The 72,089-nt window shown below is 36.8% G+C and overlaps 1 protein-coding gene and 2 long non-coding RNA genes across 5 annotated transcripts; 1 reads left to right on the forward strand and 2 right to left on the reverse strand.

Annotated features, from left to right (window-relative positions):
• Nucleotides 1–11,333: 11,333 nt before the first annotated feature.
• LOC121403007 lies at nucleotides 11,334–18,436 on the reverse strand. Its single transcript, XR_005966946.1, has 2 exons — nucleotides 13,912–18,436; nucleotides 11,334–13,691 (listed from the first exon to the last, which is right to left on the reverse strand). It is a non-coding gene; the product is annotated as an uncharacterized LOC121403007 (long non-coding RNA).
• Nucleotides 18,437–26,487: 8,051 nt separating this feature from the next.
• LOC108714016 lies at nucleotides 26,488–29,610 on the reverse strand. Its single transcript, XR_001935287.2, has 2 exons — nucleotides 29,138–29,610; nucleotides 26,488–26,733 (listed from the first exon to the last, which is right to left on the reverse strand). It is a non-coding gene; the product is annotated as an uncharacterized LOC108714016 (long non-coding RNA).
• Nucleotides 29,611–31,318: 1,708 nt separating this feature from the next.
• sall1.L (spalt-like transcription factor 1 L homeolog) lies at nucleotides 31,319–50,393 on the forward strand. Of its 3 annotated transcripts, none has more exons than XM_041589143.1 (4): nucleotides 31,319–31,542; nucleotides 35,855–35,947; nucleotides 38,587–41,978; nucleotides 48,896–50,393. In XM_041589143.1, exons 1-4 carry the CDS (start codon nucleotides 31,470–31,472, stop codon nucleotides 49,334–49,336), a joined length of 3,999 nt encoding a protein of 1,332 aa, XP_041445077.1. In that variant the 5' UTR covers nucleotides 31,319–31,469; the 3' UTR covers nucleotides 49,337–50,393.
• Nucleotides 50,394–72,089: the final 21,696 nt, after the last annotated feature.

The following is a 72,089-nucleotide window of genomic DNA, read 5'->3' on the forward strand; positions in this document are numbered from 1 at the left end:
TGGCATAGCAAATAACAGATAATGCCTTGATTTGTGCAGCAGGAACCCAGGAAACTGTACTGTAACTGTAAGATTCTACTGTTTAGTGAGCAAGAGAGCCCTGTCAGGGCCAGTCTTCTTCAATGCCCTTTTGGGGATACGAAACTTAGTGCTGTGGTCCGACAGGCAGAACCTGAACATGGCAGAATTTGATTCAAAAATTGGTACCAAAAAGAGTCAAACAGTATTGTGGTCAATGACAGGCAAGGAGTCATGGCAGGCAGCATACAATCAGAGTCAGGAACAGGCAAGGGTCAATAACAAGGAACAATAACTAAGGCTTTTGCAGGAACTGTAGCAAACAGAGCCAGCTTGACAATGTTTACAAACTAAAAAGGCCTTTTAATTCAAATTTGGTAGCAAAATTACATCAGCACACATGAGGCATGCATCAAAATGTCAGCATGCATATGTTCTTCCAGCCCTGCGGTGCGTCCGAGTATGATCTTGCATATGCAAAGAAGGGTAAATAGATCGGCTTTGCAAAATAAAAATATTTCTAATATAGTTAGTTAGCCAAAAATGTCATCTATAAAGGCTGGAGTGACTGGATGTCTAACATAATAGCCAGAACACTACTTCCTGCTTTGCAGCTCTCTTGGTTTCCACTGATTGGTTACCAGGCAATCAGTGATTCGAGGGGGGGGGCAAATGGGTCATAACTGTTGCTTTTGAATCTGAACTGCATACTGAGGACCAATTGCAACTGAACAGTTATATCCCATGTGGCCACTGAGTAGTCACTTGTAGTCACTGAGTAAAGGTGGCCATACACGGGCAGATAATGCTGCCGATATCAGTCGTTTAGACCAATCTGCTCGTGTATGGAGGCTTCCGATGGGTCTTTCTGATCGATATCTGGACATGATATCGATCGGGAAGGTTTGATTTTTCTCCCGACCTGCGATGTCGCCAAATGAGTGGATCTTATAGTTTATGGCCACCTTTAGAGAGCAGCAAAGCAGGAAGTTGTGTTCTGTTCTGTTAGACGTCCGGTGACTCCTGCCTTTAAAGATTTAATTTTTGGCTTACTAACTATAATAGAAACATTTTTTTATTTTGCACAGCCTATCGATTTACCCAGTTTTTATATTTACACTGATCTGTTCCTTTAAGGTAATTAAGTGCTGATAAGCAAAGGTCAAATGTAATTTATGATTCTCTGCACACCAAGGGAAAGGGCACGTTACCTATCCAATGCTTTACTCCATCAATGGTTTGTAATCATGCATAAGAAACGGATCCGCTTTAATCAGCAAATCTGGGTATCAGCTGTGAAATGTACAGTTTCTGCTTGTCAATCTGGGCCTGGCCATGGGTGACAGATCTTCCCGAATCCAAGTACAGAGAGTGGAGAACGGCCCGAAAAACTTGAAAACAGCAGTTTTCAGGCCAATCTCTGTTCCACTCTGTGTATCTGCATTCAAGGAGATCTGTCACCCACAATCATGCCCAGATTGACAATGTGTGGATTCACTATTTACTGGTCTGGAAGGGTGCTGTTTGGCCCTCTGCTTGAAATGCCAGGGCCTGCCTGTGGTAGTACAGATTTCCTGAGGGCAGCACATCTCTTCGGTGTCATTGCTCTTATTGGATGAACAGAACCTTTGCTGCCAATAAATATTTATTTATGGTTGCTGGAGATAGCGATATGACAACGTATTAAGCATTTTCAGTTTTTGGTGTTACTAGCTCTTTAAAGCTGCAGTATCTGTCCTTATTAATAATGCAAAATGTTTTGTTTGCCTTTTGTTTTGATTAAGGAAAATATGTGCTTTTTTGTAAGTTATTGAGCAATACAGGGCAATAGAGATGGGAAAGTTCCTACATGTTTCAAACTTTCTTGTTCTTGAGAGGTATATAATTAGATTACCAGTACACAGATAAATACCCTGAATAATGGACAAAAGGGTAAAAGGGGGAGGGGTTTGTATAAAGCTCATTGCCTCTAGTGAAAACTAGGACAGTTATTTATATACAAAAGCAAAACAATAATATATTACTGCTTTAAAATAAAATGTTATATTTTTATTTTTTTAAAATAAGAATAAGCAGACTGGAAATGTGAATTGTTGTGAAACTTCCAGGGTAAGGATGGTGAAGCATGATTTTATGTTGCTGACAAGTAGTAGGGTAGCCCCCCTCCTTTGTTTAGAGACGGTTGTTCCAATTTAGCAGAAATGGCACCTCTTTCAAACTATTTGTCTTCTCAGTCCAAAATGTGCATGTTATCTTGCCTGCTTTGCACCTTTTCTGTGTGTTGGCCTAATGTTTCTTCTTGACATTGATGCTGTTTTGACCAGTCTGAATATCCATACATTTTCAAAGCTCGTTTCAGATGCTTGTATTATTTGTCCTTAGACTCAGCACTGGTAGTCACCGTTTCAGCCCAGTGATGCAGAGTTCTGATAACCCCCATTTCAGTTCTAGAGGGTGTTGAGGATCAAACAGCAAATACTGATCAGTATGAGTGAGTTTCCTGTATACTTCAGTATTCAGGCTCCCCACACACCCACCTCTGATGGCAAATAATATGGAGTTACTGCGAGAAAAACCACTGAAGCAGTGCTAGCTGCTGCAAATGTGTTTATTTCCTTTGATAAAGGGTCCTGAGCCTGAAACATGTTGTGGAAATCAACACGTTTGCAGGAGGGGATGTAAACTGAGATTGAGTGGCTATTAATTTATCTCCAGCAAGGGCAGTCCCCCTCATAGTGTGGTAACCAACAGTGATTGGCTGCTGCAAATTAATTCACCAGGAGTCTCCTTTTAGGCTACAAACCATAAAGATATGACAAACTAGCATTAGCAAACTAATAGAGATGGGGTCACCTGCATTTAAATCTGAGCTACCGCGCGCAACAAATCGCCCAAAAATGCTTTCCCACCTATAATAAAGTAAATCGCTGGTAGGAAAACATATGCAACAAAAATCTAACCTGTCTGATTTACTATTGGGATTTATTATTTTTTACCAATCAGTTATTTACTTTATCACCAGTGGGAAAGCATTTTGGGGAGATATTAGGGTTTGGGTTAGCCATAATGCAAGCAGCAAATTTCCCCATCTGCCAGTACCCTTAGCCAGTTCCTGACTTTCATTTTATCTGCAGCCTACCCTGACCTGAGCCTGTTACTTTATCTGCCAACTGGCTGCCTTGCCTGTGCCTATCATCCTGTTTGCTGCCTGCCCTTGACCTTTGGCCTGATTCCAACTATCTCATTGTCTCCAGTTCTGGCCTTGTTCTTTCTTCTACTCCTTAAAGGGTTTGTTCACCTTTGAGTTAACTTTTAGTATGATGTAGGGGTTGATATTCTGAGACTATTTGCAATGGGTTCACATTATTTGTGTTTTTGAGTTATTTAGCATTTTATTCAGCAGTTCTCCAGCTTGCAATTTCAGCAATCTGGTTGCTAGGTCCAAGTTAGTTTGAATAAGAGACTGGAATATGAATAGGAGAGGGCCCTGAATAAAAAGATGAATAATAAAAAGTAGCAATAACAATAAATATGTAGCCTTACAGAACATTTGTTTTTAGATGGGGTCAGTGACCCCCTTTTAAAAGCTACAGTATAAAGAGTCAAAAGAAGTTAAAAAAAAAACAATTTTAAAAACTGTAAAAACTAATAAATTGCTTAGAATTGGCCATTATATAATATGCAAATAGTTAACTTAAAGGTGAACCACCCCTTAAACACTCAGTCCTAGAAAGGCCTTGTGCTTCCAACTGCCCTTAAAGTTTGGTGCAGTCCTGCAAGGGATACTGCTATGCAGCTGTGATATATTCACTGGTGTGCCATTCCTTTGGGGCTATGTATCGCACATTGGTTGTTTTTTAACATCTGTTTTAATGCTAGGACCAGGAAAAAGTCATCCCTTTGATATGTAGACTCTTAGCTAATTTCAAAAAATGGTAAAGAACATTTTTAGGGAGATTATTTTTTCAGTCAATTTACTGCTTCTGAAAATGTTTCGATTAAGGGGATTATCATAAAGGAATGAATTGCTAAGTATGAAGCTTATTGTTCTGTTATGCATTGCTGGGAAAGTATTGAGCATGGAATTATCTCACAGAGACAGGTCTATTAAACAAACCTCTTAGTATTATTAATAATAGAAAATCCATGCATCTTACAGGACAAGAAGAGGTCCTGTAATGATTACTGCAAATTGGTTGCACATATTTGTCTGCTTCAAGATGAGGGTAAAAGAAAGAGCAAAAGAGAGTGGCATTCACTGCCTGCTGGAAGAAATTACATTCACCGTCAGTGATGGGATATCAAAAACATGATACATTACAGAAATGGAATGGTATTTTAATGATAACTCAGAACATTAGAACTTTATTTTGTCTCCACAGAATTACTTTTCTGAATTTTTATGTGGTTTGGAGGGTGTTTCTCCTGGGACTATTATCCAATCAATGGCTGGATTATAACCAATTTCTTGAGTTACAACAAAAAACATGGCTCCCTTCATACATTCAAAGGGAGGGAGAGATGAAATGGAGACAAACAGAAGGCACACACCAAGCAGGTTGTTATAAAAAGGATTGTGCAAATTAAGTTTGTGAGTTGCAAATTGTTGGCCACTTGCAATGTATAAGTGCTATTTAAGTATATACTGTACAGTGTAAACACTGTGAAAGTCTCCAAGGAAGAACCCTGAAATAAAATCACTGTAATTTCATCTTGATGCCTTAGCAGGGTGCAAAAGAGGAGGGTCTGAGTAACCTGCACATATACAATTCTGCCTTAGGTTATTATGGTTAAAGCAACCAGAGAGCAGGTAACAGAGTTAAACTTGATGGACGTGTGTGGTTTTTACTATGTTACTTACTTTTTTACCTGTGGAAGTTTTGAAAAATATTCACACTGGTGAAAGAGTGCCATTTTTACCTGAATTCATTATTGAATATGTAATGACATAAATGAATTAGTGTAATCACATTTAATTAAATTAAACATGTGGATTTTAAGTATTTTTCCTGTTTCATCAAAATTAAGTTGGGGTTGAGATAGTTTCTCTCAAGTTTTTTTTAATGCACCAATTTCTTTGCAAGTGGCTTTGAACAAACTTTTTAAAAATGTTCTCAGTTTTATCCTGAATGTCATAAACCTTGATTTCTTTCAAAATATTGATTTCAAACTTTGCCAAACTATTTTGTGCAAGAATATTACTTCTTGTAAAGCTTTCTTTAGGAAAAGAAAAAGTGTTCATAACTACAACAAAGCTGATGAGAACAATCAATAACTAAATATTTTAGCTAAACTGAACAAATCACTTCTAATTACACATTTGCTCTCAAATCTTATGCAAAAACTACTGTAGAAATTAAGGGGAAATGTTTACTGTATGTCCTAACTATTCCTTCCCACCAAATGTGCTTTTGGACCTGTAAGTAGATGAATGTCTCAGCAAAGTTATTCTCCTTAAACTGCGATAACAATGGCCCACCTAGATATCATAATCATATCATAATTCGCCATTGTGATGCATTGTAATACAGTAAGTGGCCCAGGAGCCAAGCAACTGCATCAGCCTGAATTTTTTTACCGTCTGAATTCTGCCATGTGAAAATATTCACTGTGATGGAGATTTTAATAGGAGTTGCAGTATGCAAGGCAAGTGCGCTGCCGGTTACACTCCTAGTTACTAAACATGCCATATGTTGCACATGGAGCATTAGGCAGGCAGTAATTATACAGTTCCATGTGTGCAAAGCAATCTCCCGAAATTGTCTATTAACTGTTCCTGAAGTTACCCAACAGTGTAATGGACCCATGCACAACTATAGCAAAATAAGTGCTCGCCAATCCACTTTCCCAGACCCCCATAATTATGGAGGCTAGTGCCATAAATAGCAACTGTATTTCAGTATCCTGCATAATAAAACATCATATCACAATGTATAATTGTCGTTCACTGTGGGTAAAATAAATTGTGCAAGCTACTTCCTACTCCAAGGTAGTACATGTACATTTGAAGGTAAGCTTCCCAGTTCTTTCTTTACGAAAAATTTTAAATTAGAATGAAAGGATTTTTTGAATGGAAAGTCCCTCAACTGAGAGAAAGAGTGTGATTTTGTTATATGAGGAGGCTACCTATAGATGGTTTTTCATTGGTGAGCTTATAAATTAATATATAGCAGTGGACCTCTTTTTGGGGAGGTCAATCAAAAATCTTTACTAATCTACACTTATGCCTCCTCTATTCATCTGCTAATTTTCCATTCAAACCTCCACAGAACCCTAGAAATGTAAATACCAAACTAGAGAGACTTGCAAAACACCCCCTCCCACCACCACCACCACTAAAACATTGTTTTTGAATTCCATCTGTTTAAGAGCAACTTGGAAATAGATCATTAATGTAAGGGTTACTGTAGATTCTATAGCATTACACACACCTGTAGTCTGTATGACAGCAATATTTCTCTTTGTTTTTGAAGTGAAAACTTGTATTTTGCATCAGCTCTAGGCTGGTGAATATATCAAAGTGTTTCATGTAAAAATCTTGTAAACAAACATTGTGCTATCATGTAACTCTGAGTTACGATGACAGCAGAAATTTTATAGGGCAGTAGGGTCTGAAAATATACGTTTTTGCATCTACATCTAAAAACCAAATGGAATTGTTTGAGAGTAAATGCAGGTTTTATTACATTACGATAAATGCGGTTTGTTTAATGTGCTTGCCTGGTAGAAAGCAGCAGTGCAGTTCTCAATTATCACACATTTGCTATTAAATAATAACCTAAGCCTTTCTGACTGAAATAATCCATACTTCAAACAAAATATTCATGTTGTACGCTAAAATAAAATTACAGAACGATGTGGCCCAGCAGTAAAAGCAGGGATGTGATTCTGAATCCTGTAAAGTTATACAGGCTTGTTACAGCGCTCTGGTTTAACTTTGATTTCATCCACAAGTAACATGATTTTTGTTGTCCGCATCTGATTTCCTGAAATAGCTCTCAGCCGAGTTGAAACAGAAGGAATTAGTAGATGCAGCACACTACCCATATGTAATAGTGTGGTCTCTACAAAACGTGAACACAGTGAGTTAAGGCACCATTCATTGCAACAATATCATATTTATTTGTAGATAGAATAAAGACCTTATGAAACCTCATAACATTTTTCTTCAAAGCCATGTATTGTATGTAGAAAATGTATTAAACAGGTATATAATGTGAAAAAACTCTTTATTTTTATGATATTATATGATGAAATGGACCTAGGTGATTTTAAATGGTTACGCAATTTGAAAAAAAGATTACTTTTCTTTGTTTATCACAAAAGACCTGTGAGTGAAGTGTAATATGATGTTAGTTAGTGACCTCACACAGCTGACAGTGCTATTTGCTATTGCATAATGATGTCATAAGGCCACAGTGCTCAGTCCTACCTATTTCAAATGGAACATTAAGGCTTGTAGGGAGACATGGGGCATCTAAGTCTCCCTTTTCTAATATTATGCTAAAACACATTACCCTGCCAAATTCATAGTCAGTATCCTACCCCCTGTTCCACCACTTACGTATTCCATTTGAACACAATGGAACCAGATTATATCTTAAAGGGATACTGTCATTGGAAAAAAAATGTTTTCAAAATGAATCAGTTAATAGTGCTGCTCCAGGAGAATTCTGCACTGAAATCCATTTCTCAAAAGAGCAAACAGATTCTTTTATATTCAATTTTGAAATCTGACATGGGGCTAGACATATTGTCAATTTCCCAGCTGCCCCAAGTCATGTGACTTGTGCTCTGATAAACTTCAATCACTCTTTACTGCTGTACTGCAAGTTGGAGTGATATCACCCCCTCCCTTTTCCCCCCCAGCATCTTAACAAAAGAACAATGGGAAGGTAACCAGATAACAGCTCCCTAACACAAGATAACAGCTGCCTGGTAGATCTAAGAACAACACGCAATAGTAAAAACCCATGTCTCACTGAGACACATTCAGTTACATTGAGAAGGAAAAACTGCAGCCTGCCAGAAAGCATTTCTCTCCTAAAGTGCAGGCACAAGTCACATGACCAGGGGCAGCTGGGAAATTGACAAAATGTCTAGCCCCATGTCAGATTTCAAAATTGAATATAAAAAAACCAGTTTGCTCTTTTGAGAAATGGATTTCAGTGCAGAATTCTGCTGGAGTAGCACTATTAACTGATGCGTTTTGAAAAAAACATGTTTTCCGATGACAGGATCCCTTTAATATCTTAATGCCTGCTTAGCTAATGGTAGCTGGTAATTTGACCTTGAATTCTGTGGGTATTCTGAAATTCTGGCATTACTGACACAAAAAAAGGTGGATAGTATGGATAGTTGCACTTTGCAGTAATGTAATTAATTACCTCTATGATCTATTTCTACTGGTTTGTAATGTATTACTAATTCAGGTGTTGTAAAGTTGTTGTTTTTTAAGTTACTTGATGTATACTTTATACAGAACATTGTAAAATAATAAATACTTTCTGTATAATTAAGCTCAATATCCCTATACATTGCTGTCAGCCTCTAAATTAATCTAAATAAATCTCCAAATGGATTTAAAATAATAATTTATATACTTTGTTCAAAACAATATAATTATTTACTAATAATCATGAACACTTTCAGAAAAGGCTATTGCATAAACTGTCCACTGCCTCAAAATGGAAACAACATGGTTAATGCTTTTGTAAGATAAAATAAGATTCCTTGCTAGCAAAATAGTTTACAGAAACCAAAATAGCATGTAGCAACCATGCATTTAAAGCACACAGGTACTATTTAATTATGTGGCAGGAATCTGAACTGTAATTATACAGCCATCTGCTCCAGGAATATTCAAATTCATCTGCTCTTAAAAATGTATTTATTCTTTCATATCACTTATGAACCTGTAAGAGGGAGAGATTTAACAGTTTCCAACTGTACAATGAAGGGGAGGTATAGAGGAGGGTAGAATATGTCAAAATATCAGGGTGTAATACAATAAAATAAGCACCTATGAACTGCGTTTATGCACACTAATGAATCATTTTAAATGCTGTGAGCAAAGGTAAAGCAATGAACTCATGCTACATTACAGCTGTGATGAACTGGATATTAAAGCTCTACAACAGACACGTTCAGTATATTTTTCTAGACAGTGTATAATATACAAATGCATGCTCTGACATTATGCATTGGTGGCTTTTAGAGATGAATATATTCCACTGGCTTACATAGTTAATGGCCTATGAATAATTAAATTAATTAAACAAGTATATAAGTATATGTTTGCAATTGCTTACAATATATTTACACTGTCTATTATCTATCTATCTACTATCTATATACCTTCCTGTTTCCTTTTTTTGTCTGTCTGACTGTATATTTAAGTAACACCTACCTTGCAAGAATCAGTCTAGAGGTTAAGACTTATGGCACACCGATCTCCGCCGGACGAAAAATGTCAGGACTATCCACACAAGGTCCGAAAATCTTTGCGTCTCTGGCCACCTTTAGTCGTTATGGACACATGGTCCATTTATTATATATACCCTAACAGTGCACCTGGGATGATGTTTTTTCCTCTTAATAACCTTGAGGTCTACTATTTTTTATCAGTCTTTGAATTTTCAGTCTTCCTATCCGAGTAGTCAGTTAAATACTGTAACACCATAGGGCAGATTTATGGAAGTGAGAAATGAGAACTCACCACAGTAAAATATTCCCTCCCCCCCCATTTCTCTGGGATTTTTAGAGGTGTATTTATTAATGGATGAAAGTTACAGTTCACCATTTGATAAATACGCCTCTAAAAATCCCATAGGAATGACTAGAGAGTGTACTTTGCTACGGTGAGCTCTAATTTTATACTTCCATAAATTAGCCCTCATGTATGTATATGTGTATGGCAAGTACAAATATGAATAGTAAATATACTGTGATCAAGTATGGGATCAAGTTATGGGATCCGTTATCCAGAAACCCATTATCCAGAAAGCTCAGCTTTATTGGATTTTGCTGTTGTCTGTGAATGTTTTCACCCAGGTCATGGTATATATAGTAATAAGTCAAATCAACTGGACTTGCTGTATTTTCTTTTTCATTGAAGATGTTTTGCTAATCATCCGACATAATCTGTTTATTAAAACCAGCATTGGGGTCAGAGACTTTATAGAGTCAAGGTGTTGGACGTATTTGCATTATTGGAGCTATAAGGTGTTATTAAACCATCCATGGAGAGGCAGGACCGGATTTATGGCGAGGCCATAAAGGCACAGGCCTAGGACGGCAAGTTGTTAGGGGCGGCCAGCCACTCTGGGCCGGAACTAGGGGTAGGCAGAATAGGCACCTGCTTAGGGTGCAACCGCAGGGGGGCGCTGGGCTGGGTAGTCTTCTGCCTACCCCTAGTCCATTTTCACAGCTCTCGTTGGTTTCCCCCCTCTCCTCCAAACTTGTTTTATCCATTTTTTCATATATGGCTTATTTGACCCCTCTTTTAAACCAATTCTCCTCCCTGTCCAGAATGTGAACTTAAAACTGAACAACCTTTACACAAACATATGGCACAGCACAGGAGAGCCAGCTCCTCTGGTCAGAACTCAGCAGTATACCTACTGTACATCTAAAGGAAAAAGGACACATGGGTTCAAATAAGCCATATATGCTAAAGAAAAACCAAGTTTGAACAGAGGCGGGGGGTGGGACAACTAAAGGCCCATTTATTAAACCTCAAATTGTTGTGGTGAAGTTTTTAAAGGAGAAAGCATGGATTTTTAGATGGAAAAAAATCTAAATTTTAGAGATTTATTATATACCCAAAGCTGCTAAAAATTTTAATCCAAAAATACTCCATTTCAAACCTGTCAAGATCATGTAGAAGTCAATGGCAGATGTCCCTGAAGTTGATTTGGGCTGCATAATCCGATATAGTTGGAATTTTCGTAGCGCCAATCTAACGATTCGAAATGACCTATAAATTTGTTGCAACATTTTTATTTCGCTGCAACTGTTTTGAGAAGAATTACTGATAAATGAGTTCAATTTGTGGATGGGAGTTTGGTCGACTTTGTTTTAATAAAAAAAATATGATTAATTTGGGTTTTAGAAAATAACCCCCCTATTGTCTGCCACATAGAATGCTGTTTTAGCACCTCCCTGGACATTTTACTAACACCTCATAGCTCCAATCATGCTAATACAATTAACACCTGGCCTCCATGAGGTCTCTGACACCATGCTGGCTTTACTACACAGATCATGCTGATTGGAGGAAGATTCCAGGGTATATAATCACTAATATTTAGCTGTTGTACTGTTGAAACAAACAGAATTAAATGCTGTTGTTGTGTTTTCAGTTTGATATAAAAATGTACATGGATGGCCAAAAAAAAGCTAATTAAATCTAGAGTAATTTAAAATATGGTGCAATATGGAAGCTCTCACTCATGTCCAAACAGAAATATGTAGAGGGAGAGGGAAATGGTCTGGCCTCAAAAAAAGCAATTACTTTAAGGGAGTTTATTTTCCCTTTTAAGAAATAAGGTATCCAACATATGTGAATAATCTTTACTCATTACTTATTATTTTTCATAGAGAAACAAGAAAACTTATTTGGAGAAAAAAAAATGTGTTGATGATGATCTGTAAAAAACAGCTGGATATAATTATTGATGTCACCAAAAAAAGGCCTAGACAGTAGACTGCATAGGAAATGATAATGTGAAATAAACATTTTTTTCATACGGAATTTGTCTAATCATAAAGCTAATTACATATAATGGACATACAAGTGTGTGTTTGGATTGTTTGTTATCAAAGGAGAGGAAGTGTGCCCAATCTGGTATGATAAACACCTTCCGTTCATAGGCATTGCTCAACTCCTGTCATATGTAACCATTTAAACGCAGGCCGAAATGAGCCACACAACAAACAGAGAAACTGCAAGTGGGGTAAAACCACAGAACAGTATGTGGGATATGTATTAAGTGGAAATGAGCTAAATAAATTATTTATGTAGCTTTTAAATGAAAAATGTGTAAGTTGTGTCACAGCAGTGCATACTCGCATGTTCTTCAGACAGGGCTGGTCTTAGTAAGGGCACAGACGGCATTTGTTCCCATCATCAGAGAGGTGCCTTAAGGGGAAACCCATAGACAAAAGTACAAAGGAATACATAGGTTGTATAATGTTTGCCAGCCTTTTGACATTTTCAGTATATACAACAGGCATATTCAAACTGCAATGCTTAAGCTAGGATTCTGGGAGCTGCTGTTTAACAACAACTGGAGTGCTGAAAGTTGGGCAATATCACAAAGGGGCCCTGCTGTATTGCCATTTAGAAAAGGATAGGTAAGAGAAGGGAATGTTATAGGGAGGAAGTGGTGGAGGAACCATAACAGTCTACAGAAAGCAGATGCTGCAGTATGCTATCGAGAAGTCTTACTAATAGGTTATATGAAGTAGGGGAGTAGGTTACAGTTAGCAGAGTAGAATACAGTTTGGACATTCTAACACAGAAGATAAAATAAGGCAAAATTGTATCAAAAGAGCAAGAAATGAAAAGGCTAATGGAAAAAAGATAGGTATGCTATGAAAAGAAGGTATGGGTATAGAATTAAGTTATTTATAAGCAATTTGCAAACTGGCACCCAATCATATGTTTGCTTTCGTTGTTGTGCCTGCAGCTGACTGAAAGAAGCTAAGCACTGATTGGTAGTTAGCTTGAGGGCTAATTTACTAACATAGGTGCTAAACTGTACCATTATAGTTAATAATAACAACCAATCAGATATTTTCAGCAGACTAATTGTCTGACTGGGGCGTCGTGAAATCAAGGGCCCACCGTCCACTCTCTCTCCACTCCTACATGCAGTAATTACTGTGTTTTTTTAACCTCCCTCCCCCTTCGAGGAAGCGGACCTGGTTTAGCAGGGCCCATGGGGGCAGGGGCCCACCGGGTTTTTCCTTGTGTCCAGCAGGCCCAGTCCAACGCTGCTAGCCATACATTGAACAATAATTATAATAATATTGGTAATTACACTGCTACAGAACCAGAGTTAGAGACAGAGAATCCATAGAGTCCTCATGATGTAGTGCTGAATAACATAGACGTCATTTGGCCATCTGCATACACAGTATACGGTGGTTTTATTGGTACTTTTTCTATGCATGCATGAAAGGCTTGTTTTTCATTTGAAATGTTAACCAGCGTCTGCCCACTTTTTGCAACCAATATTAATAAATTATACATGTGTTCACTAAACAAACATATCTGAATTGTCCGTGTAGATTAAAAAGTGTTTTCACTAATGGGCAACTGCAGTTAGATGAAATGTAAATTAACTTTAATAAATAAATCCCTTTGTAATTTACAAAACTTCTTACATTTAGACAATGGCTGAATTGGCCTAAAACCCGCAAACTTTATTTTTAAGCAGTTGTTTTCCATTTATGTCGAATTAGCATCCATATGATATCTGTCTTGTTTAATTATAACCCTTTGTATTCAAGTACAGGCAGATACTCCCAAGCATTGTGGCACCTTTTAAAGACCCGAGATCTTCGATGCAGCTGTGTTTTGATCAATTCCTTTTCTTTCCTGGCAGAAAGAGAAATCACCTTTAAGACATGACAGGATGCTTGCAAGTTATATTCAGATGCTCCCCCTGCCAAAGAACAAAGAGGCAGCCTTTTAGTGCAAGAATAAATGTAATAAATGACGCTACATCTGCAAACATATCCTAAAAATATTCTCATGCTGAATTAGAATTAGCTAAAAGTAGACGTGTGTGCCACTGTAATCCTTTAACAAACAAAGTCTAATATTTCCTTTAATATTTTGGTTAACATGTCACTAAGTTACAAAACATGCAAGGAATAGGATACCTGCAATGAAGAGGGAAATACAAGTAATGAAAAGTGTGCATATATATTCAAATATATATTTCAAATCCTTCATAGCTAGGAAGAATTATAGTTGACTGAATTTCTTGCACAGATTTCAAAATATTAGATCCCATGCCAATATAACATGCCAAATTGGATGCTTTGCGACTTGCAGTTGGGCCTAATGAATAGTATCAATAGTACATAAATTAAAATATTTTTTTCAAAATGCTATATCAAGTCTTAATAGGCATGTTTAAACTCCTTCTCAAAACAATAAAAAGGCTGTTCTTATGTGTTACCTTAACCTTATGTGTTACCTGAATGAATTTCCTCCCTTCCTCCCTTTTGTTATGCAATTGTTTGTTATGCATTGTAAATTCAAGGAGATAATTCATGCCTTTTAAAAAGGTGTATTTATTTGGCGGTGGCTGAGAAGTCAGCAGTAAACAAAGTAGACATACACAAGCAGCAAGGCATCATTTTTTTTATTGCATAACAAACAATGTTGCCCCTTTAGAATTAGCATATAAAAAAGGTTACAGCAGCAGAGAAAGGAATTTTAACAAGTTATGGGATGGGTTCAAATTATCATTTAAGAAAAGTAACTCTTAAAAGCATGAAGAAATTAATCAGAGAATAAATGGCATAGTGGCCTTTTAATATATTAAAACCACTTTCACTGAATTGCTATGGAGTTGGATTTCAAAATATGTTGGCATTTTAAAAACATTAATCATTATTATCATTAATAATAATAATATGTGTATGGAACCAAATATTGGAAACCTGTGATCCAGAAAATTCAGATATACGGCACTGCAATTTTTCATAATGACATATCCAAATAAACAGTTCATCCTTTGGACAGCTTATACTTGATGTTAACTAATCTATTATATATCCACATTGAAAACAATTACATTGTTTTTTTGTTTTTTTTTAATATTGATTTATTGAAGCTAGGAGGCATTGAGCTCCACATTACAGAAAGACCCGTTAGCTGGAAACGGACAAGTTCCAAGCAATCTAGGAAGAAATTCAATATAATTTATAATAATTGTGCTCCACAAATCTAATGACACAGGTTGCAATCTATTGTTAACCATATTACCATGTTCCCTGAATGAATGAATGAATGAATGAATGAAAAAAAAATAAAGATCAGAGCTTCCAAAATGCAGAGGAACCCCTTAGATCTTGAAGTGCTATTGAATTAGTTTCATTATATTACAGTTACATTTTGAGGCTTATTTTCCAAAGGGTACAAACAGCAGTCACATGCATAGGGTATCACCTCTAGGTCATTAAAAGGATTTACATCAAATTGGACTATATAAGTATTGATGTTTTCAGAACAATGTAAACACTTGGAGGTAAGATTTTTCTTAGTTGGGGGTGGGTGGGATATGGCCACTGTCTGCTGTCAATATCCTTTAACTGTGAATTAATACAGGCTGGTTTTTTTTGTTTGTTTTTAACAATAACATTGGTCCTAGAAAAGTAAGAAAAGAATTGAATGGTGCACCTGTGTTGTCAGAAATAATAGGTATCCAGTTCCAGAAAAATAAATACATGCTTTAGCAGGACAATAGCACCAGTCTGCACACTGACCTTACAGAAACAAGTGTGCTCTGGTATTCAAAGATATATGTTTTCACGATCTGATAGAACATGATACATACAATGCTTTGCATGCAAACTTTTGGGCTCTTCCTTTGGGAATCCCTGTGTCTCTGACACTATGCTTGAAGACAACTACATTAGTCCCTCTACTATAAACTGCTATTTTTTTAATTTACGTCCTGCAGAAAATGTTTAATCACTCCTTAATCACTGCTACAGGAATTTTGATATACACACTCTAGGGTCTGTATAAACTGGAGAAAATGCAAGAAAGCAAGGCTGAATATAGAAACTCCCTGAAACAGTGCCCTGGTTGGTATGAAACCCCTCTATATTTCAAGACAGAAATGCTTACTACTGTGCTACCATGTTGCCATTAGTCTGTTCTACTCTGTTGTTTTTTATAATTAAGAAATAAAATAATCACCATACAGTAAACCAAGCATCAAAATCAAATATATAGATCATATGTTAAATGTATTTTTATTTCTTTTGCGAGCTACAAAAGTGACTTGTGTGAATAGGCCCCATGAGAAGATAACTGAATTCTAACAAATAAACCCATATGTTTAGCTCTGAAAAAAGTGAGAAAACTTTGCTTATATACCTGTTGTTCTCAGTCATGGTTATTCATGTTAAAGCTAAATCCATTATAAAAGAAATGTGCTAAGGAATTTCGTTTTAGGGCATAAACATAAATCCATGATTAATATAACAATATTATCTCTAAGTAGCGTATTTTGGCAGAACACATGATTTAAAGCTGTTTCATCTGTTGAATATCAGAAATATTTATTCACGTACACACGCTGCTCCCTGCTCTATAGTAATTGTGAGAGATATATTGCTGAATGGTTCCTGATGTGGCACACTCGTTCCATCCATTTTATCCGTCCTCTCTCTAGCTCCAGGGAGGCTGAGAAAGCATTAGATCAATACAATGTCTTGAGAACAGTCGCCCACAGCAGAATCATTTCTCAAGGTGGACATTGATGCTAAAGAGCCAAATTGACCCTTTCACTGCCATCGACAGAGTAGTAGCTTCATGATCTTTTATAACATTATATACTTATTTTTTCTCCTTTTTTTGCAGCTTGAATAGCTGACCCCATGGTTACACAGCATATAAACTATAGTAGTCTTTCAATCATTTGTAATATATTTTGCTGGAGTCTAACACACCACAGAACCTTTAATCCCTGAAAATTAAACTATTGGATTTAAATTAACACAATGCATGTTAATAGAGGGATTACCAATTTGGAAAAAAACCCTTTTGCAAAAATATCTTGTTAAGTAGGTACCAACTGGCTCTAAATGTTTCCTGTAAAGGAGTAGTATACCACCACGTTAAACACAATTGCAATGCATAGGGTTTTACTGAACATACATTTGCCTATTGTTTCCATCAGGAACATGTGTGGTATTTTTTGTTATTTCTTGAGTTTAACAGGGTAAATTTGGAAAATGAAGCTATTCCATGTATGGCTTTGCAAGGTATCATTGTGGCTCAGGTCTCTCTTTGCCTTGAAGTGCTGGGCTTCTGGATTCGATTACGAACTGGACACTATCATCTTTATCAAACCGGACACTATCTAAGGAGTTTGTATCTTCTTCCTGTATTTGCATGGGGTTCCTCCAGGTAAGCAACTACCTAAAACATAAAGGCAATTTAAATGACTCCTGCTTATCGTCATAATTAAATTAGATTGTAAATGTCATCACGGACTGATTTGAGAATTGAACGCTTGAATATAAAACATCAATTTAAAGGAATAACTGACTTGGATGGTGTGGAAAAATACAAATGGTGTTAAGTTTTAAATGATTATTTAATCACAGAGGTCAATGATAATGTAGACAACTTATGGGTAGAACGTTACATAGGATGCCATAGAAAAAGTAAGTTTACCCAAGGCTTAGTAACAAACTGACTTATTTTAGAAGAAGATTCTCAATTCCTATTGTAATCTGCTGCAAGTCACCATCGTAAAAGTTTTCACAAATGCCACAACTGACTTTTGTAACCAAAACGTCCAAGAGAAACAAAAACATTTCATATCTTTTTTTAGTAGAAGTTTAACCAGAAATAGGGATCTTTTGGATTTCTGATGTCAAACAGAGAGCCTATTATATGTTCAAGTAAATGGAAACCTTAATACAGTCTCATTTGATATATATCAACAGAGACACTACATTTGAGGAAAGCTAATCTAACCATGGCTCAGGATGAGGTGTTCTAAGATAAAAACACCTGACATACAGTAACTAGGTCATTCAATACAGTCCCTTGCCACTGAATTAGATAAACATCATTCTGTATTGGGGCCCCAGTGAGAAAGATCACATTCTGTTGCTGATTGACCAAAATAGAAAATCTCAAAGACTCTCAGTACATCTGCCAATCCAGAGCAGGATGGGGCCACACTGTTGTTAGTTATACACAGTATTTGATCAGTTTGCCAATCCACATGTATGTCAACACTGCAAACACTGCCTGAGGGGAAAGAAATATCAATGAAGATAAAGGCAAATATTGTAATGTAGATAAGTAAAATAATGTTTTGCAAGTAAGACCAATCCATAATAAAATATGGAGGAAAATAGATGTAATTCTATTACTAAAAAGGGAACCTTTGCTCTTTGCAAAAGTTTTCAGTCCCACCAATGTGTTTTGGTTATATGAGTGTTGTAATACTACTACTACTGCTGCTGCTGCTGCTGCTGCTGCTGCTGCTACTACTACTACTACTACTACTACTACTACTACTACTACTACTACTACTACTACAGGTATGGGATCTGTTATCTGAAAACCCATTATCCCAAAAGTTTCTGAAATAGTTCCAGTTTACTCTTTCTTTGTAATAATAAAACAGTACCTCATACTTGTTGCCAACTGAGATATAATTAATCCAAATCAATGGCAATTCTATTGGGTTTTTAGCAGACTTAGGGGCCCATTTACTTAGCTCGATTGAAGGAATAGAAGAAAAAATACTTCGAATTTTGAATGGTCGAATAGGCTACTTCGACCTTCGACTACGACTTCGACTTCAAATCGATCGATTCGAACTAAAAATCGTTTGACTATTCGACCATTCGATAGTCGAAGTACTGTCTCTTTAAAAAATACTTCAACCCCCTAGTTTGCCACCTAAAACCTACCGAGGCCAATGTTAGCCTATGGATTAAAATCCTTCGAATCGTTCGATTCAAAGGATTTAATCGTTTGATCGAACGATTATTCCTTCAATCATTTGATCCTAGGAATATCGCTAAATCCTTCGACTTCGAAGTCGAAGGATTTACATTCGGCAGTCGAATATCGAAGGTTAATTAACCCTCGATATTCGACCCTATGTAAATCTGCCCCTTAAGGTATGGTTATCCAAATTACAGAAAGATCCCTTATCCAGAAAACACCCTGATTCTGAGCATTCTGGATAATAGATTCTATACCTGTACTATATTTTTCTATAGGTATGGATTAGCCAGCATAGTATACTCTTGATACATTATAATATTTGTTATAATGGAAGCATGGCACTAAAGAAGCCTTTATTCAAAGAGCCATGTGAAAGCAACCCTGTAGTGTGTTTAAGGAAGGAAAATTGATGTTACAAAATACAGACAAAAATACTACTAAAAAACAGAATCATTATCAAAAATGTATCTTTCAGCAGGACAGCAATTTCAAACATGAAGCCAAAGTAACAGAACAGAAAGCACTGATCTCTGTCTAGTAGAGACTGTGATACTGTTTCACATCTGAGTAACCTGATAAAATTGAAACAAATCTGTCTGGAAGAACTGAAAGAAATCACTCGTGGACAGTGGGCAAAGCTGGTATGTACTTTCTCCCAAAAGAATTAACCCATCTTGTTAAAACAGAAGGAGAAATAGATGTTGCAAAGTACAGGGAAATACTGCAAGGGGACTTGTTTCGGTCTGCTGAAAACTAAAGCATGAGTGAAAGTTCATCTTTCAGCAGGACAATGATCCCAAACACAAGTACAAAATAACATTGGAGTGGCTCAAGAACAAAAATGTTGTACAATGGCCCAGTCAAAGCAATGATCTCAGTCTGTGAGAGTCTGTGACATTATTTGAAACTTGAGGTGCACAAGTTTTATTTGCAAAAATAAGCACAAATCAGTAGGTACCAAATATTGTGGAAAGCTGGTTCCTACTTAACTCAAAAGAATTAACCCCAGTATTGCTGCCACTTACCACACAAAATACACAAATGTAAGTGTTTTTACTTTTCTTGAAGTTTTTTTCTAATATAAAACAATTTCAGCTTTAAAAACAGATATCAACCTTTAATGCTTTAAAGTATCGCAGAGAATAACATTTTAGTGTAGGATTTGAAATTCAGTAAATCAAGAGACCTGGACAAAGGTATGAATACATTTGCAAAGCACTATATACAGTATAACAGGAAGGAATCAATACATTATTTTTATAGAGAGCATCCTTATGATATACAGGGGCACATTTACTAAGAGTCGAAGCGAATTCGAAGTAAATTTTCGAATTCAAAAACGTTGAATTTCGAAGTAATTTTTGGGTACTTTGACATCGAATAGGCCAAATTCGACTTCGACTTTGATTCGAAGTGAAAATGCTTCGACTATTCGACCATTTGAAAATCTACTGTCTCTTTAAAAAACTTTGACTTTGCCACCTTAAACCTGCCAAATTGCTATGTTAGCCTATGGGGACCTCCTAGAACCTATAGGCAGTATTTGGCTAAGTTTTGAGAAGTCAAAGGATTTTTTTGTAAAATCGTTCGAAACGTCCGATTCGAGGTACGATCGAAGTATGATCGTTCGATCTTAAAAATCCTTCGACTTCGAATGTCGGACTAGCCTATTCGATGGTCGAATTTCGACGTTTTTTTCACTTCGAAATTTGATTTTGATAAATCTGCCCCGCAGTGTCAAACTACTGGAGGAGCATGGGATGCAATTGCACCAGCCCTTGTGGCCCACTGGCAGTTCACGTCTGCATATCTACACAGAAGATGGCTTCCGGAGGGGGGGCTGTGCATGACCCGCACCAGTGCCCGACACCACTTCATTATGTTACTGATGACATAAGAAGTGAAAAAAATTTCAAGAAAACAGAGCTGTAGAAATCAAACATGGTATTATAGGGCATTCTTATAGCATACAATGTGGTGTACAGTCAACAGCCACAGTGGGATTTAAGCATTTGGTTACCTTTGTTTCTTATACCATGGCATATAGAATAGATTAACATTTTAAGAGATTATTACAGTGCTAGATTGGACCTCACTTGTTTTATGACTCTTTTATGTTACATTCATGTAAAAGATGCTCTAATGGTCAAATAACTGCCGTAAAGAAATGAAACTACTTTGTTAAAGACATTCATTTAGACAGACCATGGGAAGTGCAATAGAATGTAAACATTAGAGAAATGTTCAGTTACCATTTATTTTGGCGATCATTACAACAAAAGCCTCTAGTTAACGGAGGCCTTATAAGGCTGCTGCAATGATAAAAAGGTTATGAACACTTTATGCAGATGGAGGACAACCTGCTAGACTGAAATAGCACATAAAACATTGTACTTTCGATTCGAACTATCCCAAATGGAATCCAATACCGAGCATTAAACATTGAAGTCCTTGTGCCATGTTTCATAAAAGAGAGGTGTCTTGGGAACCAGTGATTTACTATGAAATGTTGGTACTTTTTGTTCTTGCATGGGAAGTGTCTAACAATACACATGACTGTCTCCTGTAGAACAGCACATCAATTTTTTACATTTTAGATACAGATTCATAATCTGAGCAAGGTTCAACAACAGCGTGATGCACATTTACAGCACTGTTGTAATACGATTTAAACTAGAGGAATCGGATTGATAACAAAGGTTAGCTAAGGCAAAGAAAACAAACCTGTATATGTTTAACTGATAGTGTGAAGCCATGCCTCTTATACAGAATGATTTGAGCTTTTGCAAGTATAATTGAATTGGACTATTAAAAAGAAATTATATTATTTGATTATAGCAACCCATTTAAATATTAGCAACTGATATCAACATCAATCTATTTAAACACCTCTAACTTTCTGTTTTGGGTCACCATTATCTACTTCATCAACTATAGTGTCTACATCAGCAGTCCCCAACCTTTTTAACCTGCGAGCCACATTCAACTGCAACACTAGCATGAAAAAGTTCCTTGAGGTGCCAAATAAGGGCTGTGATTGGCTATTTGGTAGTCCCTATGTGGACTGGCAGCCTACTGGAGACTCTACTTGGCACTATACTTAGTTTTTATGCAATTTAAACTTGCTTCCAAACTTGCAATGTCAAAAATAAGCACCTGCTTTTGGATCCCGAAAGCAACATCCATGGGGTTGGAGAGCAACATGTTGCTCACGAGCTACTGGTTGGGGATCACTGGTCTACATCTTACTTTTGCAGGGATTCACATTGCAGCAGCACCTTTTATTCATTCAATACTGCAAAGCCACTCTCTCCACTGCTTTCTCACACCATACACCGCTCTCTGACAATTTCTATGTCTTTGTACAAAAAGCTAAATCTTGGTACTAGCACTGCTCTAACCCTACTTGCAGAAGTCATTTTTATTCTTATATATCTATGTACTCCTATCTAAAAACGGTAAACTCTTAGGGACTACATCTTATTCCTTTCATGTTCCAGTTGTGGGATTTCTTTTTATTGATATTATCCCTAAGTTAGGCTGTGTAGGCTGTTTATCTCTAACAAAAACGTAGAATACTAGCATAACATTAACCTACTATAGTATATCCTATTCCTAATCACTAAATACTGTCTTTCAGAAAATGTTAACAAATGCAGACATTGTTGTATTCATTGGGTGGGGGGGCTTGACCACATGTCTTGTGCTCTACAACAATTTAAAAGGCAGGATGCAAAGTTTAAAAACAATATATTTTCAACCAGAGATATGTATCTAAATATATACTTCATTATCTTTAGTTTATTTGATAGAAAGCTGCTTTGAACTCCAATATCCTATATGTATGTTTTACATATTTATCTATATTTTACAAGATAGATCAGCCTGTTTTGCTCTTCTTTAATGTGTCCAGTTTCAACCTATTCAATAAACCACTGCACTTTTGATATATAGCACATGGGAGAAAACCAATGTTTTATTATGGTGGGTTATAATATAAAATGTACTATCTATTAACATAAATATATAGGGGTGCATCACCAGTTTTACAATTTTAACGCAGCATAACATTTTTAGACTATTAGCTGTTGTGCCTCACGAGGAAATTTCGGGCGACTTCGGAAAACGATGCACCGTGTGTGCTTTAGCGCAGGCGACTTTTCATTATAGTGGATGGGAAGACATGAGGAGGCAGTTTGGGGAGATTGTCGCCCAGAAGTTGAGGCAATAAGTCGCAATGCGAAAAAATCTCCCCGAATCTCCTCGAATCTCCTCATGTGAACTAACCCTTAATTAAAGGAACACAAGTATCTGTGCTATCTACTATCTCATCCATATATATAAAAATCTAATTTAAAGAACTGATTTGTCACAGATTTCCTGGATGGGAAAAATAGACATTACTCTCATGATGTGTAGATCTAATGAGGTCTGTACTATGTAAAAAAATATTCATTCTAGTTGATTGCGTGCATAAAGGGATAACTATCTATTTGTAAACAATATGCAGGCACCAAACTTAATGTGTACTTGTGTGTGTTTTCTGGTGAGGGGGGTGCTCATTCCCTTATATCCTGCTAAACAAGCATTCCCTGCTGAATATCCTTTTAAGTTTTTCCCCCATCCAGTCTGATTTACATCTACGGCATTACACCGCCCTTTAACTTTAATATGCCATCAATTTGCAAAACCAAAAAAGACTCAGAACTTACATTTGTAGCACAGTAGTGATAATTATAACTTGTTAAAGTCTGAGATGTTTCCTGCTAAATAAAGTTAACCAAGCAAGGCCGGACGGTTTGTCTGCACTAACCCTAAAAAGCAAACTGAGCCTCTGTGTAAAAACTGCCATACAGCTGCGATATGTTTAATCTTAGTTAATGGTATTTTTTGTCTGCAGAACTAAAAGAGGAAATCTGCTGAATTTATTACGAAATATAAAATATAATATTTTATTTGTTTTCTTCAGTTAAAGGGATTTTTTTGCCTTAGATGAGAATTCTTGTCTTAACTTTGTTAAACCAAAGTCTTTGTAGATAGATGTAAGTGTAAGCAACTTAAAAGGGTGGTTCACCTTTAAGGTAACTTTTAATATGTTAGAGAATCCAAGTCTGAGCAACTTTCCAGTTGGTCATCATTATTTATTTTCTATAGTTTTTCAATTATTTGCCTTATTCTGCTGACTCTTTTCAGCTTTCAATTGGGGGTCACTGGCTCTATCTATAAAAACATTCTGTAAGGCTGCAAATGGAATATTATTGCTACTTTTTATTACTCCTCTTTCTATTCAGGCCTCTCCTACTCATATTCCAGTCTTCATAAACCACAAATAATAAAAAAATGTAAAACAATTGCATACTATATCAGAATATCCCTCTCTACATCATACAAAAAGTTAATTTAAAGGTGAACAACCCCTTTAAGAAGTGTAAGTATTAAAATGTAAATGGTAGAAAAAAAATGATCTTTTACACACTTCCAAAAAATGTATGTGTATGTAAGGATTTGGGAGGGAATAAAAAGTTAAGAAGAAGGGCAAATCTTTTCATAGGTCCATGTGCCAAGTGCATCTTATGGGTGCAAATATACCACCATTAAAAAACTATTAACTTGCTACCTGCTCCTACCATTGTGTCTGTTGTGCTTATGTTATAGCATCAGACACAAGGTGCAACAAGGAAGCCCTGTACTCATCACCTGCCCATAGGACATTAATAAAGCAGTGCCCATGTCCGCCCTAGATTGTGTCCCTTGGAGGGTACAACTTGCGCCTTAAATGTGACCTATTTATTATCCAGTTTAAATCTTTGCCTCTAGTACCTGTATCAAAGAATGGCAAAATAAATTATGCTTTGAAAAAATTGCTAAAAACATTGTGATTTGCCCAAGCTTTTTAGCCAGTTTAGTTGATGAGCCTTCAGTTTTTTTTACAATAAATTGTCACCTGTAAGATAGCTCAGCATGTAGCTATCTCAATGCAATCAAAAGAACCATTTGACTGACAAAAGGGTATTCAACGATGAATGTTTTTCAGACCAATCTTTTGTTTGCTGATTAAAATGCAAGCACAATAACTGCATATTTGTGCTTCCTTCTCAGGTTAACACTATGTAAATGTCCTTCAATATGTGTAACCCAACCCAGCTTTATGCAAATGATTGCAGGCTACACCTATAAATATTTTATTATGTGGCAGTAGGATCACTTATATTGTAATGCTTCTCCTTAGAATGAATTATACTCTGGGTATAAAGGTGGGGCTTGAAAACAAAAACATTTTTTTAGTGACAAAAAAAATAGTGGATTTGTTTCTGCTCCATAAATTTTCAAATCTGTCAATGGTACATGGAATATGTAAAATGTATAGAAATTAGGGAAAACTAACAGATTATTTTGGTTCCTTATGATCTCAAACATTCAAAACAAGAGGATACTTGAATGATGTAACTGTTTACCCTAAACAAATCATAATCTATTATAATCCATAGTTTAATTATCATAGTGGAGCAGAAAATTAAGCAAGAACAAATTATTATTTATTTAATCAAAACATTGAAGGGAATGACATTGCCATTTTTAAGCATTTTGGATAATGTATACAGACTTGTACAGACTTGTATACAGTTCTCCATAATATATTACAGTTCTCTGTATCTATCTCAAGTTGAAGATTTATATTTATTATGGAGCCAAAATCATATAAAATACATCAAATTCTACAGAGAAAAAAGCTAATTAGACATATATCTTTACTTGTATTATGAAGCTATAGCAAATTAAAACTTGATCTTTTTTTGTCATTACACCAGTTTATTCCAATGTCTCTAGATTGATGTGTGCCATTGTATAGAAAAAAAATAAGACATTAAGACATTTAGATTTACAAATTGATATGGTTCCTGTTTTATGATATGGTGGCAAATAACTGAAACTATGAATATTTGTGAGTGAATTTTGTTGAACAGTCCTGCTACATTTAGAAATCTACCCTTGGGGCCTATGAAACTAATCAAGGTATAAATACTTTCCCATAATAAGAAGTTCAGTTTCTAGCATGTGCGACACCTGTAATTATTGTAACCAGTGGTGATGGTAGCACATTTTGAAGCAAGAATGTTTACTTTTGGAAATTACTGAAAGAGAGCTCTGTTAGCATGCCCGTTATTCATTCTGCAATAATTTCCATTTGCTTCAGCCACAGACTATTGTTTTTCTACCACAATGCAACCAGGGTGTCTCAGTGTCTATCAGGAAGTCAAAATAACAAATCTTGCAAATGTGTTGGAAGCTAAGAAACCAGGGTTTGTGGCTTCCTGCTGATCAGGACTGGTTTTATATTGCACAGAGTATCCATGTGACTTTCAACACCTACAAAATTCTCTTAAAAATGGGGCATCAGAGTATTATATATAGAGTATATTAGTACATCTGTGAACCTCAAGTGGCTGTGGATTTTGCTTTTAATATAAATAGATTATTAATGTGAAGGTGAGCACCATAAGCTTCCTGAAGGAGTCCCAAGCCTGCTGTTTCAGTGACTATTGAAAGGTCTTGTGTAGCACTGTGGTGCTCTTTGGGCAGTCTCCTGGGAACTGAGCAAAGTGGGCAACATTTGAATAAATCAATGTATCCGTGTTGTAAAAGTAATTTCTTATTTAAAAATATACCATTGAAAAGATTGTCCTTGAAACCCGCACTGCCTTAAGCATAAAAAAAAAAATCAGACACGAGCACTGAAAATGTTCTAGTATGGTGTGAAATTTATTGCAATGCATACACAACTAGCAACCAACTTGTAAACGGTTTCAGGCTGTTGGACTCAAGTTTTGTCATAGTTGCAGGAGGACGCTGGACACCGTTTTCTTCTCCAGAGGCTCATCTAATTTCTCACACTCACTTTATTGACTCTTACAAGGGGGGGTGATAGTGTCATCTTGAAAAAGTAAATGCTTTATTTGCACTCATTCGCCACGACTTTCCTCTCCACACTGGGATGATTTTTCAGCAAAAGTAAAGATGTGTAAGCAAGATTGAAAAAAAAAACAGGAAAAAAGCTTGAAGTCGCTGCATTCTCAATTGTGAAACCTTTATTTTTTTAACCTCTTTTTTTTTTTTTACTTAAAAAGCATCATTCTGCTTATTTAAAAGAGTTATTCACCTTCCACTTTTTTTTTTAATTTCAGTTGTTCACCAGAAATAAATATTTTTTTCAATGACTTTCTATGATATAGTTGAGACAGTTTTTCTAATTATTGAAGTTTAAATGTATGTCTTTCTAAAGAAGCTCTGGGAAGGAGGTAACTGACTCTGTAAACTGTTCTAAATTATACCTTAGTTGATACATTTTACATTAGTTGATACATTTCTTATCTTTGGCCCTGCTGAGCAGAATCCCTGAGTTGTATTAAAGGCAGCTGGTATAATTGATACAATAGTTGTTAATATTCCCAGATGCTACTGAGAAATATAACAACTAATGTAGCAAATTGCAACAGTTCAGAATCTGCACCTGGATTAATGAGCTGCCAGATTGAAATACTAGAAGACAGGAACATGAAATTTTAGACTTCAATTTTGGAAAAACAATAAAAAATAAAAATAGGGACCACAATTTTTTTAAAAGCCTTTATTTCTGGTGAACAATCTGAAAACAACAACATTTGGAAGGTGAACAACATGTTAAAAACAGAACAATGCAGTTTTTCAATGTTATTTTCCCATATCCAGTGTTATTTGCCTTCTTGTTCTACTTTTCATAATTTTTTTCTTGCTGTAAAAATTGTCACTGTCCCATTAATACTATAATAAATAGTCATTTTTGTGGTAATAAACAGTACTGATCTGTGCATTATATTCTAATGTGATTTGATATTTTCAGGCTGCATAGAAGTGTTGTCAATGTTGCACCATACTGGCTATAGGCATGTAATGAAAGATATAAGGATATTTCCTTGCAGCTTTCAAGCATTTATGGCTGTAAATCTTCTAATAATTATTCGGGTAGTGTTTTTTCTGGAAGAACCTAAAAGGTCAACTCTAGGTGTGAAAAGTGGTCATCATCCTACAATTTGCAGCCAATGTATAACAAAGGACTTTTATTAAAAAGCAGTGCAGTCTTTTCTGATTCCCTAGCAGTTTGCTTGTGTTCAGTTTTTTTGCCTTGAGCCACCCCACATTATTTGTGATTCAATTATACACATTTGTTTGACCTCTGATCAATTATCTGCTGTCAGAAATAATGGAGAGGGATTAAATTTGGGGCTCCCTATTCTGTGTATTGATCTTTAGGAAATAAATCTAAAATGAAGTGAAAAGTATAACAAATATATGGAAAGCACAAGCTCAACAGGGGGTTGATAGTATCCAGCCTCACACGTTTGTTATAAAGAGAGGGGTTAAATGGTACTGTGAGCTGTATAAATCCATTGTTAGAAGTGATGCAGGCAGAATAAAAAATAGTATTAGATTAAAAAAACTGAATCTGGCACAAACAGACTATGTGTATTATTATTATTTAAAAGCAATGTATTATAATGCAAATGCATGGGTTAATAATTTGGCATAATGTATATGTACAACATGTATGAGTGCTATATATAATCAAGGAAGATACGATAATATGTATGTGTGTGGCTGAGAGTGGAACAATAAGTACTGCATTGACACACACACACCCATTAATGAGGCAATTGTAACATAAAGGTTAATTTCCTACAATTTGTGTGCTGTCGTTAAATTTTGAATAAGTTCACCTATACATCCTACATTATTAACAGGTAGTTTGCCTCTATGAATGCAGCAAACATTTCTTCTGAGCCTGAGCAATGAATAAAATCACTTGTGACCATTTGTATTTTCTTTATTTCCCCCAATATAAAATACAGCAATGCCACTGTGGAAACCTGAATAGAAACCTTTTTCAAAAATGGAAACCTGGTATCAGTTGAAGAAAAATCAAAATAGGAAAATGACCCGCGTGTTTCACATCATTACATTAGGATTTGCCAACATTTTAATTCAGGGACAGGCTATTAGGTGTAATTGATGGATTTCTATCAGCAACATTAAGGACCTATTCTCCTTTTGGATTCAGACACCACCTCCCTCTCCCTGCGCCAGTCATCCCTCTGCAGCACATCAGCCAAACAAAGTGAAAACACTTCGGCACTGAGGGGTTTGAAGAGACGTATATTATTGTCAGACGAGCAGACCCAGTACTTATAAAGATAAAGACAAATATTGAAGGAAGTGTATAAAATGATATTAGGTAACATACTAAAAATAATACTTGTTTTTTCCCTGCCTTCATTCTCTAACCCTTAAACTTTGCAAGTTACCTATTTTAATATATATATAATATATGAATACATATAGTAGAAGAATACAACATACCTTAAAAGAGTGCAGTAATCCTGATTTAACGTTTCAAGGGCAGCTGCCATTTTTGATCCTAAATCCACGTGTGTGTGTGTGTGTGTGTGTAGTAAGAGTAATTATATCACGATAAGGATTTATCCTGCGTTTTATAAATATCCCTTTCAGTAATGTACTTACAGTAAGAACATGTTTTATGGCATTCTTTTAGAAACTTTTTTTTTTTGTTTTTCTTTCTGATATAATTAGCTGAGTCTAAAGGAACACACAATATCCTATTTATACCATTTAGTTTCATGCTGCTCTAATTACAGATCTTTCTGTATTATATGTTGTGCCCATACATAAGAGATCCACAAATACAGCGGCTGAGGATGTCTGGAAAAGCTTTGCAGATCAATCTCTGCCAAAGGATGCCTTTAAATATTCAGTGAAAAATAATGACTTGTTCAGTATCACCTATTGAAACATTATTATGTCCATCCTTCAAACTCAGCCCCCAGCAGAGTTTAACGTTGTGTCAGGAGGAGAGTCTCCCCCCAGTAGTAGTAGTAGATTTGCTGTGTGTGTGACATTGGAAGCAGTGTGGCTTTATTCTAATACTGTAGTACAACAAATATCAAAGGTTGAAATAAAAAAAAATATGTTGGCTATTCTGAACACACACTGTAAAGCTGCGAAATCGAACTTTAATACTTTCACTCGATGTTCACTTGCAGGACAAAGAGTTAAATGACAATACAAGCGAGTAAGAGGTATATTTTATTAGCAGCACGAGTAAAATCGTGTAAAAGACAGTGGTATAGAGGGTGTAGAGGCTATCAGTCATCCCCAGGAGCTGAGGTGCAGGAGGTCAATTGTGGCCGCCAATGGATCTGCTTAGACTAATAGGATTCCTGTGGTACACACTTGTGTGGGGATTGAGGAAAAGAGAAAGTAGGTAGACAAGCAGCTCATCTCATTTGAGTTTTTATTTTGGAGGGGGTTGTTTGTTTTATGGAAACGAGGTGGCTTCGATCTAGCAGAAGCTGCCACCCCAAGGCTCCCTCTATGATGTTTTGTGGAGAACCGAGCTTGCCGCTTTCTTTCCACTGGCTACCTGGCTCCGCCCACTCAACTATTCTTAAAATAGTAGCCTTTTCCCCTTGAAAGACAGGCACAGTAACCAATCAAAGGCGAGGGGGAGGGTGGAGCTTTGCTACTTGCCACACAACTTTCAGGCTGGAAAAACTCCAGAGTTTTCAAAGACTTCTTATGACAAGAAACGAGGTTATCGGGCAAGAAGAGTGAAAGTCGCCTGGGCGGGCGATTATAAACTGCGACACATGGGTTTTTTTTTATGGTCAACTTGCTCTGCAGTTTTCACACACTCTAGGCCAGTCAGTGCCAATCCAGTCAGATACACAATAAGTCTAAATCCCCATCTTGCGACTGTTGCAAGATGCTCATACATTCCGTTCCCTGCTGTGTAGTACATTCATCTGCTGTGTAGTACAATTGGAGACAGATATCCCCGTAGTACCCTAAAATATTCAGCTTTTCATTAGTAAATGAGCCCCGGGTAACCTTAAGCCTACCTGCCACTGATGGCAACAGAATGACCGGTGTCGCAGTCTGTGCTCCTCCAGCTGTTGCTGAACTACACCTTTTAGCATCCAGTTCAGCAACAGCTATTGGTTCAGACGAGCAGATGCGCGCTACAGCAGGCGATTTAAGCGGGTGCGACAGATCGCACTGACAAGGTGGTTATAACATGAGAGATACGCTGCGCTGCCCGGGGAACGTCTCTTGCGATTTTGGCTGCGCTATTGAGGGAAGCTGTATGGATCGCTTAGCGGATCGCCTGCGCTGTCGCACACTCCGGCGGCCTCGGTGTATTCATCATGTGTCACAGAGCTTGCGATCTACATCAGGAAGAAGCCATGGATAGTTGGGTACCCTGCACCCCCCGTGTATCCATAAATCGCCCCTGAAACATTCCTGTGGTGGCAGCAGCAGCGGCGGCGGCGAGTTGTTGCTAAGAGGGTTAAACCTTGTATCCAATCACAAGCCCCTCCCTCCCCGAGAGCCGGCCCCCTTATCATTGGGTGGCAGCTGAGAGAGACAGGGGCCTCTGGCGAATCACAGGCTCATTGATTAGGGCGAGTTGGTTTGAATAGAGCTGGCCATGTGCCAGCCCCCCCTCCCTCCCTATTACTAACCCCACTCCTATGATTAATCGCAATGCATTATTGATCATCATAATTATGGCAGGACACATGCGCGCTGGCTGGGGCTCCCTGCCCGCAATTGGGAGCACATTTTGGGAGTAAATTATTTGTCTTCTGCCCCAGCTGATGTGTGAGCCAGCATGTCTCGGAGGAAGCAGGCGAAACCCCAGCATTTCCAATCGGACCCCGGCCTGGCCTTGCCTGGAAGTCATGGTAAGTGGCACCTCCGTCTCTTGTCTCCCCCTTCGGACTCCGGATCTCCCATTTTGTGACACTTTCTTTTGAGTCCTGCAGGCAGTGTGAGCTCCATTCATCTTCCCTTCTTCCCAAGTCCTTCACAGCTTCCCGATAGCGACTTTAACCCTTCTAATTCACTTTGATCCTGCGACTTTCCGCACGCTTAGTAAGCTCCGCTGCCAAGTACTCTTTTTCGGGGCACCGTGACTTTCCCTGTCTGGTAGAAACCCCAACAAAGTGGCACCTCTTGCAAAGTTTGGGATCTCATCCCTTTCAGTTTGTACAGAGCTCTTTGTTGACTAGAGATGCGCTCACGCTGCCTGTGGGTGCCAAGGGGGAGCCCAGCGCTACATGGGCATCTCTTTTAACACATTTTTCTACATTATTTCACTTTTTCTGTAATTCATGTGGAAATGCCCATGGTGGAAGGCAAAGCTGCTTGTATTAACTGGGTAAAGTGTCTGGTTGGTTTCCAAACAATATCTGTAGATTACTGAGTTTATTCTGGAGCACCGAGTTTCAGATCGCTTAGATCGGATTCTGTTTTACCCTAACGCTTTGGCCACTACTAAAACACTGCCACCAAAGATACTTCTACGGGCATCTGATTTCGGGGCCGAGTTTTTTTAGGGCTTCGAGAGGTGCAGTTCGACTTGATTTCGTTACCTTTGTTGCGTGACAGTTGCTGCTCTATTACAAAAGCCTCCCCCCCCCAACCTTTGAGCGGTGATTTGTCCCCTTTTCCTAAAAAAGCTCCAGGGGTAGCAAGTCCCATTGTGAAACGGTGCAATATTAAAGGGGCACATCTCCCAAGCCATTCACTAACAAACAATGAGCTCCACATGAACTCAATCACCAGAGGTGGATATTTGATTAATATATATCATATATATCTATAGATATAATCATATTTTTTCTATTAGTTTCTACGTGCTACTTTCTGGGGATAAGATATTATTTATTAAGCAGTTAGGCAGACCCCTCTTTCCAGACAACAGAAGGAAACACCTTTTGACTGTCCCAGATAACTTTTAGCTTTTCCATTGCTTTATCTTTTCCTTTTTGTGACCCCCCCCCAAAAAAAAAAGAAATGGCCAGACCAGGGATAGGGACAATGCTGTTTGTGGCAAAGTGACTTATTTGGGGAAAAGTAGAGCCACAGTTTTCATGATCTAGCAGCTAAAAGATTAACTCACTGCCAGCTAAGCTTGGTTACTCATTAAACCAGTTATCCCCAAACCGCTCTTAGGAACTTTCAGGCTCTAATTTACACTATTCTTTAGCATCTTTACATTTATTTTTTAATTTAACCTGACTTTAGTTTAGAAATGCTAATTTCCCCCCATCCCAAGAAGTATATTTGTAGTTATCAGACCGCACCCTGCCAATTAATTTCCAAAAAAAACCAAACAAACCTGAATTTTATACTCCAAAGTCTGCAATTCAGGATTGAAGATTTTCAAGCTTAGAAATATGTAACCCCCCCCCATCAAAATCCTCTGATACTATAATTATTGAGTGTATTAATCCGTTCTCCTAAACTCCTTACACAGAAGAGTCCACAAATTAGTTTTCAGAACTGACAATTTGTGGGACAGTATAAATGTGCGTATATATTATATCAATGTATGCGTATTAGGCACACCTTTGGCCCAAGGAATCTGTGCTTCTTTTAAAGTAATTATATACATTTACAATATAAAGTCTGCTTAGGTGGATTTGTGTTGTGTTTTTCTGGAGCAAACCCTTTGTATTCTGTTTCCTTAGAAACTTTTATTGGTAAGAAAAAAAGAAAACTACATCAAAGCCATTTTTTTTCTCCTATCTAAGATCTTGTTTTTTGCTACATAATTGCTGTGTTTTGTATTAATTATAGGCTGTAAAAATGGGGGGGAAAACGAACTGTAATGTTGTGATTTTTTTTCCCCTTCTTTATTTTTTGTTTTTATCGGATATTTAAATAGCCATAAATAAATGAGCACAAATTGTTACTTTTTTCCCCCATAAATATCTCACTGGCAAGAAATTCTGTTGTTCCAGGCGCTGAGTAAATGATTAGAAGGGCTGAAAAGATCACCAAGCATTTAACATAAGTTAGTCACCAGGTCTTGAGCAAGCTGCCTGCAGGACATGGTTTGTAATAGTTTTACAGGATTATCCTGTTGTAATAATATTACTATGCCGGTAATACACGGAGCAGTAAATTTGGGAACGTTAGATGATTATGCAATTGCGCAGCCTGACTTGTAGTTAAATAATGGCCAAAACCTTTTACATTTGTTTGTCGCAGCAACTTTTTGTTCATAGTCATCCGCTGAATTTGTTTGTGTCTCAGGAAAACGATCCACTTTGCAACTGTATAATGTTTTTTTTACGTTTATTTGAGGCCATCACCCGATGAGCAACAAGTTTTCTCACGGTCACAGGCAGGCGGCTGATGATTTCTTCTCATGATACATAATATTCAGCTGCTACTCTCTTTGTAAATAGCAAAGCAGCAGACGTTCTATTACTTCTTTATCTGAAAAAAAAAAATCCCTACTGTCGCCTGTCTCCCAAATATAAACCTTATTTATTTTTGCAAGGACCAGAGTCAATTTATTGCTGAAAATCATTTTTATTCCTGCTGCTGGAACTTGGACTTATTACGTTTTTATTTTAAGTATCAGTTGTTAATCTGTTGTTTGCTGTTTGATATCGGGGCAAGTATTTGTTCTAATATGACCAGCATTTTGTCTGGTTTCACATAAGGGGAACAAGTAAGTTTGGGGAACATCTGTTCATTTCTAGGGAACTGCAGTTTTGTTGCTGGGCACTTTTGTATGTGTTGCTCTCTCTCTTTCTCTATCTGCCTGTCTGTCTATATCCATCCATCCCAGTGCTCATCCATCCATCCACAAGCATACATCCCAAATTAGGAAGGAAAGCCACTCTTTCTGCTCATTTGATGCCTGGAGATGTGCATCAATCTAAGTGTTCTGCTTTCTTAACCTTTGTTGGCCTCATCTCTTGAAAAGGTGACAAAGTTCAGACTCCCAATATGTTTTTTGATTCACTCTCCCTGACCCCAGATCCAGTTCTCCTGATCTTTCTTAGCAGGGAGTTAACAAACTAACTACACCTTATCAGCACCACTTCTTCACTAACCCCATTCCCCCTTCCTGCCCTCCAATAACACAAACCCACAGCGGATTGACAAGTACTTCCCATAGACCAGTGCTCTCCAAAACAACTGGGATTTAGTTTCTTGTCTCAATGCCAATATTTATGTAGCCAAAGTGTAGATGTTGCCTCAAAGAGTCTTTCTTTTAAGCATGACAGTGAAGTTGTCCTATACTTTTTTCCCTTCAAAGCTCTGTATCTGGATCCCCACCTAGTGTTCGCTAACATAACATGACGCTTATATTTTTATATTTTTAATTTTAAGGAGTTGTTCACCTTCCAACACTTGTTTTTCAGTTGAGTTGTTATCAAATAGTTAGTCAGAAATAAATGCCTTTTTCAATTATATTTCTGACCATTTTTCTAACACTGGTGTTTAAAGTTTTGTATTTTCACCTTTTTGTGTCTTTCTAAAGAAGCTCTGGGAGGGGGAGGGGGTCACCGACTCTCTAAACTGTTCTAAATGCTACATTTTACATTAATTGATACATTTCTTATATTTGGCTCTGAAGAGCAGAATCCCTGAGTTTCATTAAAAATTATTACTAATATTCCACAGATACTGCTAATAAATGTATCTACTAATGTAGCAAATTGTAACAGTTCAGAATAAAAACTGAAGTGAAAAAAAGTGTTTGGAAGGTGAACAACCCCTTTAATACTATAGTATTTTAACTCTTGACATATACATATACAGCACCAGATTTGTCTTATTTACAGTATTTCAATTATTGTAATTGCCTATAGTTTTAAAGCATTTTATTACTTATTAGAATGGGTGTTTTTATTACTTCTTTGAATTATATATCTCTCAGGAATTTTACTGTGAAGAGATTTACATTAGGTTTGCCAGAGGGCTTCATAATTCATATCAACTTACAGAGTCTTGAAAACACATAACCGTTTTATGGTTTAAAATGATTTGTATATTGGGCTAACAAATATGAGTAAATGGATCAGAAAATCCTACACACAAACTGTTCTATCAGATATGTGATTCTAGAGTCATTATAGAAAATATTAACTGATCTCAGGTATATAGTTTTGGTGGAAATCAATAGTGCAGCATGTATAGCATTTTGCTTCTGGGTTCTGCAAATACACCATCGTCTATTTCTAATTTTAGGTACACTGGATTTGCTACAACTAAGGATCAGCAGAGAATCTGAAGAAATGAAATCTGAACCAGAAGAAATAAAACTAAAGTTTAATCATGAAAGTATGTATATTGGCATTTTGTTTCTTTTACAGTTGAGCAGCATTTGGCCACACTGTCTAAAAATAGTCTAATTTGCTTTTTCTTTCTTTTTTTTTGTTAATAAAAAAAAAATCTGAGTATTTTAACTTTTTTTTAAATGTAGCATTTTAAGGTGTCTGGAAAAATGTTTTCTTTTTAACTATATAAATCCAGGAGAATTCTGCTGGTTGTCTCCCATCCAAAAAAAAAAAAAAAAGTGCTATATTTTGGCAATCGTGCCTGGTTTATTGGAGCAGAGGCTTTGGCCCGCTCTGTTAGCTGTTTAGCTCTGAATCTGCTATTATTTGCCTAAGCACAGCTGACCAAGCAAAACTGTTTTTTAAAGTGGCATTATGTTTTGATAAATGTGATCTGGTTGAAAAGTATTTTCCACTGAATGTAGAGCTTAAAAGAACATGCTGACATAATAGTTTTAATGCATTTCGTTCAAAATGTGTGCACAAACAGAATGGCTTTTTGTTCCTTCATAATTGGCTGTAAAAGTAGATGGGGACATAACCATTACATATGGAAATGTGCAACCAACATTTCCCTTGAATATATTAGAAACGGAATTTCTATGGGAGAAAAGAAAGCCTCTAAAATGCATATACATTCACAGTCCCTTCACAAAATCCGCATCGTCTATTTTACTTTTCAAGAACCTGCCTAGGATGTTCTTTACAAAGTTGTCTAAAAAGAAATTTTTAGTGTCAAAGCACCCCCCCCCACACACACACACACTTTTTTTCCCAGTCACAGTGAGTATGGCAGGGCCAAAGAGTACAAGCGCTTGTGTATATGTATATATGTGTGTGTGTAATATATTATACACAAATACACATCTTGGTTTGTATTGCACTAACATATTTCACAGCACAGCAAATCATTCACACTGGTTCCTGTCTCTTTGAAGCTTACAATTTAATTTCAGTATAGGCATAATAGGGGTTCATTTATGAGGGTTTTTTTATGTCTGTCTATAGATCTATAATCTATCTATAATCTATCTATACACACATTTTCTTTTCTCTACTCTCACTCACACACAAACATACACAAAATGTGGTGTGTTTTTTTTAAAGAAAAAATAGACTAAAAAGAGTATTATGCAAGCAGACGTATAGTGTATAGTTATGTATTCTAAAATGATGTCAGCGCAATATTCCTGAGGATTTGACTGCACGAGTTTATAATGTGTTTGGAAAGCATGTACAAAATAAAGGAATACACTTTAGAAATTTAGGATGGTCAGTGTAAACTTGAAAAATAATTTTAGTGGAATACATCTCCACATAATGCAGAATAATACAAGTTAGATCTCAAAATGATGCCTCATGTTCGACACTGATTTAATTTTCTTCTTTTTTTTTTAGTTTGTGTTTTTTTTTTTTTTTTTTTAAACAGTCGTTCCTGTCTATAAATCATAAACTAGACTTTCACATTTGTCCATGGACAAATTGATTGTGGAGTCACGGAAACTCCCATTATGTGATTTTTTTTTTTGTTGTTGTAAGAAATGCAGTAAAACACACAGGGTGGTAATCTCTGAATTAAACAGGGTTTTTTCACAGCCTTGTAAGATAACCGCTCTCCATTTTGCAAAACAGCAGTTTCTGTCTTCATGCTGGGTGAACAATAGGAAACCATCCTGTTTTTCAATAGGATCAGTTAGAGTTTTTTATGTTTAATTTGCAAATGGGCCTGGGTGTGATAAGAAATGTGAGCAACTAGTGTGAATAGAGGACTGCATGCAACAATTGCATACTGTCGCTTTAAACCATTCATATACAAATCTCTGATATGCATACTTAGCACAGTGGTGCAGGGTGTGCATGTTTATATATTCCCCCTTTGATTTCCTGCAACTTTCAATATGCTTCATAGAATTTAGTGGGAGGATACTACTCTATAGCAGGAGCATAGATTTTAGCTAGATTTTACTGCAAAGAATTCTTGTAACATATTTTCCTTTCACTGGGCTAATTGCTGATTAAACTTTGTACATTGTGTACAAAAATTTTATTCTATTTAATTTTTTTATCTTTCAAAACTTTTTGGTGTAGTTTAATCAGTTTAAGTTAGTTTGATCTGTTTAGTATCCTTTGGTTGTGTCAGAAATGGTTGATTGGGGTCTAAATGATTCCCAAGTAGACAGGGCAAACTGTCAAGTATATCGGAGGCCACTGACAACAACAAGAACTGGAAGGTTTAATGAGTGCTTCAAATTGTTTATTTGCGCCTAGCGACCAACTAGGCAATAAGGAGCATGAAATATTGGAAATCAATATTTTCTACGGAATTTCATTATTGCCAAATGTCTGCTGTTCATAGTATTTTATATTTTGATGGATTACGAGATGACAGTCATTATATAAAACACCCGCACTGATGGTTTCCACGTTAGTTCTTTTAGATTCAATTTTATTTAAAAAAAAAAAAAAGTTGTAGATTAGTTGTTTCGATCTTTAATCTTATTTATTTTTGTACATTTATGTTTTACATTGTGGTTTCATTTTAATACGAACGACTACAGTAACAGAAAGAAAAAAATATATACGTTTGGTTATAAAAAATATATATATATATATAATGTATTTTTGAATTTCTCCCCTTTTTAGGAAGAACAGAGAGGGGTCAAATCCATCGGACGCCCAAGAACAAGGAGGCGCATGTCTGTAGCAGATGTTGTGCAGAGTTCTTTGAACTATCAGATTTGTTGCAACACAAGAAGAACTGCACTAAAAATCAATTGGTTCTAATTGTGAATGAAAATCCACCACCTCCTGCTGAAGCCAGCTCTCCTAGTCTCCCCTCAGATAATCCTGATGAGCACATGAATGACACAGTTAATAACTCAGATCAAGCAGACTGCAGTGACCTTTCAGAGCATGGTGAGCACGGCAAGCCTGACAAAGAAGAATCCATGGAGGTGGAGATTTCGGAAACTAACAATAGCAGCAGTGGTTCTAACAAAGTGGACAATGGTGATTCAAGCAGTAATAATCCCACATTGGGTACCTCAGCTATCACAACTTCGCTACCTCAAGTAAGGGATCTGACAGCTTTGGGCAACTTCTCTATGATTAACAGCAATGTCATAATTGAGAACCTTCAGAGCACTAGAGTGGCAGTGGCACAATTCTCCCAAGAAGCCAAAACTAAGGGGGCAGCAAACAACAAGTTGGCAGTGCCTGCACTCATGGAGCAGCTCTTGGCTTTACAGCAGCAACAGATTCACCAGTTGCATCTGATTGAACAAATCCGTCACCAAATATTACTGTTGGCATCACAGAGTGCAGAGATGCCCACTTCATCTAGTAGCCCTCAAGGGGCTTTAAGGGTATCTGCCACTCCACTGACTACTCTGAGTTCCCATTTGTCCCAGCAGCTAGCTGCAGCAGCTGGCTTAGCACAAAGTCTTGCTAGCCAATCAGCTAACATCAGTGGTATGAAGCAACTACCCCCCATACAGCTACCTCAGAGCAACCCAGTTAACACAGTTCCATCCATCAGTAGTTCCTCTCCAAATATAAATTCATTGGCAGCAACAGTTACTCCACCCTCCTCAGAGAGAGTACCTTCAAGCTCTGGTGGCTCACAGGTCAGTAACACACCCGTTCCTGTAACATCATCACCAGCTTTTGCAATAAGTAGTTTATTAAGCCCTGCACCCAATCCACTACTACCTCAACCTGCCCCTAATACCACAGCTTTCCCTAGCTCATTGCCCAGCATAGGAACAACAGCAGAGGATTTAAACTCCCTGAGGAAAAGTAAGCCACCCAGTGTGACTGCTTTTGAAACTAAGAGTACATCTGATGAGGCATTCTTCAAACACAAGTGTAGATTCTGTGCTAAGGTTTTTGGCAGTGACAGTGCCTTGCAGATCCATCTACGTTCTCACACTGGCGAGAGACCATTTAAATGCAACATATGTGGAAATCGGTTTTCCACCAAAGGGAATCTTAAAGTCCATTTTCAGCGTCATAAAGAAAAATATCCCCATATTCAGATGAATCCATATCCAGTACCAGAACATTTAGACAATATCCCTACAGGCACTGGTATACCATATGGGATGTCCATCCCACCAGAAAAGCCTGTAACTAACTGGCTGGACACTAAACCAGTTTTACCTACCTTAACAACATCAGTGGGTATGCCTCTCCCACCAACAATTCCCACCTTGTCTCCATTTATAAAAACTGAAGAGCCACAGGCTTTATCTATTAGTCATCCCACTGCCAGCCCACCTGACTCAGTAAAAAGTGAGACAGCTTCAGAGTCACTTTTAAAAAAAACTAGTCATTTTTCAGATGAGGCTGAGGCTGCCATGCCACCCATTTTAGACAAAGAGGAACACCAGTCTCAAAATTCAGACTCTCAACAAAATCTTAATACTTCTGCCTGCTCTCCTACAACTGACTCTGGCATCTCAACCATGTTCCCAAATCCACTTTTGCCTCTAATGTCTGAGCAATTTAAAGCAAAATTTCCGTTCGGGGGACTTTTGGATGCAGCACCTGCATCAGAGACTTCAAAACTTCAACAGCTTGTAGAGAATATTGACAAAAAGTCAAGTGATCCAAATGAGTGTGTTATTTGTCACAGAGTGCTAAGTTGCCAGAGTGCTCTAAAAATGCATTATAGGACACATACTGGAGAACGACCATTTAAATGCAAAGTTTGTGGTCGTGCTTTTACAACTAAAGGTAATTTAAAGACTCATTACAGTGTCCATCGTGCCATGCCACCTCTTAGAGTGCAGCATTCATGCCCAATTTGTCAAAAGAAATTTACAAATGCTGTTGTACTTCAACAGCATATTAGGATGCATATGGGAGGGCAGATTCCTAATACTCCTGTTGCTGAAAACTACCCTGACTCCATGGGATCAGATACTGGGTCCTTTGATGAGAAAACTATTGATGATCTAGACAATTTCTCAGATGAAAACATGGAAGATTGTCCAGACAGCAGTGTCCCAGACACCCCTAAATCTATTGATGCATCTCAAGACAGTCTATCTTCTTCACCACTACCACTTGAAGTTTCAAGTATTACTGCTTTAGAAAATCAAATGAAATTGATCAATGCTGGACTTGCTGAACAGCTCCAAGCCAGTCTAAAGTCAGCTGAAAATGGGTCTGTTGAGGGTGATGGTATGACCAATGACTCCTCATCTCTTGGTTGTGACATGGAAAGCCAGAGTGCTGGAAGCCCTGCTGCCTCTGAATCTACTTACTCCATGCATGCTTTGTCTCCTTTCAATAGCACAATTGACTATCTGAAATCACCCAACACAGATGAGAAGCTTCAGCGAGCTGTATCTCTTGACCCAACCAATGGACTGTCCCCTACACCTGCTAATGGAGGGGCTTTGGACTTGACATCTAGTAACACAGATAAAGTGATCAAAGAAGAACCTTTAGGTGTGCTATTCCCTTTCAGAGATCGGTGTAAATATAAAAACACTATATGTGATATTTGTGGCAAAACCTTTGCATGTCAGAGTGCCTTGGACATTCATTATAGAAGCCATACCAAAGAAAGACCATTTATTTGCACAGTCTGCAATCGTGGCTTTTCAACAAAGGGCAATTTGAAACAGCATATGCTCACTCACCAGATGAGGGATCTACCATCACAACTCTTTGAACCCAGTTCCAGTATGACACCAAACCCAACAATTCCCTCAGCACCTTCTAACCCTCTGGCAACTATAATAAAGACTGAGTTTAATGGTTTCATGCATGGCTCTTCTCAGGACATTAAAGAACAGCCTACAACAAACATAGTTTCATCAGGATCTCTGCCATCTTCTGCCACGTCACCAGTTCTGCTTCCTGCTTTGGCCAGAAGGACTCCTAAGCAGCATTACTGCCATGCATGTGGGAAATCATTCTCTTCTTCCAGTGCTTTACAAATCCACGAGCGGACTCACACTGGTGAAAAACCATTTGCCTGCACTATATGTGGAAGGGCATTCACTACAAAAGGCAACCTTAAGGTAAGAACCTGAATTCCTATATTCATTGATTTACACATGATATGGAATTCCCGTTTGCAGTATTATCTAGTGTGTTAAACCATGTGTAGTTAAAAAAAAATGCAGAAATTTGTCTTAATTATCTGTGGGTATTGCCTTTCATTTATTTCCCAGTCATTAACAGTATGTAGGCACTGCAAATTTGCTTATAAGGTCCCAATGACTAATTGCTTAAAAGGCTTACTATATTTGGTTGTTCCCCAGGATTCAGCTGTTCCATGTGACATTGTGAAATGCAAGCTCATAGGCCCACAATCCAAATAAGCTTTTTGCATGTAACATAGAGGTCACACTTTGCACTTATTTTTGTTGTTTGCTAAGTCTTTGGATTCTACCTACTGCAATACTATTCTCTATAGAATGATAAAGCTGATATATGGCTTCATCAGCAACTGTCTTCTTTAATGGAAAAAAATAAGCTCTTAATTATGAACTTTTTAACTTCAACGTCTTTATGGATTTTCAAAAAAAGACTGGACATTAATAAGATATTAAAGGAGTAATCATAACTTAAATAGGAGACTTGTGCCATTGCACTGCACTAGTGAAGCGTGTGTGACAGGGCAGGAATATTTGCAAGAAAGTATTGACATCATTAGCGTAGCAATAAAAGTTTCTCTCTTTGATCTAGCTTGTTCTATCTATTCTATCTGATATTAAACCCTAAATGCACATGGTTAAAAAAAATGACTGGGCCAGTTACAAAAACATGGCTGATGCTACTCAGATAAAGAGATCAGGATGATCATTTCTGCTGCCTTTTTCTGGGACGTAGGTCCCACGAGAACAAGGAGTACTCCAATGGGACACATACAGGCATATGCGTAAGATGAAAACATGACAAAGTTGCAAACATTTATGCTTGTATTCTTGTTTAGTCTGGTGCTGTAAATAAATATGCTCTGAATTCTATAGAGTTTTGTTTCTATGTATTTTTAAAGTTTTAGGGAGGATTTTGCAGACAGTGTAGTTTTAGGAGAGTTGCTCATAGAAATATTTATTATGCTGTGTAAAACATAATTTGCAGAAAAAATAGTGTAAAAAGCTGTGTAAAATAAATGGTCGTTTATCGAGGCTTGTTTAATTTTACCCCATGCGAACACCAGATTTGCCACCATTATTTTACATTTCCGGCGGAAGTCACTCTAAGGGGCATTCTTATTATGCTGTATAAAATGAAATGCCTTTTTTTAATGCCATTTTTTACACTGCGAAGCCTAGTGATATGTGATGTATAAATTAACACATACACATAATAAATATGCCCCAAAGATCATGTCCTGGAAAATGGATACTGGTCATATGAATTATGCTGCACTATTTCACAACTCCAGCATCCTCTATGGGGGTCAAAAGCTGTCTGTGTCTCTCGATATATTGTAACAAAATAAACACTTCACTTATTTGTGGTGATTATGCACATTATACATATACATTATACTTTTTATGTAAGCCAAACAAAAAATATAGTTCATATACAGCTATAAGACAAGAGACAAAAGAAATCCACAATATTTTAACATATGCCCAATAAGTAAGTAATCAAACCTTTCCTTCTTGATACCATATATAAATGCAGCCAAATTAATGAATTTAGAATGCTTTATTACGGAACTCCGTCATTCAGCTGCTAGCTTCATATCTGTCCCATGGAGTTGTTTTTTCTTGGGGGAGACCCCAAATTATTACAGTACCAAAAATAAACCCAAGTGGAATGCATGTTTTTTTTAAATTTGAAGTATTTGTATAGTTTGTGTCCCTGTGCAAGATTCCTTTACTATGTCTGTTTCTGATTTTGCAATGGAAGTCTATAGCAGATGGCACCAGTCTCTATTCAGTACATGGCTTCATGGCAGTTGGCACAATTCTCTAACACCCACTAAAGAAAGCCCTCTCTAGTGACTGTCCAGCTCCACCTACATTGTTCTGCAGAACCATATAAAAAGAGGTTCACATTTCCAAATTGAAGCCTATATCTATAGTCAGTTGTAGACTTCATTTGCTGATAGACGTACTCATGAGCTCCATAGGGAAATCCATGCTATTACTTTCACTTTAAAAAAAAGAATGACTTGCCTACACAAGACTTATTACTTACAATTAGTGGACTTACATAGGATGTTTTTGATACATTATGAAAGGTAAATACAGCCTTTAGGCTAATGATGTGTGACTTTTGCCGCCTGATGTGTTACTATTGTTTGTTTCCTGCATTGGTGAGGAGCAAGTAATTGTTGTACTTGCAGGGCTTGAGGCAGTCTGGCGGGTTGGGGCTGCAGTTGACACACAAGTTCCTGGCTCGTTACTGCTCTGACATACTGGTGGTGGGGTCATTGGCTACGAGCTGAATTGCAAACAGTAAATTCATTGCCTGATGATCTGCTTTCCAGGTCCAGCAGTAGTCCTTCCAGCTCGGAAGTTATCCAGCTTGGAATTCGCAGCAATTAGATTCATAAGCAAGTTCCATGTCTGCTATTGGTCACATTTTAGGTTGCTCTTAGCTTCTCTCTATAAATGGACAGTACCATTCATGCACTTTAAAATATATTGCTATTAAAACTCAACATGGAATCCTAGAGCCTGTGCAAAACCATATGACCTGCAGCCTTGTGCCTTAATATAATCACGCAACTCCACACCCAATTGCACACATGCACTCAAATTAGCTTATACGATTGTACGGATGGTTTATAGAGGGAGCTTATACAACTTTGCGTGGGTTATCTGCCTTCATTTTCTATGTTCTGCATCAAGGATGCTTGTCAGAAAGTGAAAAAGGCCTCTCAGAAATAAATTGAATGCTTTTTATAAATCTCTTTGTTTTTATTATTGTTGTTACTTTTCTATTTAGTTCTCTTAAATTATTAGAAACGGGGCTTTCATCTTGCATTTATCTTCAGAAGAATCGTTCTTAACCTTCAACTGGTAGCCAACTGGTAGCCACCGGTCAATGGATTTAAAGTAATAGCTTATTTCTTCCCTCTGGGATTTGGGAGAAATCTCATGTTGACAATAATACATTGCATTAAAATGTATAGCCCTAAGTTCTTTTTTCATAACAGAAATTATACTTTTTACCAGGCCCACATTTTAAGTTTAAAAAATTGACAAAGTAATGGAAATAGTGGAATGTCTGATTAGTGCTATGATTGGCTGCTAGCCCAACATATATCCAGCAGAAACCTATGGCTTTAATACATATTCAAAAAGAAGACAATTTTAGTGCATATTAATTTTCCTGTTAGTGTGTAGCTCCTATAAAACTGCAAAAAAGGTTGTACTGTACTTTAGGGGTAATAAACTACTTTCACAAGAATGGGCAATGGAAATGGAAGAAAAGTTCTACTTTTTATATTGTTTATATTGCTTTTTTTTTTTTTTTTTTTAAATATTTTACTGCTAGGTTACTATTAGTGAAATACAGTTATCAGTAATGTTGGCTTAGTTTTTCTTTGCAGCTTTTTTTGTCATAATGCCATTTCCTGCATTGCCCCCTTAACTTTAATGAATCATATAAGTGTTGCAAGCTTTCTGGCCTCCACTGTCTCTATGCATTCAAGCGTTTACAATCTAAGTTTGGCAGCTACAGTTCCAGGCACAAAAGGGCCAGCAACACCAAAAATATTGTTTCCGTGCATTTTGTAAAATGACTGTTTTTTTTTTATAAACTCCTAGCTAGTAAATATAAATAAGCTACAAAATAGCCATTGGAGCTACATTTCCGTATCCAGAAAGGTTGTTGGGCCCCCTTTGCATGAAATATTTGCTCAGTGCCACAAGAAGCTAGTAGATATAGTCATAGGAAGCAAACAGAGTTTTGAAGTTGAATTTCAGTGACTGAGCCATCTCGTCTGTCTTGTAAAGACTTTATAGAGGGTATTTGATCACAATTTCAGGGTTGGCTCTTTAGAGCAGTATTTGGTTTTTTAAATTACTTTGTATTATTGCGTCTTATATAGAGTAAAGGCACATGTGTTTTTATTTTATGTTGCCCTAGATTTTTCAGGTGACCATAGTTCTTTACAGGAAATATACATTTTAAGCATAGCCACAATGCTTGTATTTTTTTTGTAATTAAACACAGTTATGACTTGAAATTCTTTGGCATTGCTTATCATGCTTTGGTACAACAAGCCTCCAGTGGAATTCCACCCTGCTCGCTGCTGTTGGCTTCATTCTCAGTCTCTAGTGGTGCTGCATGTAAGACTTGCTTTGGGCTTGCTCAGTACTTAGCATATCTACTTGTACTGTGGTCACTCTTCTTATGCTGGCTTCTGTAATGCCAACAGGTTTTGTCGCAGTGAGGGCATTACTTTATGACTGTTTAGTACATCTGGAGTCAAGGCCTGTAACACCTTTGACCTGTGGAAAATGGGTATGGAATGTGATACAATTTTTTGCAGGCTAGATTTTTGTTCCCTAATAAATTCTTTGGAAGTTGGTGCCCTGGCCAATGTATACTAATATCTTCCAGTTGTGTCACAGTTGCAGAAAAAGTAATTTAATGAGTTTGTCAGGAATAGAAAAGTATTTAAAAATCTGATAGTTCTTCCTTTAATCTTTTACCTGTTATGCTCATTGGCCACAGCAAGCCAAACCCCAAGGGAGGCCATAATACCATGTTGTGCTTATTTGTATGTTATATTACCCAGAGTCCTCTCTGGCAGTTTAACTACTGTAAGACATGACTTAGTGGGTTTGGAACTCGCTGAAGACATTCAGACTCACTCTTCTATCTCTGTTGCATTTTGAAAGCAGGAATCTGGTATGCATTAGCTCTTTAAACCCAGGACATTAAAAGCATTTAGATTTATTTAAAGCACCCTCATCTTTATAGATATTAAGTTACTCCAGCTTTCTAATTTAACCCATATTTTTACAAAATATCTGCATGTTCATAGCTTATTTGGCATGTTGACTTTTTTTTTTTTCAAATAAAAGAAATCTTTTATTGGATTACCTAAAGCAATAAAAAATGATTTGGGTTCCAGTAAAACAATGTAATTTATCTAGGAAGACAAATTAGAACAGGAAAAAAAAAACTTCCAATCTACCTATTGCAGTTATCGGCAACCTTCGTCTCTCCAGATGCTTTTATACTGCAACTTGCCAGCAGGCAAGACTGTTGGTGGAATGTTTATTATTGTAGTTCAGCAACATCTTTAGTGTTTCAGGTTTTACTTTGCCTGGTCTTTTGTGATGTATGTAAAGTATGTGTATGTATTTACACACAAACATACTGTTGAGGTAGAGCAGTTGAGTTTTTCATTTAAGGAATAGGTACAAAGGAGACAGCCTCATTTTTTGTTAGGCTAAGGCACAGCATATTTTGTAATAAGAATACCTCCCAAATGTCCCGTTTTGAGCGGGACACTCACGATTTTGACAGCTCAACCCACATTCCAGGATTGTTACTGAAATGTCCCAACTTTCTCTTTGATCTCCTGCACTGAGCTGCCAGAAAAAGATACAAAGTTTCTTACTTATTTGGCTTTTGACAGATAGCACAGAACAGCCACCAGGTGAACTTGGATACTTTTGTAACAATTTAAGATACGCAAATGAGTAATTATAACAATTTAAGATAAGCAAATAAGTAATTGTAACAATTTAAGATAAGCAGGTCTCTTGGGGAAACTGACTTGCACCTTAAAGGGCAATTCACCTTCATTAGCAAAATACATAAAAACCCAGAAATGTGTTCAAACTTTCATAACCTGCCACGTTTTGTAACATGAACATGGTAATTAGGGGGTGTGACCAAAAATGGGTGTGGTCACAAAATCACTGCAGCAAATCTTTTTGTCCCTCTTTCTATTTCAAAAATTTTGGGAGGTATGAATATGTGTAACTCATTTCCGAAGATTTAAGCATATAAGGTGGTGCAATGCATTTTGTTTTGGAAATAACCCCAGGAGGAAGTAAGGGGGTGGTGGCAGTGTTAGAAACAGAGAAAGTAGCTGATTTGCTTTACGGTGAGATTAGGCCAGAACGCTGATGGTTTACAAGCACATGGCTGGTTATCACATATGTACATTGTATTATAAATACTGTACGTCATATAATATTCTGAACAATAGACCAAATATGATGTAAAAGCAAGAGACACACACTTTTTTTACACACATTTTTTGAACTTGTAGGACCTGTGTGTGTGAGGGGGTAAATTTCTTAAAAGGTTCCATGTGATTATCCAAAACATGGACCTTTATAAATATGAGCCCACTTCAGAGAATGTTTGTACCATGCAGTGTGGCTTTCTTGATTGGTACTACACAGCATCGATTTATATGGTGCGAACAGTTCTTTCTTGACCTATTTATATATAATACTTTTTAATTGTTCCTTGTATAAACAAGATACTCTTATTCTGCTAGAGCATGTCTGATTCAGGTCCTTCTGCAGTAGCTGAGCACTTAACATGTGTACACACAGTGTTGACAGAGGACGTCTCTAGAGATTGCTGTCAGAAATGTGAGATGAATAATTACTCTAAGAAGAGCCTCTAAGTAATCAGAAAACCATACTTTTTACATCCTTTCTTTTTTTATTTATTTTTTGTATATATATATATATTTTTTTTTTATTACTTTAATCTTAGCTTGTGCAGTGAAAAATGGCACTATAAATTGTGAGCGAGCTATCCTGTTTATAGCTATGTAACAATAGGGCATTTGAAATGAAGGTAAACATTCTCCCGATAACAATAGCGTGTTGTATTTGCCCCTGTAATAAGAATGTCTATTGTTCATTTGAGAATGACAATTTTTAAGGAAAAGCATTGAGTATTTGTTGATATGGACATGAAAACATTTTGACAATAATCATTGTAAACCTATTTATTTACGCTATATCCATTTTGATCTCTTTGAATTTAGGTTCATATGGGAACTCACATGTGGAACAGCACACCTGCAAGAAGAGGAAGAAGACTTTCAGTTGATGGACCTATGGCTTTTCTTGGAGGAAACCCTGTTAAGTTCCCTGAAATGTTCCAGAAGGATTTAGCTACAAGGGCTGGGAATGGAGATCCTTCAAGTTTCTGGAACCAGTATGCGGCAGCCCTGTCCAATGGATTGGCCATGAAGACCAACGAGATTTCTGTCATTCAGAATGGTGGCATTACTCCAATGGCTGGGAGCTTGGGAAATGGTGGGAGCTCCCCCATCAGTGGCCTGACTGGAAGCCTAGAAAAGCTCCAGAACTCTGAACCAAATGCACCTCTAGCTGGTCTGGAGAAATTAGCAAGCAGTGAAAATGGCACATCCTTCAGATTTATGCGCTTTGTGGAAGACAGCAAAGAAATAGCCACAAATTAGCATAGAGATGCTCGAGAACAATTGATGCAACTGGAGCTTGCATTTTTTTTTGTGAACTGCACCATTAAAGCATTTTTGTACCATGGTCATCTTCTAGAGTTTTAAGTGAGTGTATTTATTAGTGATATAACTTAGCTCTGCATACAAATGCAAGTGCTAACTTTGGTCTCTGTATTTGGAACTAAATACTAATAGACTAGAGCTGTGTATACAAGCTGTAACATTTATGGCAATGACAAGTCCTGATAGTTGATTTTTTTGGCATTAACTTATTTTATATATTCTAGTTTTAACATGGTCCCTTATGTTAATGCATAAAGAAACATGGGAAATGGACTCTTTATCTGTATATGAATGCACATTTAAAGGGAAGACAATTTCTCCACTTGCAAATACCGTTTGGAGGGGTGGGGTTTTATCAGGACTCTGGTGTGATCCATTTTGTTTTTGTTTGTTTCCAAAATACCTTTATCCTCTTTAGTAGGTGTCTTGTGCTTTTAACTTGTCTCCACTGTTTATAATTGTGTGTACAGTGACGAGCACATAGATTATTTGGGAGAAGATATATATTTTGTTGCAATTCACACCTTGCATTTTTCTTTGCCCTGTAGATTTATTTGATTTAGAAAATGTGCTGGAATTTCACAATTGCTGCTAAATCTAGCATCTTGAACAACCTTCTGTGGAAAAAGAAAAAAAAATGTAGATGCTTGTACATATATAAATATATATAAATATAAAGTGATGAAATATTCGCTTTCATGGGAAAATGTAAATAGATTCCTTGACGCTTTTTGCTAGCAAAAGGTCAGGTGGCAATGTCGCCTTGCTCAGCATTGGGAGACGCCTTTTGCGGTGAAGAGGTTAATCGGAAATCAAGCTCTATTCTTGAATAGAAGAAAAAAGTGAGGTGTGTTTCATTTTGTATTAGTGGGAAATGGACAGTTATGCACTTTCTTATGAAAGTTGGGAGTCCACTTCCATTAATGTTTTACTGACAAATAGCAGAAAATACTGTAATTTTAAGCAAGTAATCAAATACAAAATTTTTCCAACAGATGTGGTGTGTGTTGTTGAGTAAAGGCACTGGCCAGTTGGGATGCTGCAGTGGTGATTACAATGCAAATGATTAATGATTTAAAGGGAAAGTATGCGTCATTATAAAGATTATACTAGACAGGTTTGTGGCACGGAGTAGTAGACAGTAGTTCCTCCTCAGAGGAACCCGATTTCCTTTTCATTAATATATTGTCATAAGACAGTGGGTAAACTGCCCTAAAAGACTGGTAGAATAATCAATTTGCTCCACTTCACTTATCTGCTTGTCAAATATATAACAACAAAAGTAATATGAGAACACACAGTCTTATTTCAAGAACAACAATATTCATTATGATCTCCCAAATTCGTCAGTATGATGTTTCTGGAACTTTAGAAAATACAGTACTTACAGATGGATTAATAATTACAAGACCCTAAATGAAAGCTTGTTTACAAGTGGAGTTCTTCTTACATTTTCTGTAAACCATATGGGCCTTTGTTATTCTGTACAGAAAACCTTATTTAACTACATTTTTCTATTGTAGGGCAAACGTTATTTGTTTAACACAGCAGGGTAGGAAACTTGCAAAAAAAATGCATTTTGAAACCAGAATTTTCAGTTATAAAGGTGCAGATCACCTTTAGAACACTTTTTTCAATTGTTTTCTATTTACCATTTTTAAAAAAAAAAAAAAAAATTTAAAACCAAATGAATTTCTGTATAATATATTCTGCAAGCTTGGTGGCAGATTTAAGTGTTTAAACTAAACTATACTAAACCAGATTAGTTGATATATTTCTCAGCAGTGTGGAAGTCTTGCCAGCAGCTACTGTAGCAACTGTATCAGTTTAGGGTGATGGCATCCAAATGCATAGGGAGGCAATTTCCAGCAATTAAACTGGATCAGCACAGGTAATAGATTGTTATTCTATGGCAAGTCATGTTTGGGAGATCTGTTGCACACTGTAGTGTAGATTTAACCACTGGTGACACATCTTACCATGTGCCATCACCCTTCGACAGCTGCCAAGTTGGTTTCCGAGCTGCTATTAGAAAACATGAGACTGCAAAAATGAAACCAATTCATTTTTTAAAAAGTTTAAAATAATTGAAATATGGTAAACCATAGAAAGCTACTGAAACAAGTCATTATTTGAAGTTGAATACCTCCTTTGTAAGCATCCCTATAGCTCCCTATATTCTCTCTAACTGCAAATGTAATGTGGCTGTCCTGATGAGGATTTCCACATTCAAAACCACCTCACACTATTTTATGTTTTGTTTACATGGCTCTGAATAAGGGAAGCAGCCCAAAATATAACTATAGGTTGCTTATGGAGTAAGGTTGGTATTATAAGAAAAGTTCCTTTGCTCAAAAAAACAAAAACTTTATAAAGGTTTTCATTCATCCAGGTCATGATATACAACAGTGCTGTCCAACTGGCAGTCTGCGGGCCACGTCCTGCAGGAGATGAAACTGGTGGGGGTTTGTTAGCATTTGGAAATACTTGTTAGGGGCCCCTAAGGTGTTTAATCGTGTGCTGGGGGGGGGGGTTCTGTGTTATCCACGGGGAAGGAGTGGGCATATGGATATGACTTAAATTTCACGAGTGATAATTTTGTGAAAATTTTCATGAGTGATATCCCTGCAGTGAGCACCAACCATTTTTTTGGTGAGCTACCACCATTAATGTGGACATGGTCTTAAAAGTTCTTGTGGTAACATAGGTGTGGTTAAAAGTGGGTGTTGTTAAAAAATATGGATTGGCCAGCACTGGCTTCCATTATCAGCACTCCACCACATAGGCAAGAACAATTCTGGCCCTCTGTACCAAAGAAGTTGGACAGCACTGACATACAGTATCTAGTAAGTCTACTGGACTTCCAATTGCTTTAGACCTATAACTAATAGACTTGCAAAAAAAGTAGCAACACTTTTACCTTTCCACATACCCTAAAATGAGACAAGTTGGGTAAAAACAGGTGGTTTATTTTATTCACAGGCAATAGAACATACTTGGACAGAAATTTGGAATGTCATATTTATTTTACCCTAAATTTAGGGGCAGATTTATCAAAGGTCGAGGTGAATTTTCAAATGAAAAAAAAAAATCGAATTTTGAGCTATTTTTTGTATACTTTGACTAGGGAATAGTCCAAATTTGATTCGAATTTGAAAATAATTCAAATATCGAAATTTATCATTTACTGTCTCTTTAAAAATTCAACTTCGACCATTCGCAGTCTATAACCTGCCGAATTGCTGTTTTAGCCTATGGGGGACCTTCTAGAACCTATTTGGAGTCAATTGGTGGACTTTGAAAAATCAAAGTATTTTTTGGGAAAAACTTTGAATTGAATGCACAAATCGTAGGATTCGAATTTGCGGACCTATTCGATCGAAAACTGACCTATTCAACCAAAACAAACTTTGACTTAATTTTGGTTGGGCTTTTTGAATTAGAATTTTTAAGTTTTTTCAATTCGAAATTCGACCCTTGATAAATATGCCTCTTAATGTTTCACTGTTGTGTTTTGCCATTTATAACAGGTCCAATATTTCCTGTAGAAACTGCTAGCTGTTAGTAAAATATAGCTTGTAGCCAATAAATGGACTATCAGCTTTCCCATTGGCAGCATTAGCTTTAATTTTGTTTGTGCAAGTGTCTGAAAAGATAACCTTAAAGAAATCCATATCAGAAAAGAAGACAATGCAACCCTCATTTAAATTGTTTTGCAAAATCTGCACCCATAAACTCTATACCAGCTAACATATCTCTTATTTAATTTAAGGGAAACTGTAGATCAAACAGGCCCAGCTAACAGTGACCATTATAACTGTTACCAGTAATAAAAGTGGGTTTGAACTGACGGTGGACCAGAGTAAAGCAGTGTGTTTGTCAGGGAGTTTTTCCCACATGCCTATCAGGAAGGAAGGGTACATGGTGGGCCAAGCAATTGTGTCATTACCCCACAAAAGCTTCATTTGTTCTAAAGAATTGTACTTCAAATGGACACCCAGCATGAAACTCATTCTGCTTAGTACACATATATATATGAAGATGTCTCCATAGTTTGGGTAAAACATGAGATAACTCAGATTCATAATTTTCCACCTGTATACTTGAACTGAATTTTAATTAGCATTTTTAAAGTTGCTTGCACCTGTCAATCAACAATTAGTTGACTTGGTTCCAGTGTTCCTCTAGTAAGCAATGGCACACTGAATGATTTCAAGCACTTGTAGACAATTGGCATCCAACTGAATGGAGGTTATTTTGGGCAATTCGTTCCTCCCCAATTGAGATACTGGGAAACACGGAAACTGAGAAATATCCCATATGCCACAGCCCAAATACTACATATCCTGGTTTCTAAGTGATTGAAGCATGCAAGTCATATAGTTATTATTTACCAGGCAAGCATTCACACATTTGCATGGGCATGTTTGTGTATTTTAGTTGGTACTATCAAAATCCAGTTTAATTTTCATAAACTCCTATTGGGCGGTGCACACAATAATTGTCTAAAGTTGCTGGCAGTTCTTTTTATGCTGTGAAGCCCAAAATAGTAATATATTTTCATTTCAATTGGTTAATGGTATTGTATTAAAACCTTTAGGAACAGAGGTTCACTAAATCCAAAGTTTTTGCGTTTGGCCAAATAAATAATCCCCAAAAAAAAATTGCCAAATGCTAAACTGAACAATAACTAGCTTTTAGGTCACATGATATTAAGGAGTTACATTTGTTTTCACTGAACATGAAGGATCTGGGCAAATCTCAGTCCTGTAGAAAGTGCTTGAATTTGGCCAAATCCCCACAAAATCCCTCTTCCCTCTTTAGATATATAACCTGTTTTGCAAACATATATTTAATTTGGACATGAAATAGAACCCTACTCTGGGCCACCATTGCTTGGGGCACTTTAGAAGCTGCAGAGACTTCTTTCTCCATATCCATTATACAGTATATTGTTTTGAAGGAATTCTGTCAATACCAAATGCTGGCTTAGTGTAATTGCCCGACATGCAACCTCACATTACTATTGCTTGCAGAATTGTCCATTCTGTCCCCTGAACATAATACTATAGAGATACTTTTTAAGAAAATAGCATTGATTACATCATATAATGAACATAGATTTATAGGGGACATTAATTTGATTTTATTACTCTAGCTGCACTAGATGGGTTGTAGCCAATTATAGGATTAGTTGCTATGGGCTACTGCACTGGTTTTTTAAATATTTTTTGCAGGGGAGTAACTACAGAGGAAGCAGACCCTACGTTGCAGGGGGGCCCAGATGTGTAAGGGGTCCAGAAAGGCCAAACTTAATGAGCAACTTTCATATATCTTGGTACAATAGGTCAACTTACCAATTTTTTGGGGCACTAAATTTAATTTGCTGTGGGGTCCATAAACATCTAGTTATGCCACTGGTGAAGTGATTGCATCCCATCATAATAAATATATATCAGTTCCTCTTGGCTTGCCATTTGCAATGAATTGACCTTACAAAGGCCGGATTTGTCAACTGACTACAATAGAACAGGGCCATATTCTAATCTGTAATGCAGATGAATCAACTGACATCTAGGATAGGAAAGATTTAGCATAATATCAGATTACAATTGAAAGTATTATAGGACATTCTTGCTGAATGGATTCTCAGTGTTGCCAGTCATATGCATACCACGTTTTAGCTGTTAAAGGGGAAAACCTTCAAACTAACCCTATTCCTTTTATTCCTAGCAGCTTTTTTTCTGGGTTGGTTGGTTCTTTCTTTAAAAACCATCTGTTTGTTCACCAGTATACATGAAACTCACTTAAATGGGGTCTAAACCCAACAAAAATAATTGGTGTAAACTTACTCAGGGTGCTTCTTTGAGAACTTTTGCAATCTACATTAATCTTCTATTTTTAGTGGTGTCTGCAATTAGCTGCCTCTGAAAATCAAATACCCTTGGGTTAACCAACTATACAGGAAGTGCATAGAAAGTACATAGGCAGTTGGGTCACTGCAACTCTGACCTTCAAAGAGAGCTATTGAGCTCAAAGCCTAGTTTCAGAAAGTACTAAAAATAGAAAATGAATGTAAATGGCAAAAGGGCTCAGAGGGCCACTCTGAGTAAGTGTACGTTAATTACATTTGTAGCTTTTGATTTCCCTAATGTAAGTGGTGTCTGTACAATCAAAAAACTTGATAGATAGTATTAGTACTGTGCTGTAGGTGTTGAGAGTCTATGGTTATTCCCTGAGAATGGACCAATCTATCTCCAACATCTGTTATAGTATGCTCTGTTATATATATAGAAGGGCAGATTTAATAACATAGGTGCTCAGTTGACCCAGTGCAGTTACAAATACCAGTTACCTTTTATTTTAATATATATACTGCTATCAATTTCAGTTAAAATGCATCTCAGCACTGACTAAAGAAAATGGAAGGAGAAACACACAGTCAACAAATACAATTTTATATTTACATATTATATTTAGACCTATAGTTTCATCGAACACTTCTTTCCTAAGCACTGCACTACAGGATTCAGGCACTGAAACCAAGAATATACTCTTACAACAGCAACCAGAACGAAGTTTCAGCTTTGATAACAATGTTCTTGTATGTATTCACTGAGTTGTGTACTGTCCCTTCATCAGAGGCCCAGAGGAGGTGAGAAGTTCACATGCTGGATCATCTCCTGCAAACGTATTGCTTGTCCTTCAACAAGTAGCTCATTTGTGTGCAGAGAAAGGGACACATCCTAATGGCTCCCCTGCAGTTTCTTTCTTGTGTGGTCACTTGTCCTGATTGATAAATGACACTGGAGCTCAAAAGATTTATTGACAAAGGCCCTTCTCTCTCACTTATTGGATTGTCCCTGAGGGATGGACAGGTGGAGTATATCTCATAGATCACAAGTATAATCATATCCCACCTGCACTCACATTATTGCAGCCTTTGGGCTTGTTGCTTTATTGTGTTTGCTTTTGCATTTATCAACATTGATGCAAGGTTTAGAACCTTCCTGAAGCAACATCTGGATTAATGGATTGAGTTGCTGTCTTAATAAATAGCCCATGCACATTACCGTGTCTAGAGTAAACAGAGTAAACTCTGTAGTTAAAAATGGAACTTTTAAAAATTTAAACCTATGCTGAAAGGGGTAATTGCCAAATGGTGAAGACTTGTATCTTACTGAAATTGTCCATGAATTTTAGGGGCCCATTTATTAAACCTCAAATTTATGGGGAAACTCTAATTTTTAGAGGGAAAATAACTGCTAAAAATCTGAATCCGAAAATACTCTATCTCAAACCTGTCGATGGTCATGTAGAAGTAAATGGCAGATGTCCCTGAAGTTGGTTTTTGACACTGTGATCTGCACTGGATAATTCGTTAAAGTCTCAGTTTTTGAAGTTGAGTTTTTGCAGCAACAATTCGATAAAGTCCAGTGTCAATCATACGATTTGAATTGATGCTCAATTTAGTTGCAATGTTTTTTGGTCTGACTTTCTTGAGAAGAATTATTAATAAATGAGTTCAATTCATGGATGGGAGTTTGGTTGACTTTGTTTCAATAAAAAAACCAAGATAAATTCAAGTAAATAACCCCCTTACCTATCGTAAGGGAAGTAATGCAGACACCAGAAACATGTTGTCAAACATGGCTCAAAATATTTTGTGGCACAAAATAAGCCATTTAATGTTTGGCTTCAGTGCTAGTTAATTTTATTAGTTTAATACACCTTCTATAAATACATTTTTTTTAAATACTCAAAATTTTGAGATTGACCAATCTAAAAAAACCTAAATATTTCAGTGAAAAAATTGTCAGCTGACATACAGCAAGTTTCTGTGGCCATGGGCCAAACAGGTTATATAGTTGGCCCAAGAGTTTGGATTCTATTCAGCTGAAAAATTGCCAGAATTTGGGAAAATCACAATGAATTCAGTAACAAGGCAATAAGTCTTTTTGTGGTTTTACCAAAAAAAGGTCAATTGTAGGTTAGGCAACAAATATATATAATGCTACTCTTGTCATCAAACCTTGCTGTGGAGCATCTTGCTCAATTACAACAACAATTCCAGCCCCCACTCTTTGTACTGCTGTTATATTATCTTCAACACCCTTCTTAGACACCCCTATTGGACCCCCTAATGACAGTTTCCATTGAACACCAAGTATAGTAAGGTTGAAACAGGAGGGTTGTTTTTGTGGACCAAACTATCTTTTTTAGTATTTAGGGTAAAAATATTTATATTCCAATTCCATGAAACAATAGTTACAGTCAAACAAGATACTATAAATTTTAAGTCAAATTATTTCTTTCAGTAACATGGATCCCCATTATCTGTTTCTACACATTTTTCTTTAATTTCAGCTGAACAACCAACATATATATTGTCCCTAGGAGATACTTTCCGATGGACACAGCTCTGTACTGTTTGCTAATCCCAATTTGCCAGAAATATCTGATTTTGCTTTGCCAGTTTAATGTTTTATGTCATGTTTCTGTTTTGTATCATTTGCCTTAATAACCTTACACTGCTTTCGGAATTCAATTGAGAAAGGAACCATTAAATACAAGTTAAACAACATTATGTTTCTCCCAGTTTAATGATGTCTGCCCAGGGTTGCATCCAGATCATCTAAAACTGATCTGAAAACCTAGAGAGGATTTGAAGTATCACATGGAATTCAGATTTAAGTTATTGGCCAAAACACCTAGTATCACAGCAACATCTGCTTTATAATCTTATGGGAATGTGGGTGAAAAATGCCTTGTTTATCTACTTTGTTTGCTAAGGACACACTGGGTGTTCCACAGGCATTTCCTAATGACATTCTGTTTACGGAGTCTCCTATGTATCCAAATGGCATATAAACTGCTTCAAAACCTCAGATTAGGGATGGTGAACTTTATATCTTGGTGAAAATGATAATCAACAGCTGAAGGAATAAAAAAATGCCCTTAATTAAATAGTGCAATGTGTGCACAACAGCATTGTATGTCTGTTTGCACATGTACAGTATTCAGGTGCCAACATTCAGAATATTTTAACCCATTTGAGACAGGCACGTATCATATATTTTCCTAATGATTTATATTAGTTAGCAAAGCAGAAGTATCCCCTGAAGCAGTTGCGTAGGCTATCAATTAATATAAAAAATCTAAATATAATAAAGAATTTGAAATATAGATCAAGTTCCAATCATTTAAAAACCAGAGATATTTAAATTACATACTAAGTAACCCTTCTAGCTGAAATTTCTGTCCCGGATATTTGTCATGATTTGGTAGCCTTATTATACAGACCCATACTGCAGTTCTGTCAAGACTAAACAATTTCATATAGAAATGCCAAACATAATGTAAAATCTTCTTAAGGAGACAGTATTCACAATACACATGGATTGCATACAACATTCTAGAAAAATCAAGATTTGATTTTCACTGCCTCATTTTCACCTAGAACCTCCATTCCAGTAAGCTCCCCCCTTTCCTTGATGCTGCATGGCGACCGCAGGTACTGTAAATAAGGAGGAGTTCAGTATGCAGCAGAACAAATAGTCTGAAGACTATTTACTAAATTCATTTAGAACATAGGCACATGTAGCCCATTTGTATTCACTATAACTGAAATATATTTTCTTATTTGTAGAATGGAAACTTTAAGGTCTACACTTCCCTGTTGTTTTGTTTCCCTACCTTCTATAAAAGTTCTAACGTATCAGCTTGATTCAGTCATGGCTACAACTGAACCTCGACGTTTCTTATCAACTCCTATAACCCTTCTGTTATGTTATAATCAGATTACAAAATAGGCTTTGTGGCATAGCACTAGCAACTATAACACACAAAGTTTGCACAATTCTTGCAATTGGCCATGTATAGATGTTTCAAGCTCTTTAATGATACTACATATATATTTAGAAAATTTACAGTACATTCAGATTTTTTTTGTTCTTTTCGAAACTCGTGAATCTTTGTATGAGTGCTATGTACTGATATTTTCCATGCCCTTCAATCTAAATTGTTTGCCCCTGTGTTTAATCTTGCTGGGTGTCCTCTATCTTGATTATAATTGATTAGCATTAGCTAAATGGAGAGTGTTTTCTTAATGACTGTAGAAATCTATAGCACATTTCAGATTTCCCTTTTTTTCTGTGTCTAACACAAAAGCTTCTGAGCTGATGCATACAATCCCTTTCTTTTTAGCTGAAGATACAATACTGGCGCTCAGTAGACTACAATCTTGTATCTATTCTCAAATCCAAGGGGTTAAGGAAAACATTTAGTTTTTTATTTTAATAGTGGAATAGTGGGAACCTTGGAGGTTTGGGGGTAAAGAAAAGAATGCAATGATGCTAGGTCTTTTCAAAGGCTGTGTTAAATGTTCCACATTACTGCACTTCCTGCATTAAAAGATCTGTTAATTTGAGAAGTCTCTTTATGTTAAGGTTTTATAGCTGACTAAAGTCTGCAATATTTGCAAGATCTGTGGACTAAATGATTCTTCGCTGATGACCCTTTTGTGCTATTGACACTCACATCTGTTCCCTGAATAGAAGATACTTTTATTTGAGTTGGGGGGGGTGAATCTGCTTCCTGATCTAGAGACGCTTTCTTTTTGTTTATTCCTTACATTACCACCTTCAAAATCTGCCATTTTTTCCTTGATGTTAAGGGAAGTTGTGCCATAATTATAAAGAACAAATATATATATAAATATAATCGCTCCGGTTTCACCCAGGTACACATCCAAAAATAAAGGAATAAAAATATGTGCCAGCTCCCATAGCTGAAGCTTTAAAACCATATACAGAAAAACACAACATTTGACTGATTTAAACACCCTGGATCTCTGCCATGCTAATTTTCCAATTCCAATATAAGAGATAATGAAGTAAAACAATTTGTATAAAATACACTCTTTATGTCACAAAGTATTGTTAAAAAGAGAGATCTGAAAAACCATGAGATTAAAGATTATTTTATAGTCTACACAGAGCACTGGGGCAAGATGAGACTTTTGAGAAGTGGATGATGTGTGTAAATTTTAATGCTTAAACAAATTGTGCTGCTTGTATTATGAGTTAAAACTTATTTGGCATCATCACTTACTATCAATTCAAAGAGTCCTTTCTTCCTTTAAAATTGACTGTCATAAAACGGAGCTAATGTGTTTTTCTGGTTTAATAATACATTGCGTTTAAATGAAATATTCAGTGAATGAGATAAAATTAAAATTCTGTTTGGGATATGGAGACATATATCTAAAGCCATGTGGCATTTTTAATATTTTCCTTTATTTTGTTTTTGTGATGACAATTTGCAGAATATGCAATAGAGTGCATTTTATCAACTTTGTTCGATTCAAACGCATCTGTTTCTATAAAAATCTTTAAAAGGATTCACTCGCTACTTTTCCATGGATGACACTGTTATAAGACCCACGCATAGATATTGCTCTTCAGTAACTGATACTGACCCATTTGTTTGTGCTTTTTTTAAATTATAAAAATGTAAAAATAGTCTGTATTACAGATGCAGCCTTCCACCAACCTGGCCTTTAAATTCTATATATATATATGTTTTATTAGCCCATCCCTTATTAAACTGATTCAACCACCATATTAATGTGCATAATGCTTGGTAGGTTCTATATATATATATATAAATGGACATACAATACAGCAATGCAAAATAGTGAAATGAAATTCAAATCCAGTATTGGAACTTTTTTCCAAGACACATTAATATGTCAAAGACAGATTGAGACTAATAATGGCTGGTGTGAAAGCCAGAACAGTAATCCTAGAGGCATATACACAGTGACACCGTGTGGAGGAGGGCAAATGAAAGAGAGTGAAATAAAGTAGGTAGAAATAATACAATTATGCAAATTCAGCAAATTCTTAAAGGGCATGCAAACTTTTTATTACCAATCATTTTCTTTTTGAAGAACTTTTGTAGAGCCCGTTCCTCGATAAAAGGCAAATCTTCTACATATCTACCCAAAACTAAAATCTCTAAGGCAGATTGGATGTGTGGCCTAACTTGTTTTTTTTTTTTTGAAACCCAGATGTTGGAAGGTATGACCAAAGCTCCAGATTTTAGCACTAGAACATTTGTGGGCTGAAATCTACACCCTGTTAATACTGCAAACATTTGTATGGATGGAGCACATAACTCGCAGACTCTGCCGCAAATAAATATTTATTGAATCACAACCAAAAATATTTATTTGCGGTAGAGTCTGGGAGTTATGTGCTCCATCCATACCTATGTTTGCTAAAATTGTCTGTGGGTCTTCTGGTGTGGCCTGACTGGAGAGTGAGCACAATACACAGGTGAAGGTGACTGAATGAATTTGCTGAAATCTACACCCAGTTAATAATGACAAGTGTATGCCATTATAATCAATGATATTAGCATTTTTTAGGCCAAAATACACTGTGTTTAATATGCCCTTGTTGTATAAGGCATTAAGTGACAGTCATGGGCAGTAGTGCCATTGTTATACTGGCAGAGAAAGCATTATGTATGACATAATCCTAAAGATGGCCAATTCCTTCATCTAGCTTTCACCCTAAACTTAAAGGGATACTAGTAACATAGTAACATAGTAACATAGTAAGTAAGGTTGAAAAAAGACACATGTCCATCAAGTTCAACTTTTTTTTTTTTAACTACCTATCTGCCAGTTGATCCAGAGGAAGGCAAAAAACCCATCTGAAGCCTCTCCAATTTGCCTCAGAGGGGGAAAACAGTTTTTTTCAAAATGAATCAGTTAATAGTGCTGCTCCAGCAGAATTCTGCACTGAAATCCATTTCTCAAAAGAGCAAACAGATTTTTTTATATTCAATTTTGAAATCTGACATGGGGCTAGACATTTTGTCAATTTCCCAGCTGTCCCTGGTCATGTGACTTGTGCCTGCACTTTAGGAGAGAAATGCTTTCTGGCAGGCTGTGGTTTTTCGTTCTCAATGTAACTGAATGTGTCTCAGTGGGACATGGGTTTTTACTATTGAGTGTTGTTCTTAGATCTACCAGGCTGTTATCTTGTGTTAGGGAGCTGTTATCTGGTTACCTTCCCATTGTTCTTTTGTTTGGCTGCTGGGGGGGAAAGGGAGGGGGGTGATATCACTCTGACTTGCAGTAGAACAGTAAAGAGTGATTGAAGTTTATCAGAGCACAAGTCACATGACTTGGGGCAGCTGGGAAATTGTCAATATGTCTAGCCCCATGTCAAATTTCAAAATTGAATATAAAAAAATCTGTTTGCTCTTTTGAGAAATGGATTTCAGTGCAGAATTCTGCTGGAGCAGCACTTTTAACTGATTCATTTTGAAAAAATTTTTTTTTCCCATGACAGTATCCCTTTAAGTCCTTTTAAGCAGTGGTCCATTCCTTATTTCATCTACTTACATAATTTCTGTCTCATACTCTCCTCCTCCATCTGCTTGTCCACCACGAGTATATTAACCTGTTAAATCTTTCTAATTCAATTCCATTTTCTCCTTCCTCAAGATTTCCTCCAACTCTGATTTGCTTGTCAGAACGCCATTCTATACATTATACATTATACATAGTGCTACACAATATGTTGGCGCTATATAAATACATGTTAATAATAAAAATACATTTGTGCTCAGAACCACTGCTACTGCACTCCCAGGCCATGCAAGATAGAAAGCTCATAAACAGTCCTTATTTTCCATATTTAATGTTTTTAATTACTGTGATCTGCCAAAACAATCCTGGATTTATCCTCTTTGTTTGATACTGTGTTGACCATCCCATTATAAAGCAAATTCTCCATTGTATTGGTATCCACAGTCAAGCTTTATTCCGTTTCTCGTCTTACCTCTGTAAGCAATCCTTCTTATTCTTATTCTGAGGTCAGCTGATGAAAACCATTGTCAATACTGCTGCATTTTCTTTTCAATATTTCCAAGATACATCATTTTTTCTCTCCTGCAACTGATAAAACAAACATCAATGCCTTTTTCAGAGGAAGGGTTTAAGTTGAGTTTCCAATCAGTTGTTGAAGAGGTCATTACAGAATAAAGGAAATGAATCCTAGAGGTAAAGAACTGCAAGGTCAAAATGTTTATCATAGGATATGGTTGGTAAGGAAAGGTGATGTCTTCAAAAGGAATGTAGGAGAAGAAAACATAGTAGTAATCTGTATAAATGCATAATTTGTTTTAAATTATAAAATAATCAATTGTCAGAAAAGAAAGGTTACATATTTTGCTGGAAAAATGTTAGGCACCCCCAAGTGATTGTATTGAGCTACCAGAAACCCCAGGGTAGTGCTCCTATCAGCAGAAAACTGCACCTGCCCGGGGTTATTCCAACGAGCACCATGGATCAATCCTCTTCTTTCTTCAAATTTCCCGGGGCAAACACATGCGTAGCTGAACAAAATAGGCGATTTTTAAATTAAAGTTCAGGTTTTCGTTCTACTGCGCATGAGCAGCCACGCGAAGGAAAGAGGGAAATGGAAGAGGATACAATACAATTACTTGGGGGTGCCTAACATTTGGCTCCCGCAAGTACACAAAGCGTTTCCTTCTCCTTTAAGTATTTTTATTACTTTTTATGTTGAAAGGTTATTTTAAACGACCACTTTATTTTTTGTTTTAGCTTTGTCATTGGTCTCATGACAATATTAAAAGGTGAATTTATACTGTTTTTCTTTTGCATCCCCTCTTTGTCTCTGTGATGTTACGGTCTCACCTTTTTTTTCACAGGCTATTGCCATACTGGACTTTTTTTCTTTGCTATGTGATTTTCTTAGACAAAACACAGGAACAGTTTCTCTGTCAAAAGCAGAGTTTTTCTTAATGACATTATTAGCATTATCTCTGGAACAAAGGTTTCTAATAGAAAACATACATCCTATAATATTGCCTCAGGTTATTTGTAAGGAAAATGTTTGACCCATTAATTACATAATATACAGCTAGCTGGGATCTATTTTTTACATAGAAAAGAATGAAAGGCCACCCCTTTAGACTTAAAAACGAAGCTCTCGTTTGAAGTATTTTTGGTTGTGTGTGTGAGAGTTAGAGAGAGTGTATCTATAGGTATGTGTGTATGTAAATGGGTATGTTTATATACAGTGATATGAAAAAGTTTCGGAACCCCTCTCAGCCTGCATAATAATTTACTCCACTTTCAACAAAAAAGACAATAGTGGTATGTCTTTCATTTCCCAGGAACATCTGAGTACTGGGGTGTTTTCTGAACAAAGATTTTTAGTAAGGTTCAAATTCATAGGCAGGTGTGTGCAATCATGAGAAAATGTATTTAAGGTGGCCAATTGCAAGTTGTGCTTCTGTTTGACTCTCTTCTGAAGAGAGACAGCATGGGACCCTCAAAGCAACTCTCAAAAGATCTGAAAACAAAGATTGTTCAGTATCATGGTTTAGGGTAAGGCTACAAAAGGGTATCTCAGAGGGGTTTTTTTGTACACAGGGTTTTTCATGCATGATAGCGGTTTCTCGTGCACCCATTTTTCCACACATGCGCGCATATTTTTCCATGCATGTGCTCACACCTGTTGGGCGCTCCAACCTGCCAGGCTGTCTAGAGCACCAAAGACCTGCAAGAACATCTTGCTGCAGATGGTGTATCTGTACATTGTTCTACAATTCAGCACAATTTGCACAAAGAATATCTATATGGCAGGGTCATGAGGAAGAAGCCCTTTCTGCAGTCACGCAAACACAAACAGAGTCGCTTGTTGTATGCAAAAGCTCAAGCCACAGTAATTTTGGAACAAATTGCTTTGGACTGATGGGACAAAAAGTTAGTTATTTGTTCACAACAAAAAGCAAGTTGGAAGAACACCACATTCCAAGAAAAACACCTGCTTCCTACTGTCAAATATGGTGGAGGTTCCATCATGCTGTGGGGCTTTGTGACTAGTTCAGGAACTGAACTTGTTAAAGTCGAGGGTCGGATGAATTCAACCCAATGTCAACAAATTATTCAGGATAATGTTCAAGCATCAGTCACAAGTTGAAGTTACACAGGGGTTGGATATTCCAACAAGACAATGACCATAAACCCACTTTGAAATCTACAAAGGCATTTGCAGAGGGAGAAGTACAATATTCTGGAATGGCCGTCACAGTCCCCAGACTTGAATATCATCGAAAATTTCCATGCTCGGCAGCCATCAAATGTAACTGAACTGGAGAGATTTTGTATGGACGAATGGACAAAAATACCACCATCCAGAATCCAGACCCTCATCAAAGGCTATAGGAGATGTCTAGAGGCTGTTACATTTGCAAAAGAAGGCTCAACTAAGTATTGATGTAATATCGCTGTTGGGGTGCCCAAACGTATGCACCTGTCTAATTTTGTTGCATATTGATGCATATTGCATATTTTCTGTTAATCCAATAAACTTTATGTCACTGCTGAAATACTACTGTTTCCATAAGGCATGTTATATATTAAAAGGAAGTTGCTACTTTGAAAGCTCAGCCAATGATAAACAAAACTCCAAAGAATTAAAGGTTCCCAGACTTTTTCATATGACTGTATGCACTGTGGATCATTTGGAAGGGTTGGCTGTTGTCTTTTTAATCCTAAAATTAACCATATAACTTTACACAGCTCAGTCATCTGTATTGTCATGACAGGAGACAGATTGGACAGATAACTCTTAAATTTTATAGTTTGCCTGTCCAGGTTTTACCTTGCTACTGGCAGATATCTATTTATCCATCCATGTAGATGGTAAAATCTGACAATATAAGCTGAGAGTCCACATAAGAATGGAAGGCCATAACCTCATAAAAATTTTTTTTAAACTTCACTTCCTGAAGATGGCCCAAGTAACTGAGTCGAAATGTTGAAATAAACCATAACTTTAATTTTTCACCATATCTAAGTCCTTGGAGTGGGTTTTTTTGGTAATGTATGTATCATTGTAGTTACCAGCACCCAGACAGTTGCCATTGGGGTTACAAGTGCACCCTATCAGATTGAACTTATATATATGCATATATTTTTTTTTATGCACACAAACATATATAGATTCTGTACATTACCACAATGAATTTTAAATGAAACAACTCAGATGCAGTTGAACTGCAGACTTTCTGCTTTAATTCAGTGGGTTGAACAAAAAGATTGCATAAAAATGCGAGGAACGATAACTTCATTTCAGGGGCTCAAAAGTAAGTGGACAAATTAAAAAACTGGAAATAAAATGTTCATTTCTAATACTTGGTTGAAACCCATTTGCTGGCAATGACAGCCTGAAGTCTTGAACTCATGGACATCACTAGATTCGTGGTTTCCTCCTTTTTAATGCTCTGCCAGGCCTTTACTGCAGCGGCTTTCAATTGCTGTTTACAGATGATGCCATTTTTTTAAATTTTTTTGAAAATGAATAAGGAAATTAGGGCTCAAATTCAGTTTGGTATTCAGCTTCTAAAGTGCATGTAACAATGCAAGGCCTTAAAACCACTGAAAGCCTTTACTTTCCTATACCCTGGGTTAGACCTAAGCTTTATATACTGTATAGTCGGATAAGGAATATTTTTCTCAGGAAGTTTTATTTCAGCACTTTTTATCTGAAAAACTTCCCTCTGGTCCAAATGAATTTGTTACAACTCATTATATGAGAAGAGCATACTTTTCCTTTAAGTAGTTAATGTTAGAAGCTAAGAATGGCAGAAAATATGAGCATAGGGGGAGCAACTCATAAATAAGTTACTTCAAGTGTGCCATGCATTAAATTATAATTAAATTATAATTAAATGTGACTGTTTTTTCATTTAACATGCTTTATTTGTTAAACACAGCTGTCACTTGTAAAAATGAAAAAGCAGACTCTGACAGAAGATATGAGTATTTTTATTATCTGCTTAGTATATTCTATCTGAGGCAATTCTTAGTCAATTATTATTATCATCATTATGTATTAGTAACATTAAGGGGCAGATTTATTAATGGTTGAAGTGAAAATTAGAATTCGATTTTCTGAATTTTTTTTTTTTGGTCAAAACTCTCAAGTTTATCCAAACTCGATAGTTATAATTTTTAAGAACTCGAATTTGACTATTCACCACCTTAAACTTGCTAAATTGCTGTATAAGTCAATGGTAGAGGTCCAGGGATCAATTTGGTGATGTTTGCAGCCTTCCTGACATTCGAGTTTTTTCGGACAAAAAAATTTGAATCTAGTAAATTCGAATTAAGAATTTCTAATTCGAATTGAATTAGATTCCAGTTTTCAGGTCAATTCAATTAGTCGAATTTCAAATTTATGGGAGTTTATAGGAGTTTTAAAAACATGAATTCAAAATTTTACCCTTGCTAAATGTGCCTTCCCGTAAGCAGTGATGTCCTGTAAATAATGTTAGAATTTACAACATGCAAGTCCATGTAGCTGCCTATCAACATTGCTGTTGGCAAGCTGCTTGTAAGGGGCCCGAAGGCTCAGCCAGAGGTAGCGGACCAAGGTGGAAGCACAGTCCAACCAGACCGAGGTATCCAAGGGGTTAAGCGAAAGGCGAGGTCGGATCCAGGCAATAAGGGCGGCAAAGGTTCAACACACATTTAAACAGGCAAGGTCAAGATCAGGATCAATAGCAGAAGAATATAGAACTCACTATGTGAAACCTATTGTAGGGCAAAGTCAGCAGTGCTCACGCTGGCGTTTCAACGCTGGTGTCCAATCTTGATGCTGACGCTTCAGCGCTGGCGACCAATCCAACACCGGCGGTGCGTCTGACGCTGGCATGATGTCACAGAGCTGCTCCCAGGAGGAACCGAATGGGACACGCTGCCATCTTGGACGCCGCCATATTGGGACGCCAGGTAAGTCTTCCTTACACTGCTTTGGCTTTGGTGCTCGGCAGAGTTTATAGAATAATGTACTATTCAACTAAACTTTAAAAGACAAGTCACCTTTGAGTACATTGGTTACAGAGCCAGTGCACCTTTAATGTTTGTACATAAAAATGTTTCTATAAATCTCTACTACTGTATATGTAACATATAAGTATAGATGGAATTCAGTGTGATATGGCCACCTTTATGCTGAACACTATGAATTATTAACAGAGTTAACCTGTGATGTAAGTGAAGATGAAATTCAGGGCTTTCTGGAAAGTTAAACAGCAAGCAAAGTGGAATCACAGGCTGAGGTCAGGTTAGGCAACAAATAAGCAATATTTAAACCAAGGTTGGGACAGACAACAAGAAGCAGGAAAAAAAGAGAGGGTTAAGGTCTTATACCTGATCAGAAATAATGCAGCTCTAACTGTAACAGGAAGAAGTTTCGTAGTAAAATACATACTTTTGTCCATTAATTGTCTCATTTAACCTAACATGTATGTGCTCTCTTGGTTTGTTTTCATGCACCATGCACTGTATGTTCCCATGGGGTGGCCCTTAGTTCTTAAAATGGCAATTTTCTATCAAGGATTACCCAATAGCATTTTATGAAAATGGTTTATTTAAATGAGGCAGGGTTCTACATATGAACTATTTTTTGCAATATATTTTTTATCTCTACAGTCCTGTTTTTTGCCTATTTTCAGGCTTAACTGAGCGCAGACCATGAAAACATAGCAGATTTTTGCAGCAACAGTGTATAATAAATTTGAAAAAATTTAGTTTTTTTTCATACAGTCTGCTAACTATCCATGAATTGATTTTCATTCATTTCACCTCTTTTTCAGACATTTTACTCAACTAATTTTTTTTTAACACTAAATAATGTATAAAAAATGGAAATGCTAAAGGACACAAAAGTCAGTACAGAATCACAATTCTGAATGTGTCATATCACTGAATACTTGTTTCCCCTTTTATTGCTGTGTTAAAAGATCTTTAAAATATTCAGAATATCTAATTACAGCTTTACCCCCACAATGCTTCTATCTGTGGAATAAAGGAGGTTATTGTACATGAAATGATACAGTACTTTAAGTCACGCACTGCTTAAATAATAGGTCACTGACACTCAGCCCTGTTTTTTCTGCTGTTTGCCTTCATGTCCTGGTACAGAGGTTTTAAAGAAAGAAGATGGATAATGTATATTAACTCTTTGAATAAATTCTAGGATCCAGTTTTGTTTGTTTGTATGTGTGTTGTGCAAAGACCTTGTGGCGTGGCTCTGTACACTGTATACATTGTATTACTGTATACAAGAGAACAATAAAGGAATGAGTGCCTGGTTTGCAGTCTAAAAAGGATCGGGTATACCATATAAGAATTGTGTTTGCCAAAGAGTTAAAACTGTGTGAGTTATTTTGAGAGAATGAAGATTTAAAAGATGAGTAAGATAAATGTGAAGCAAAAGAGAGTCTCAAGTCATTTTCTATTGCCGGAAAAGTATACGGAATGTCTGATACTGATATGTGAGAGGTATATTAAACGGGTGCCAGCTATACATACCAAAAAGATTGCAACTGTTTCTGGACCCTACAAAGTAATTGGTCTGCTTTACCATATACACAATTTGAGGCTTAGTGATAGGTAGAGCTGGGAATAGATGTTGGATTAAAAACTGATAATATGTTTTAGGAAGGTGAAAATCTCCATCTGAAGTCGATGCACCTGCACCAGGCAAAGGTACCTGTCCTGCTGTGCCTCTTTGGCGCACTGTAAAACTATGAAAGATCCCTAACAGTCCTGGTTTGTCCCTGATGTCTGACAATTTGTAGTTAGCCTGCTATCTGGTTGCTAGAGCAGGGTGGATAAATCCAATCAATAACTTTATGTAAACTTACCCATAGTGCTTCCCCTAAGCACTTCTGCAATTAAAATTCTTTTTTAATTCTTATCTGTTTGTGAGATATTTGTCTTTTTAAACTGCTTATTAGTGATGGGCAAAATCTTTTGGCAAGTTTTGCCATGAAAAAACACCCATAAACTCCAATGTTGCATGGCTTGGAAAAAGTTACCTTGTAAAAACCCTTGTTATCTACAAATTGCAAATTTTCACAGTTTCGCCAATTTTTTCAGTAAGCGAGGCAGGGCAGATTAGCCATCACTACAAATACTGGGTTTTTGGCTCAACTAATCAGTTACCCCAGGGTTAACAGAGTACAGGTGCCTAGAAAACACATAAACCAGTTAGGGTTTGTCTCAACTAGTCAGGAACCCCAGGGTTAACTAAATGCAGGAAGTGCCTAGAAAAGACATAACCATGGCCCTCCTCCCAAGTCGCAGGGACCCCTCTGTCTCTCTCCCCCTGCCTCCGCCAGCGCGTACCTGCTTCGCAGTTATGTGATCAGGTGGTGAGAGGGAAGGTCAGGAGCACCGGCTCTGTGTAGCGGGTCTGGGCTGGTGGGTCCACTGGGTCAGACGCTGCACATAACCAATTGGGGTTGTTGACATTCTGTGCCTTTCAAAAAATGCTGATATAGCAGAAACAAATTAAAATAGAGATTAGAACAGATTATAATTGCAACAAATTTTGGCGGTTTAGATCCCCTTTAATAGGAGAGCAACAGAAAATAAAGACAGCAGGTTCAGTGGCCCCTGCAACCAGAAATATTTTTCAGTTGCAGGATAAAGATAGCTAGAAAACGAGCAATTATTGTAAAAAAAAGTATACAGTAAGTATACAAACATTGCAAAAATAATCAATCGGTTAAAAAGTTGTTTTCGAAGAGGACCAAAAAGTAATATAAAGATGAACACCCTATTTAGCAGCTCTATTACCCTGGATTAAATATAAATAGAAATTAAAATAATATGTGTTTATACAATGTAAAATTAATTTCAAAATTGTAAGCTCATAAAGTTTATATTTTGAAAAATCTAAAAGTAATAATAAAATAGGTATATGTTATAGCTTTTGCCTGCAAAACTACTGTAATAAAAGCTATTGTACTGACCATTACAGTGAGAGCAGAGAAAGGCAGCACCGTGTTTTGGCAATCAAAACTCTTTGTCAAGGGGCAAGAGGTTAATTCAGAGTTTAGGCAGGAGAATAATTGATCTTTAGCGCTCATCCTAATTAACTCCTCCCTGGCCGGACTTGAGCCTTTTTTTTTTAGATAGTAAGGGGTTCTTACAGCAATTAACTGCTGATTATCTGTGACCCTGACAAGTATCTGTTTGTGCCTAATTGAATGTGTCATGCCATCAGCTAACACATCAAGCTGTTCAAGGTGACCTAAATGTTAAATTTGTTTATTATTTATTATATTTTTTTTTGCATATTGATTGTAGTATGCACTTACTCTACTTTATATTCCATATTGAATATAAATGCAATTACCTTAACTTTTTTTTAAAAAGGGGCCTTAAATCTGCTCAAAATAAGATAATTTATTATTTATTACAGGCGTACATGATTGATGTCTTTTAGAGGATCTGTACATGGGAAAACCAGATCTGCTTCTAACTTACTGTAACCAATTCCCAACCTGCCATTTCTACCCACTCCCAAATCTTTTTCTGCTTGGAAAAAAAAGAATTATAGGATGTTTACTCACTCGATCTTCTGCACAGATAGTATTTTCCGCCCACTGTGGCTGCTCCTGCATCCTCCAGTATTGTTACAGTATCAATACATTTTATATTGAGTTTTTGAATTAATAATGTACAATAAAGCATCTGGTGTAAATAAAGATTCTTTCATTGATCTAATAACTACAAATATATGTACCTGAATTCAGGCTAAAACATAACAGGGTACTATAGAAC

The sequence above is a fragment of the Xenopus laevis genome, chromosome 4L (genome assembly GCF_017654675.1).
Source record: "Xenopus laevis strain J_2021 chromosome 4L, Xenopus_laevis_v10.1, whole genome shotgun sequence".
In the NCBI taxonomy this organism is placed as follows: domain Eukaryota; kingdom Metazoa; phylum Chordata; class Amphibia; order Anura; family Pipidae; genus Xenopus; species Xenopus laevis.

What these genes read in the sequence shown, in the direction of transcription:
- sall1.L (XM_041589143.1), top strand. Translation starts at nt 31,470, where the DNA reads ATGTCTCGGAGGAAGCAGGCGAAACCCCAGCATTTCCAATCGGACCCC. An exon ending in GGCCTTGCCTGGAAGTCATG is followed by an intron (nt 31,543 to 35,854) that starts GTAAGTGGCACC and finishes TTCTAATTTTAG; the next exon opens with GTACACTGGATTTGCTACAA. An exon ending in ACTAAAGTTTAATCATGAAA is followed by an intron (nt 35,948 to 38,586) that starts GTATGTATATTG and finishes TCCCCTTTTTAG; the next exon opens with GAAGAACAGAGAGGGGTCAA.